This window comes from Vicia villosa, linkage group LG4 (genome assembly GCF_029867415.1).
Source record: "Vicia villosa cultivar HV-30 ecotype Madison, WI linkage group LG4, Vvil1.0, whole genome shotgun sequence".
Classification (NCBI taxonomy): Eukaryota; Viridiplantae; Streptophyta; class Magnoliopsida; order Fabales; family Fabaceae; genus Vicia; species Vicia villosa.
Genome location: NC_081183.1, coordinates 165,852,852 through 165,924,940, shown reverse-complemented (window position 1 = coordinate 165,924,940; position 72,089 = coordinate 165,852,852). Strand labels below are relative to the sequence as shown.

The 72,089-nt window shown below is 36.5% G+C and overlaps 2 protein-coding genes and 1 long non-coding RNA gene across 10 annotated transcripts; 1 reads left to right on the top strand and 2 right to left on the bottom strand.

Annotated features, from left to right (window-relative positions):
* Window positions 1-2,467: 2,467 nt before the first annotated feature.
* On the bottom strand, window positions 2,468-3,564 carry LOC131598256 (protein MAIN-LIKE 2-like). The gene is made up of 3 exons (XM_058870873.1): window positions 3,480-3,564; window positions 2,686-3,401; window positions 2,468-2,591 (listed from the first exon to the last, which is right to left on the bottom strand). The coding sequence occupies exons 1-3, from the start codon at window positions 3,543-3,545 to the stop codon at window positions 2,468-2,470; spliced, it is 906 nt and encodes a 301-aa protein (XP_058726856.1). The 5' UTR covers window positions 3,546-3,564.
* A 27,521-nt stretch (window positions 3,565-31,085) lies between these two features.
* LOC131595773 (benzyl alcohol O-benzoyltransferase-like) lies at window positions 31,086-33,732 on the top strand. The gene is made up of 2 exons (XM_058868241.1): window positions 31,086-31,582; window positions 32,681-33,732. Exons 1-2 carry the CDS (start codon window positions 31,145-31,147, stop codon window positions 33,620-33,622), a joined length of 1,380 nt encoding a protein of 459 aa, XP_058724224.1. The 5' UTR covers window positions 31,086-31,144; the 3' UTR covers window positions 33,623-33,732.
* Window positions 33,733-37,709: 3,977 nt separating this feature from the next.
* LOC131595772 (uncharacterized) lies at window positions 37,710-51,365 on the bottom strand. 8 transcript variants are annotated; one of them, XR_009282078.1, is made up of 12 exons: window positions 51,081-51,365; window positions 50,727-50,826; window positions 50,465-50,519; window positions 50,261-50,298; window positions 50,035-50,173; window positions 49,690-49,782; window positions 49,178-49,226; window positions 48,463-48,661; window positions 48,181-48,358; window positions 47,616-47,790; window positions 37,939-45,111; window positions 37,710-37,858 (listed from the first exon to the last, which is right to left on the bottom strand). It is a non-coding gene; the product is annotated as an uncharacterized LOC131595772 (long non-coding RNA). The 8 variants fall into 8 exon arrangements; XR_009282077.1 differs by having other exon boundaries at window positions 37,710-37,821; XR_009282079.1 differs by having other exon boundaries at window positions 37,710-37,821; window positions 37,939-42,117.
* Between the last annotated feature and the right edge of the window lie 20,724 nt (window positions 51,366-72,089).

The window sequence follows — 72,089 nt, the reverse complement described above, 5'->3', positions numbered from 1 at the left end:
ATTTTATTGAGCCATACACACACACACACATATATATATATATATATATATATATATATATATATATATATATATATATATATATATATATATATATATATATATATATATATATATATATATATATATATGACAACATAATTTTATATTTAGACATTCATACACTAACAAATAACAACAAAACTCGTCATATTTTGACAACGATTTTCCATTTAATATGTAAAAATTAAATTAGACAAAAGTGGAATATTAAACATAAAATAATAGCATAAAACAATATAAAAATTATTATAATGAAACAAAAAAATAGAAGAGACGAAAGATTAGTGAAAGTGAAAAAGAAAAAGAAAAAGTGTTGAGAGATTAGAGAAGAAGATGTGCGATAAAAATGAAACTGAAATACGGAACATTTACATAAAAATAAGAAGGTGAAAAAGAAAGAATATAGGAGAGTAAAGATTATAGAAGAAGAGGGAAGATGTATGTAGCAAAGAAGGTGAAATAATGTGTTATTAGAGATTTGAGAAGATCGGGACTGAAATTATATGTGTAAGGTTGAGAAAATTGTTCGTAATCATAAGGCTAATGTATAATAGGTTTAATTTTGGGTTGGATGTGAGTTAAGTAAAATTTAGGTTGTAACATAATGCGGTTTGATTCGGTTTGGTTTGGTTTACAAAATACAAACCGCAAACCAAACCGAACCGTGCGGTTTTGTTAAAAAATGACCCAATCTAATCCGAACCAAATGCGGTTTTTTGCGGTTTCGGTTTGGTTTGGTTTGGTTTGCGGTTTTCTATTGGGTTGGTTTGGTTTTGAGCACCCCTAGCGCCACCCAGGGTGGCATCAATGCATATTTTTCCCTTTTTAGCCACCTAGGGTGGCGCCTATGTATATATATATATATATTTTTTTTGTTTTTTTTTTTTGTTTTTTTTTTAATTGTTTATATACTATTTTTTTTTAAATTTTTTTTATTTATTAACAAAATTGTTTTAACAATTAAATAAATAATGAAACACCACATGTCATTCATTCCAAACATTACAAATACAAGAAATGCAGAAACAACATTAGAAATACGGTCATACAGTTCAAACATTACAAATACGGTACACAAAAGATAAATAATAAAACATGGATATTATGCTATTCACGACCCCTCCGACCATGACCCCTCCGACCCGGCGCCGGACCATGACCCCTCTCACCGCCAGTTCCGCAATCTGGAACTACTCGAATCCGGTTGGAAGGATCTCGACGACCGACTTCTCCACGACCCCCCCTATTCCTTGGTTGTTCTTGTTGTGTCTGGGTAGGCGGTCCTCGGATTAGCCCCTCCATGCGCTCATTGGACATGTATTCTTGTATGTTGCTGTCAAATAGTCGGGTCCCCATGCCCTCAAAGATTTGTCTTGGCGGTGGAGTTGCGTCACATGGTCGGTAAAACCCAGCGCTTGATTGACCTTGAAAAAATGGCATTGTTTGCTGGGGTGTGGTGTACCCATATTGTTGGTGTTGTGGAAATTCGTACTGTGACGATTGAGTGGTCATTTGCTCGTTTGGGTCGTAACTGTCATCTAGACCCATGTCGGGGCTGAGTTGCCTATTGTAGCTGGAGGGGCCGGCGTCGCCGTGTTGTTGGGTGAAGGCCCATGATTGTTGCTGGATGGGTTGCCTAGTGGAGGAGGAGGGGTCGGCGTCGTAGTGTTGTTGGGTGAAGCCCCACGATTGTTGTTGGATGGGTAGCCTAGTGGAGGGGTCGGCGTCACGGAGTTGTTGGGTGAAGCCCCATGATTGTTGTTGGAAGGGTTGACTTTGGTAGGGCGTTGTTGGTGTTGTTTGAAATTCCTCATGGTCAGGTTGTTCGGATGTTTGGCGTTGTCGGCGTTGTTGGCGTTGTTGTCGTTGTTGGGGTGGTTGTTGGGGTGGTTGTTGGGGTGGTTGTTGTGCGTATTGTTGGGGTGGTTGTTGTGCGTATTGTTGGGGTGGTTGTTGTGCGTGTTGTTGTTGGCGGGGGTCGTGTAGGTAGTAGGGGTCTGACACATACATATCGGGGGTTGTGACTGTTCTATACCAAGCAAGGTATCCCGCGGTTGGAAACATGGGGAGTTGGGCAACAGGGAATTGTAACAGACGGCTGCGACGCTGCCTCCACATCTCACAAAATTCAGGTGCGAATGTACGATAATCTGCGTGGTCCCATTGATTGTTAACTCTTTTAATATGCCAGCGACCCAAATCAGTGGGGGGATCCGGGATCAGTTGATGCATGCCAAACTGCAGTCTCACACGGTCAGATTGGTGCATCTCAATGATGTTGAACCTTATTATCGGTACTACTGCAGTCCAAACTTCCCGGTCACTCTCGTTTGGCTCATGGTCTAGCAACAAGTATGGTCTCCAATTAAACTGCGTGGGAGAAAAAATAACATATTATTAAAAAGCATGATGAATTGTAATACATCTATATGATCATATAAAAGTTTAGGGATAATACATCTTCAGCTCGGAGGTGATCAATTAGGTCCCGATATAAAACAACACTCCCCCTCGGATTCTTACTGTAATCCAATTTAGGACCACAGAACCTAAAAAATAAAGAGCAAAAATGTTATTTCAGATTTTTATGAAAAAGATAGTTAGCATTCAAGGAATAGCGTTGAAAAAGAGAAAAAGACGTACCTTGTTGCATAAGGGAACGTGTAGTTGTTCCTGCCTACCGGGGACAGCGTCGGCATTCTCCACCAACCCCATACTTGTAGGAGGAACGCACATCCATAGAAGGTGCACTTCTCGGCAACCGCGTTCTTACAAAGAGACTGGTATAACATCGCCAAAACGGCGGACCCCCAACTATATTTCCTAATCTTGCTAATACTGTCAAATTTACTTAAATAGAAAAAGTTGACAGTGTTACCTGTCGACTCCGGGAATAAAAGTTTACCAAACATCAACATTATATAAACCTTAGTCATTAACCAAACATGCTCCTCAGTAAAGTTGTCCATCAAGACGAGTTCATCATAGTAATCTCTAAGGGAGACCAGACTGATACCCTGGCCTCTTGAACCTTGAGTAGGCACAACTAGATCTCTTCCCAACACTCTCTCACACATTGAATTAGCATGTTGAACAGATCCATTAACAGCCTTGCCATCAATGGGCAGACCAAGTAACATATAAACATCCTCTAGAGTAATAGTACACTCACCTATTGGAAGATGAAACGTGTGGGTTTCAGGCCTCCATCGCTCTTGTAAGGCAAGGATGAATTTTCTGTCTATGGTGTTGTTGTTAACTTTTATGATATGTCCGAAGCCACATGCTTGGAGATTCGGAATAATCCTCTCGTCGGGTTCAACGTAAGCGTGAGAACGTGTACGGAATCGGTCAACAGCCTAAGAACCACAAATAAATCGATTAAACTGGATATCATATACGCATAGATGTTTAGAAATAAATAAGTATAAACTTACAAAGGTCGCCAAATTCGCTCTAGTTCCTCTGTGTGTTTCACCCATGGTAAGAAGTTGTTGAGCCATTTTCAAGAACTCTTTAAGTTTTCTGCGGAATTGAAAATGCAAAGTGGTTTTTTGAAGAAGAAGAATATATGTTGGTGAAAAGAAAGCAAGTATATGAGAGTATTTATAGAGGGTTGGTGGTTGTTGATGTTAAGTGCATGAGGGCCAAGTGGTGAGCATGCATGTGATACAGATATCAAAGTGATAAAGATGGGTTCACATGCATTCTGTGTTGAAATGACCATGCATTCCCGTGTTTTGTGCTGACTTTGTCTAGGCATGCATGCATTAATTGTTTCTGGCAGAATAGACTAGGCCTGCATCCCGTGTTCGGTGCTGAATTGTCTAGGCATGCATGCATACAGTATTCCGATGCAGGTAGATCACATGCTGGCGGATCAGATTAGGGTTTTGGCAGTGGGGACCACTAGACAAAATTAGGGCAAAAAAAAAAACAAAACAAAAAAAGAAAATACACTAATGCGCCACCCCAGGTGGCGCCATGCTGGAAAAATTTTGTCTAATGCGCCACCCCAGGTGGCGCCTACATGCATCTGTTATTTTTTTTTTTTGAAAATTTAGGGTTAGGGTTTGGTTAGGGTTTTCTATGTTTTTTTTTTTTGAAAATTAAGGGTTAGGGTTTGGTTAGGGTTTGGTTAGGGTTTTCTGTGTCACCGAAAATAATTAGCATACAGTCTTCGCATGTGATTGTACAGTGTACACTGTTCAGTATGGTTGTGTCTGGTCAAGTCGACTGTAGTTCACCAGTGGCAAGCACACCTCAAATCAACTCAGGCATTCATTTTCCGTCAACTTTATTCGCATGTGATTGTACAGTATGGTTGTGTCTGGTCAAGTCGACTGTGCAACAGTTCAGCAGTGTCATGCACACCTCAAATCAATTGTGAAACAGTCTGGTGTGCAGCAGTGGCATTTATTCATCAAATCAACTCAGTACGCATGTGATTGTATAGTATTCGCCTTCATAATTGTCATCACTCAATGTTCGTCTACATAAAGGAAACCTATAACGTGTAAACTAACACAACACATTACACATCTGATTACATATTTGAAATAAAACTCTCTACCCACTCAACAATGGCCCCTCCGCAATACATTATCAACGCTCATATTTTTGGCGAGACCTATGACAACGAAGAAGTTGGTTTTCTGTTTAGAAACACTGAGGTTAAACGATTTTGTTTAAGCAGAAAAGCAAATTTCAGTTACTTCAAAGGGAGATTAGAGACGAAGCTTGCAATGGGTGGTGTATCCCAGATATTTTACCAATATCGATTTCTTCGTGGAGACAACCCGGTCAAGTTTATCCAAGTTGAGATCAAAGACGATGAAGACATGCAGAATATGTTTGCCAATCATGAGTATTCTGGTTACGAATGCATAGAACTGTATGTTACTCTACCAGAAGTTCAAACCACACAAATGGTTGAGTCACAAGTCATTGATGCACTTGGAGACGAGCAAGCAGAGGTCGACGTTGTAGATGAAGAAGAAGAAGCACCGGAAATAGAAGTTGATAACCTGGTAAACGAGGAAAGTGAAGATGAACCGGAAGTTGTTGTACCACGAGATCAAGTGCATATGCCTCCAGTGCACATGAGGAACCTGAATTTTGATGGGGATGACGAACCATCGACTGATATTTTCTATGATCCATACACCCAAACAGATCAACGGTTAAAAGTAGGAGACAGATTTCGTTCTAAGGAGGCATGTATCATGGCCATAAAAAGATTTCATATGGCAAACAATGTTGATTTTAGAGTTGATCGCGCCAATGTCGAAAGGTACAAAATTTACTGTAGTAACACTGATTGTGGATTCAGGTTGCATGCATCATACAGGAAGAGAAGTGACTCATGGGTTATAGGATATATTTCCCAAGATCACACATGTATTAACACAAATGTTTCACAAGATCACCGTAAGCTCAGTTATGACATCATTTGTCAAGAAATCTTGCCTCTAGTTGAAAAAGATCCATCGTTAAAGGTGAAAACGATAATCTCTCATATTGTTGCAACGTACAACTACACTCCGTCTTATAGAAAGGCGTGGCTGGCGAAGACCAAGGCGATCGAAGTTGTGTATGGAAATTGGGAGGATTCGTATAAACGACTCCCACATTTCTTATATGCGCTTCAAATTTATGCTCCTGGAACTGTTACTATTTTAGAGACCCTTCCGGCGCAATCTCCAGACGGAACATCACTTCAAGGAAATGTGATATTCCACAGGCTCTTCTGGGCTTTCCGCCCATGTGTACAAGGATTTTCATATTGCAAACCAATTCTTCAAATAGATGGAACTTGGTTGTACGGAAAATATAAAGGCACCATGTTGATGGCTGTGGCTCAAGACGGAAATAGTAACATCTTTCTTGTTGCTTTCGCTCTTGTGGAAGGAGAAACTGCTGGAGGTTGGGGTTTCTTTCTCAGAAATCTTCGGACACACGTTGCCCCCCAACCTGGACTTTGCTTGATTTCAGACAGACATGCTGCCATCGAGAGTGCGTACAACAATCCAGCAAACGGGTGGCAAAACCCTACATCAACGCATGTTTATTGTATTCGACACATCGCACAAAATTTCATGCGGGAGATAAAGGACAGGGCTCTTTGGAAGACTCTTGTAAATGCCGGATATGCGTTGACGCAACCGACGTTCCAATATTATCGACAAGAAATTGTAGCGGCAAATCCAGATGCAGGCAGATGGGTTGACAGTCTTGCTAGAGAGAAATGGACCAGATCATACGACAACGGGAAGCGATGGGGGCACATGACTACGAATCTTGTGGAGTCTATGAACGGGGTGTTTAAGGGCATCAGACACCTTCCGATTACTGCCTTGGTGGAAGCAACATACTATAGGATGGCTTCTCTTTTCGCAAGAAGAGGTGAGCGTTGGAATGCAGTTATAGAATCCGGACAATTATGGAGCGAAACATGCGTCAAATTCATGAAAGAGCAATCTGCCAAAGCCAACAGCCACATTGTGACATCTTTCGATCGATTCAACCGGACCTTCAGTGTTAAGGAAACGATTGACCATAACGAGGGCCTTCCGAGACAACAATACAGGGTTCTTATAGATGAAGGGTGGTGCGATTGTGGAAAGTTTCAAGCCTTTCGGATGCCATGCTCTCATGTAATTGCAGCATGTTCGTATGCGCATCAAGATCCGTTAGCACTTTTATCTCCCATTTACAAGGCAGATACCTTGCTCGGGGTGTACAACAACTCATTTCAAGTGATGGCAAAGGAGGATTATTGGCCTACGTATGAAGGGGACGTGGTTTGGCATAATGATAACATGCGGAGAAAGAAAAGAGGCCGCCCGAACAGCACCCGGATCACAACCGAGATGGATCATGAGAAAATGGTACGAAAGTGTAGCATATGTCGTGAAGTCAGGCACAATAGAAATACCTGTCCTAACCGTGGATCAAATTCCACCAACAATTAGTTGTATGTCATCTGTATTTTTATTGACAATGTTTTTGTATTTGTATTAGTATTCGTAAATGTATTTGTATTTGTATTTCTATTTGTTATGTATTTGTATTATCCTTTATTAAATCAACTAGTTATGTCTTTGTCTCGTAGTGAAATTGTCTTCATGGCCCATACTGCCACTCTTTATTTTGGACAGTCAGTCAAATACGCATGCTTTCGTCTAGTCCCATCAAGTCAGTCATTGATCAGTGTGTCTGCATTTATCATACATGTTAGGCGTGCTTGTAAACAGTACGCAACATCATTAATTTTTTCTACCCACTACTATTATAAATTAGGGGCTCCTATGGTTGAGTATACACACAGATACACAAAATCCAAATACCAAACAATCACACAAACACAACCATGCCTCGCCGGACAACCACTAGGCCAGATGGATGTCACCGGACAACAGAGTTGCCGCCCCGGAGATCAACATGGCGTGCCGAACCTGAGCCGGAGTATCGCAGAAGGAACGGACATGTCATATTCTCCGCCGTCAAACCTCCCATGCCGGTTATGTTTTGGAATATCTCTTCCGTCGAGCAACTCAAGAGGACTCTCCTGAGATTTTTAGAGGGGGAGTACGAGGCCGGCGAACAGATAAGAAGCATCAAGAGGCTTAAAACAAGGGCCGATCCTGTGACTGGAGCAACGATAAGTTTCTGGCATAAGGTGGAATACGACATTGATGTCATTCAAATGATGCATGGACCTAATGACATTGTTTTAACCGTGGTGATTTCTTAGATGTTTTACTTTATCTTTTCTGTTGGTTATTTTCTATGTACCTTTTAATTAATCAATGAACTACTTTTTTCCGTGGACGCTCGACTTAACTGATTCACTGAACTTATTTATTTATGTTAAAAACCATTTTATTAATAAATAAAAAAAATAAAAAAAAATAGCATATAAACAACAAAAAAAAACAAAAAAAAAATTAAAAAAAAAAGGAAATGGGAGTAGGCGCCACCCTAGGTGGCTAAAAACCAAAAAATCAACATTGATGCCACCCTGGGTGGCGCATATGTTGTGTCAATTTAGTGGTTGGCGCCACCTGAGGTGGCTCCTATGTGGAGACCACCTCTGAAACCTGGTCATATGCGTAATTTTGCCGAAAACATGGTTTTTGGTGTAAATAAATTATTAAACATGGTTATTTGGATTTTTTTTCACAATGTTCTTCACCCGAATGATCGGATAGGAGGACATCCAGTACAAGCTAGTGAAGTTAAAGACTTGAAAAATATGATGGAGTATGCTGAACTGTTTGAACATGGTACAACTGGGAACTATTATACTTGGACAAACAAACACACCAAAGATGTCATATATTCAAGAATCGACAGGGCTATATGTAACAAGGAGTGGTTTCTTTGTTTTCCTAATTGTGAGATAGAAATCCGCCAGGCCCACATCTCTGACCATAACCCCTTACATATCCATAGAATGGGCTATAGTAGTGATAGAAACCAGAGGAGAAGCAAATTTAAATTTCTCAATTGTGTGACTGAGAGAAGTGACTTTTTGGATAGAACTAAACAGGGATGGCAGAAACATGAGACTGGCTACCCTATGCACATACTGTGGAAGAAACTTAAGAATATCCAAAGTATGATGAAGGAAATGAATAAACAGGCCTTGTCTCAAGTTAGTGATATCAAAGATATTAGGATGAGATTGGAGCAGGCTCAAGACAAACTCAGTGCTGACAGGTTCAATGAGGAATATATTGAGGAGGTGCATGAGTTGACTACCCAACTGCTGAATGCTACTGAAATTGAAGAGCAAATTCTGCATCAAAAGGCAAAAATCAATTGGATGAAACATGGAGATGGGAACACAGCTTATTTCCATGCTACTATTAAAGGGAAAAATAAACAAACTGGCCTTTACCTTTTGGAGGATGCAAATGGCAGCAAACTGACTGAGCATAGTGACATAGAAAATGAAGTTATACAATTCTATGAAAATCTGATTGGCAAGACTGCTCCAAGGATGAAGCATGTTGACATAACTGTACTCAGGGAAGGTGCTCAATTGGAGGATCTTGACAGAGCAATGTTAACTCAACCAGTTTCTGACAAGGAGATTTGGGATGCCCTAAATGGAATTGGGGACACTAAGGCCCCTGGAATTGATGGTTATTCTGCTAGATTCTTTAAAGCTGCATGGAATGTGGTAGGGGGAGATGTAAAGAAGGCTGTGCATGAGTTTTTCAATCAGGAGAGACTCTACCCAGCAATGAATTGTGCATTGGTTACCCTAATACCCAAAAAGAAGGATGCCAAAACCATGAAAGATATGAGGCCTATAGCATGTTGCACCACCATTTACAAGATAATTTCAAAAATTCTGACGTCTAGATTGAGGAAGGTGATTCATAAGGTGGTGCATGAAAGTCAATCTGCGTTCATTCCGGGTAAAATTATACATGACAACATTATCATTGCCCAAGAATTACTACGAGGATACAACAGGAAACACATATCACCAAGATGTGCGATTCAAATGGACGTGCAAAAAGCATATGATACGGTCGAGTGGAGAGCCCTTGAAGACATCCTAAGTGAGATGAGTTTTCCTCCTCAATTCATTAGATGGATAATGATATGTGTGAGTACCGTGTCCTATAGATACATGATAAATGGGCATCCGAGTAGAATTTTGAAAGCTAAGCGAGGATTACGGCAAGGAGATCCAGTATCTCCATTACTGTTTGTGATTGTAATGGAGTATCTGAACCGGTGCCTGACAAAATTGCAGAATAGACCTGATTTCAAGTACCATCCCAAATGCGGAAAAATGCAAATTGTTAATATTTGTTTTGCAGATGACTTGATAATGTTTGTGCATGGTGATAACGAGCCTGTGCAGAGCATGATGGCATCAAAAGTGTCTTGTTTGCTACTACAAATTATTGGATGCAAGTGTTCCCGATCCCGAAAAAAATCCTCCACAACATCGAGGCGATTTGTAGAACGTTTCTTTGGTCTGGTACTGATATAATAAGTAGGAAAGCGCCTATCTCGTGGGACAAAGTGTGCTACTCTAAGGCAGCGGGAGGGCAGAATGTGACATCTCTATTTGAGTGGAATCTTGCAACCATTAGCAAACTGCTATGGAATCTCCAAGCAAAAGAGGACAAACTGTGGATTAAGTGGATGAATCATTACTACATCAAAGGGCAGCCGGTAATGGAGTGGCATATGAAGGCAAGTTGCTCTTGGATGCTAAAGAAGATAATGCAGTGCAGGGAGAAAGTTCACAATACGACATATTGGCAGGAAGCTGTGCAGAATCAGAATTATAGTACAGCTCGTATGTATCGGGAACTCCGTGGACCACAAGCTGAAGTCAATTGGAAACATTTGATGTACCACAACTATGCACGGCCTCGGGCGCGATTTACACTATGGATGGCGCTATTGGGCAGGCTTGCAACCAAGGACAGAATAGGGCGGTTTGGAGTAAGCACGAATGGTAAATGCTGTTGGTGTACCCAAATGGAAACTCTTGACCATATCTTGTTTGATTGTAAAACCACTTATGCAATATGGAAACATATTTTAGAGTGGATGGGATGTAATAGAAAGCCTGAATGTTGGAGTAGGGAGAAAGAATGGCTGAGTCAGGAGGCTAAAAAGAAAGGATGGAAAGGCCAGATCCTAAAGATTGCGACGGCGGAAACAGTTTATGAGATTTGGCATAACCGGAATGATATCATTTTCGGCCACAAAACTGTGGACAATATTGAGGATAGAATCAAGAATAATATAGTGATAAGGTGTACTATGCATAGAAAGCTAGGAGGTCATGTTGATATTTCTAATCTAAGCATAGTATGACCTGTTGTTGGTAGGTAACCTGGATCCTTGCGATCGGTGTGTATCAAACTGTTTTTGGATATTGAATAAATATATTTCTTTCCAAAAAAAAAGTGTGAAATACTTAAATTAATATATTTAGAAAAAATATTTAAACTAATATTTTATTTTAAAAAAATAATTTATAATTTTTTTGCTTAAAACTTTTTAAACAACTTAAACTAATATTTTATTAAAGCTTTTTTACCAACATTAACAAATTCATTTAGGAGCCTACATGTTCAAAAACAATTGGAAAAAAATTAAAAACTCTATGATAGATGATAATTAACAATCTAATAACCAGTTATCCTTATAATCATGCAAGATAATCCATTAATAAAATTATGAGTGAAGATATAATTTCATAAAAATTAGAGGGCCTAAATAGATTCCTAAGGAAAAAAATTCTATTTAATCTCATACAAAATTTAACCGGGTCATATTTGTCTCTATATTCTTTTTTAAACTGATTTTTTTTTTTTACTTTTAAACAGTAATTGGATTGTCATGTGTATAATTTTACTAAGATGGGCTTATAATTTTTTATTTTCAATTATTTTTAAATTCAAATAATATTTAATTTTTTATTTTAAGTTTGTTTAATTATCAAAGAAAGCTAAAAAAATCATAATTTTGCATTAAGCAATGGCCAAACCAAAGACCCTTTAGTCTTTGGGCAACATGATCTACACCGAACCAATATATTTTGCATATTTTAATTAACGAATTACACTTGTATCAATCCATTTTCTAGAAACAATGATATATTTTGATAATAAATCTTTTAATAAAATTCACACCTTTAGAAATTATTCAAACATATTTAAATAAAAAATTGAAAAATAATTTAATTTTAGTTTATTAATAAATGTTTTTGAATAATATTTAAATTTGATTTTAGTATGTATGAATTTTGATTGGACACTCATTCAAAAAAATAAGAATGATATTAATATATCAAAATGAATAAAATATGGGTTTATATTATATGTTAACTTGTAAATATATTTGGATGGTATAAAATCACATTTAAATTTGAGTTCAAACACGTTTTAATAGTATTTGAATATCTTTGGATATCTAAAAAAATGTTTGGATGGTATAAAAATCACATTTAAATTTGAGTTCAAACACGTTTTTAATAGTATTTGAATATCTTTGGATGTATGTTGTAAATTATTTAACCATATGAATTTTATTTTGGATGTAATTAGAAATTAATTTTAATTTGTATAAAATAATTTTGAAAAATATTTAAATGTGATTTTAGTAGGTGTGAGTTTTATTTGAAGATTCATTATCAAAATATATTAAGTATTGCTAATAATTAATATATATATATATATATATATATATATATATATATATATATATATATATATATATATTATTTATATGTTAAAACATGAAAAATACATTAGATGAGGTGTAGAGAAGGTTGCCTCAGGGCAAATAAGTGTCTAGTTTGACCTTGCTTAGTGCAACATTTTGATTTTTTTTAAGGATTAAATAGAGAATTTTTTTCTTAAGGATTAATGTGATCTCTTTAATTTTTGTGAGGAAATAAAATGGATCTTCACTCTAAAATCAATATGAATCTACATAAATAAGATATTAGGTTATGGCCAGTTTAACATTTCCATATCAATCAATTACTAGTTACATTAATTAATCAGATAACAAATGATAAAATCTTATAAGGGTTCGAGCACAAAGTTAAATCAAATGTCCTAAATTATAATAATTAAGAGGAAAGTATAATTTAGTTCAACTTCAATGTTATGGCTATAGCAATCGTATCGTGAACATTTTTAATTTGGAGAAGATAATTAAACAACTCAAATATTTTGTCGAAGATATCAATAATGTGTGTTACATCCCTCTCAATTAATTACCAATGTCATGCGTGAAAGGGGACAGGATGGCAATTTTGATACCAGAAGAGGAATATTAACTAAGAGTGAAAGCTTCCAAGCACAACTTATATGGTAGGGTCATCTGGCCCAAAGGAACCACCCCGCTAACGGTGATGAATCTTAAGGTTAATCTAAGGAACTTATGGAAATCCATTTCCAAATAGGGCATCACATCTCTAGGTAAGGGCTATTTTGAGTTATCATTTTCTACCATAGAAGATGTTAGAAGGGTTACGTCCATAAACTTCTGGAATCTTAGTTCTAGATATCCAAAATCGTTCTCTTTGACAAATTCAATCCTTGCTTTCGTGAGCAATCCTCAGCTTAGGTATAAATTAGAATCCATGGGTTGGCCTAGGAGTACTAAAGACCTAAGATTGTTTTGCAATTGCAAGTAGTATAGGACCTCCTTTATGTACATATTCCACTTCTAACAACTTTTTTAAAGATATTTTAGACATTTTGTACATGTTCTTGTTGACTTAGAATTGGCACATGAGCTCAAGTATAAGGTTTTAGTGGAGATGATTGGATATGCCTTCTTTGTGGAGATAGAATATCAAAACATTTATGGATATTACTTCTTATGCAATCTAATTGGTCACTGTTTAGATAATTTCAAAAGAATGAATGGTGAAGGTATCATATGGGGAGATAAAATATAACAAAATAAGGTGGTCAAGTATACTTATGGGCGGGTGAACACTAACAATGAATTAAAGGAGATAATTGTGGTCGTTGCATCCACTTTAGAGGGAAGAGGAAAGGAACCTATAATTCCAATTGTAGTAGCTACTTATGGTAACACAACCAGGGGTGAAGCAATTGTTCAAAGAGACAAGGATCTGAACAAGAAAGGCAGGAACCTCATCCTATTACAAACATGGGGGATAATGATGAGTGATGAATGATTCTCTAGACTCGATCTTTGTAGATGCAACACATAATGTAAATGAGGAAATCGTACCTGAAAGCAACTCGTTTCATGGTGAAATACAAAAAGGCATGGCATTTGTTGAAATCTTCATGGGCCAACATAACACAAATTGTGGCAGGCACTGATGGAATTAGGGCTAGCAGTCCTCTACCAGTAGAAGAAACTATTGTAAATGATGTTGAAAACATGATTGAGAAAGGTACAGTTGATAAAACTTGGAGGTTGAGCAACTTATACCTCCTCATGGACGTACCCATATAGGAAAGTAGTTTTTACTTCCGCCGGAAAAAGTTAGAAATTCATGATGCAGGAAAAAAACTAATAACATCCAAGGGGGAGAAACATATGACTTGAATTGATTTATTATATCAGTTGTTGAGCTTAAGTCTCAACATTCCTAACAAATATTGCAAAGTATTTGTCTCTGATAGTTTTGCAAGAATGTGATAATCTGAAAAATCTCAAAAAGGGGAGAAACGTATCTTGAGAAAATTCTTCCAAAGAGTTGAAGCAAACAACGCTTAATGCTCTGATACAAGATATTAGAAGATCTGAAGCAAGCTATGCTCTGATACAAGATATGAAGCAAGCTACTCTGATGCTCTGATAAGCTAAGTGATCTTAAAGAAAAATTCAAAGTTTTGAAGTTGTCCAATGAAGCTCTGAAAGAAAGTTATGAATCATCTGAAGATAAATTTCAACATGAAAGTCTCTTCTGAAATGGAAAATACTCAGGGAAGTCTTTTATTTACAAATTCTTCTGGTATTAATCTTAGGGGGAGACATATTCACACACTATGATTAATATGCTTTCATGTTATATCTGTGTATTGTCTTTTTCATCTGATATTCTGGATACAAATTCATATCAATTCTGAATGTTTTTGTCATCATCAAAAAGGGGGAGATTGTTAGAACATGAAATATTCTGATCAATATTTCTAGTTTTGATGATAACATTATATATGAATTTTGTATAATACAATGTGGTACTCTAATTATTCATGTTTTCCATTTCAGGAAAAGTCTAAAAGAGTATGCACAAAATCAGCATTCAGAAGCTCTGACCCAGAAGATCTGGATGACTTCATCAGAACATGGTCAGGAAGACATCAGAAGATAGTCTTGAGAAAATCATAACATGATCTGGAAGGCATCAGAAGATGGTAATCAGAAGCAAGGCTCTGAAGATCTGATGGTATCACACTGCAAAGAACTTCCAAAGTCTGATGACTGAAGTTACAATCTGCACCAACGCTGAAGACTCTGATATTCAAACGTCGTTCTAATAGTCTGAGTCCAGAAGCAAGTACAAGATGAAAAAAATCTACAACGTCAAATCTGACTGACAAAAGGAACGTTAGAAGCTACAAAAGGCAAAGTCAGCAAGAGCAGTTGAAACAAGGCTCGAGGTAGTTGACAAAAGAGTGAAACATTAAATGCAGCAGTGTACTATTCACGCAAAGCATTAAATGCTCCTCAACGGTCACTTTTCTCATTGCCTATATAAGTGATGCTCTGGATGCTAAAGAACTAGAGAACTTACGCTAAAGAAACCTTACGCTGCCAAATTGATTCTCAACGTTTATCACACAAACAGCTAACAACTTCATCTTCAACCTCACAAACATTGTAATATCTTAGTGAATATTTGAACTTAATTTTGAGAGAAAATCACTTGGTGATTATAACTTATTAAGAAGCACATTAAACTCTTGTAATATTGCTTACTATTTTCTGTAAAAGAATTCCTAGAGTGATCAAGTTGTGATCTGTATACTCTAGAAGACTTAGAAGTTTTCTAAGTGGAAAACCATTGTAATCAAGATTGATTAGTGGATTAAATCCTCAATGGAGGTAAATCACTCTGTCAGGGGTGACTGGAGTATCAATCATCTTTATGATCATCTTGTATGGACAAAATTTGATTGGAAATAAAATACTTGACTTCATCATCACCAACCACTTCACAGTCTTAAAGCCTTGGTGGAAGAACTATGGTTCTTTGTGGTCCATGGCTTGTGCTAGCCACACCCTCTTCGACTTCGACTAGAATATCGATAATTACTTCAACTTTGACCTCAATACTTTCTTCGTCGAAACCATAGCTCATCAATGACTTGTAAATTGCAACACCGGAATTCCAATCCTAGCCAGAATTATCATCAAACAAAATATCTCGACTCATCATGATCTTCTCATTAATTGGATTGAATAACCTGTATGCACCGGTTTTATGATATCATACCAGAATCATAGGTTCACTCTTGTCACCAAGCTTCCATCTTCTTGCGTCAGGATCATGCTTGTAACAATTAGATTCAACACACCTTTAGATAACTCACTAATGGTCGTTTTCCACTCCACACTTCTTCAAGAACCTTGTTCTTCAGTTTCTTTATAGGACACGTGTTTAGTATATAGACAGCGGTAGTGAGTGTTTCACCCCATATGGATTTTGGTAGATTCTTCTACTTCAACGTGCATATCCATTTGTAGCTAATATGTATGTTCATCAACCTAGTCTTTTTCTCTCATGAACAAATTATTCTGGGTGTCAAACAATTCTAAGGCTCCATTTTCATGATCATTGAGAAACCCTTTTCAACCAGTTGTCCAACACTTAACAGTTTGCACTTCATGCCAAGTACATAGAGTACATCTTTGATCGTAGCCTGTACATCTTTGATCATAGCCTTTGTTTCGTTGCTCCTTTGATTAACTATGTTGCATGTACCTTTTGCTTACAATAAGCTATTATCTGCAAGTTTGATGTTGCTCCTCTTTGATTCGTCAAACTCTGCTAGCCACTCTTTTCGACCAGTCAAGTTATTTGAACAACCAGTATCAAGAAGTCGGATCTTGGAGTCGACATGCTCATCTTCCACTATATCCATAAGAAGCATATCATCATAATCATCTGAATCTTAACGTTCAAGATTTGCTCCTTCATCCTTTCCTTTTGTCACTCTATTGTCTTTCTTGTACCAACAATTCTTGGCCAAATGATCCCATTTTTCATAGTTATAGCACTGGACACCTTTCTTGTCTTTCTGATTTGAGTTTCTTTCTCCTTTTTTCAAGGATTTAGAAGCCCTATCATCTATTTTATGCTTTTGAGGATTCACCCAAGATTTCTTGGTCCGAGTCTTGTCTCCTTTGCCTTTGAACTTATTTGAACCACCACGCTTCTTCCATGTCTACGTTTGTAGTGCTTGAATTGAACCTTGGACCCCTTTTCTCTCAACAATTTGTAACTCATGTGCCTACAATGAACCAATCAAATCTTCCAATTTCATGGTTTCAAGATTGTTGGATTCTTGAATAGCTACGATAACGTGATCATAGTGAGAGGCTAACGTACACATTACCTTCTTATATATCATCTTATCAGTTTGGGTTTCACCACATCCTTTCATGAGATGAACGAGATTTTGCACCTTCATGACATAACATGCGATCTTTTCATCTTCTACCATCTGCAGTAATTCATATTGCCTTCGTAGCGACTACAATTTGACAACTTTCACCTTCTCACCTCCTTCGTAATACTTGACAAGATTATCTCATACCTCCGTCGCCGATTCACCATGAGAAATTCGATTAAAGTTCACCGCGTATATGTTGGAGCGGTAAAGCGGCAAGCAAAAAGTAATAGGTATTATTTATTACCGGGTGATATAGGTTATATCGTATCGTAGTCCACAGAGATTGGTTGAGAAAAACTGCCGTTCGACTATCTCGCGTTCTAAGTTTCATGATTTGGGTGCGGAAAGTAAATGCGGGAAAAGTAAATAAAAGCAGATAAACAATCTCAATAGTCTAAGAGAAATAGTTATGGAATTGCATTTCGTTCTACCCGTCGAATACTTAAATCTGAAGATCTATCGCTTGACACTCACAATACGCATCAACATCACCGGGCATCACTCGAGATGCCACATCGGTATCCATGTCTGCAACACCGACGAAAGCTCAACCGTACTATTCACATCAGCGATTTCTCCACCGACACAAACAACACGGAGGCATTAGACTCGATACCCACTACGATTGTTAGTCCTAAATCCATGTCTGCAACCCAGAAACTAACAGTTATCATTCCTAATCAAGATCTATGATGCCCATGTCTGCAACACCACAAATCCAGAGCATTTAAGCAAAAAGATCAAGAACAACAACAATGATGATTTGTAAAGCGAATATATAAACGATCCCAAGATCCACAAATATACATACAATAAGAGTAGAAACATACATACAACACCCACCATTGGAATGAAACAAAGGGAAGAGAGAAGATGAACCGGAAAGATCTCACCGGTACAATGAAATCGAGTCAGATCCATGATCAATCCACATGACGTCGCACCCAATGGTGTTTCCTAAGCCTCTAAACTACCAAAAAAGGATCAGAGCTCAACTTGTCAAGAAGAGGTGATAAAAAACCTAAAAAAATCTGTTATTAACTATTTATACAAAACTGAGTTTCGCAGTGGGCGCGACGCGCCCTATTTCAGTGCGACGCGCCCTGTATAAATTTACCAAACCGCCCTAGAGCGCGAAGCGCCCTAATCCGGCGCGACGCGCCATAACTTCTGCCAGACTATGTTCTTCAAACTCAAAGAGGGCGCGACGCGCCCTACAGCGCGCGAAGCGCCCTGCACCAGAACAGCAGAATTATTTCCTCTTTGCTCTCGCAGCCGTGTCTTCGACACTTTATTCCTCAAGGCTCCAAAAACGCAAGAATACCTACAAAAATACAACAAAACTATCAAACGGTATAAAAGTGTATGAAAATACATCTATTCACAAAGTATACGTAATTACACAAAAACGGGGAATTATTCAAACGGTATTAACAAAAAGCATTGATAAGTGCCACTATTTACATACACAAAATAACTACAATTTGGCACTTAACAACTCTCCCCAACTAGAATCTGTTTGTCCTCAAACAGGGCCAAACATTCAAAGAATCAAAAGTAAAAATCCAAAGAATCAGGAATCAACAAGATTTGGAAAAACGAAACAATTGTACGGTTCAAACAAAAACGTACGAACAAAGTAAACACTTACCACTATCCTACAACGACAATATGAAAACGAAACGAATCCTAAGTACAAAAATCATATAAAACATTCTAAAACAAAACAAGCTCAATCACGAATCACGCCTAGCAAAAACTCATCGGTAGATGAAAAACACCGAAAGGTGAGGACTTTGAACACTCATCCAACAATCTTGCAAACAATAGACAAAATTATGCGTTCATCTAAAAATAGTATTGAAAATGCAACGACACGAATCACAAGGGCTTTTAAGGTTGTAATGTGGCTCGGTTAACAAACAAGTGATAAGTCCTAAAGCTAATCGAAACAAAAACTTGCCTAAACCTAAGGGAGTAATTACTTCCACAAAGTTTCAAACAATAAAATTTCAATCCAACTTTTCTCTTCATCACAAATTTCACACTAAACACAAAACTTATTAGCACACTCTTATTCAAAACTCTTTTTTTTCTTTTCTTTTTCAAGCTTTTCTCTTTTTTTCTTTCTTTTTCTTTTCTTTCTTTCTCACTTTTTTTTTTCTTTTTCTTTTTCTTTTCTTAACCTCACATCAATCACAACATAAAGAGGCAAACACCTTCTCCCCAACTTGAATTCAACCATAACATAAAGTGAATACTCCCTACTTTCTAAGGCAAGGTAAAAATCCAACTAAACATCATAGTTAAGGTCAAGAAAACAAAGATAATCAAAATCCATCAAAAAGGGTGAACTATGTCTCAAGTTCAAAAACAAAATGGACAATGACAAAAAGGCTCAAAGGGGGTACGAATGGTCACACACTCACAAGGTAAAATGACATTTGGCTTATGGTAGTTGTGCTCAAAATCAAACAAGTGCCTTGATCACTTTCGTGCATTCACAAAATCGATACAGACGAAAGATTAAACATAATAATATCCAGTTAAAACAAGAAATGTCGGTCACTCGCATATATACACAATGGAAAGCCACCTCACATTTATGGTAAAAAGGGAAAAACTAATTGTGATTCAAGTCATGAGCAAGTTATGCAAAAAGAATGAGTAATATGAAATTTGTACAAATGAAAAGTCTCAAAAACATGCTATGCTATAGAAAGCGATAAACGAGTACCTTGCCACGTACAAATTTGAACAATCATTACCGCACAATTGGCATGTTGAATCAATCAAAATTGGAGAATTACCAAATGCTACTTCAAGTAATCGGGCCAAAATTTGAGTCTAAACACAAACAAGAGAATTAAAAATAAAACTATAAAATACTATACTACAAAGCCTTGGTGTAAGTGGGAAAAAAAACTAGGCAAATGAACCATTAAAAAGAATTCACTGGCCAAAAGTTACAAGGCGCGCGACGCGCGCTACACCAGAAAAACCAGACCAGTCTAAAAAGACAGATTTTCCAGTGAGCCACCACTTAACACCTACACAACTCAATTACAGAAAAACAGAAAAATAAAACCGTTGGGGTGCCTCCCAACAAGCGCTTGTTTTACGTCGTAAGCTCGACGCCTTTTATTGTTTCGTGAATGGTAAGTAACTTCCTCGCGGTAAGCCAATGCTTTCGCCTCAAACGCAACCTAAAGGAAACATCCTGCCCAAACACTTAACAAACGAATCAAAAGCAAAAGTTTATACAAGTATGTGTAAAAACACCAATATACAAGGAATGGTGAAATTGACTAAACAAGTTGAAAATTGAAGATATGTAATTTAAGAGCTAATCCGAGTTCAACTTGTTTAGTAAGTTCACCAAACAAAATGAAACAAGTATAACTATACAAGTATGCGTCTATGCACAAAATATACGATATGAACATATTTACGAAACTTAAAACACGAAACCATCGCAATGCGATTAATCTCAAAACCAATTCCCGGCAACGGCGCCATTTTGTTGGAGCGGTAAAGCGGCAAGCAAAAAGTAATAGGTATTATTTATTACCGGGTGATATAGGTTATATCGTATCGTAGTCCACAGAGATTGGTTGAGAAAAACTGCCGTTCGACTATCTCGCGTTCTAAGTTTCATGATTTGGGTGCGGAAAGTAAATGCGGGAAAAGTAAATAAAAGCAGATAAACAATCTCAATAGTCTAAGAGAAATAGTTATGGAATTGCATTTCGTTCTACCCGTCGAATACTTAAATCTGAAGATCTATCGCTTGACACTCACAATACGCATCAACATCACCGGGCATCACTCGAGATGCCACATCGGTATCCATGTCTGCAACACCGACGAAAGCTCAACCGTACTATTCACATCAGCGATTTCTCCACCGACACAAACAACACGGAGGCATTAGACTCGATACCCACTACGATTGTTAGTCCTAAATCCATGTCTGCAACCCAGAAACTAACAGTTATCATTCCTAATCAAGATCTATGATGCCCATGTCTGCAACACCACAAATCCAGAGCATTTAAGCAAAAAGATCAAGAACAACAACAATGATGATTTGTAAAGCGAATATATAAACGATCCCAAGATCCACAAATATACATACAATAAGAGTAGAAACATACATACAACACCCACCATTGGAATGAAACAAAGGGAAGAGAGAAGATGAACCGGAAAGATCTCACCGGTACAATGAAATCGAGTCAGATCCATGATCAATCCACATGACGTCGCACCCAATGGTGTTTCCTAAGCCTCTAAACTACCAAAAAAGGATCAGAGCTCAACTTGTCAAGAAGAGGTGATAAAAAACCTAAAAAATCTGTTATTAACTATTTATACAAAACTGAGTTTCGCAGTGGGCGCGACGCGCCCTATTTCAGTGCGACGCGCCCTGTATAAATTTACCAAACCGCCCTAGAGCGCGAAGCGCCCTAATCCGGCGCGACGCGCCCTAACTTCTGCCAGACTATGTTCTTCAAACTCAAAGAGGGCGCGACGCGCCCTACAGCGCGCGAAGCGCCCTGCACCAGAACAGCAGAATTATTTCCTCTTTGCTATCGCAGCCGTGTCTTCGACACTTTATTCCTCAAGGCTCCAAAAACGCAAGAATACCTACAAAAATACAACAAAACTATCAAACGGTATAAAAGTGTATGAAAATACATCTATTCACAAAGTATACGTAATTACACAAAAACGGGGAATTATTCAAACGGTATTAACAAAAAGCATTGATAAGTGCCACTATTTACATACACAAAATAACTACAATTTGGCACTTAACAGTATACCACCGATTGAATACAAAATGTTGTCTTGTAATTCTTCTTCTTGACATACTTGTGGACGACATTCTAGGCTTCGATTGCATTCTAAGCAAGCGCAGGAATGTCATTAGTAACCACTTCTAGGGTTTTATGAAAGTCAAACAACTATTGTATTTGTTTAATCCATCAGATCCTTTTTTTATCGTCAAGAATTGAAAGAGAATTTGTAATACTGCCTTTGTTACCGTTCATCTTTGCAAATGATTGATTTAAAACCTATGCTCCCGAAAACACAATCAACGTCATGTGATTCTTAAAAACACGATTAAGAATCTAACTAAAGCTCTAGATATCAATTTGTTAGTGTTTGATGTACTTTGAGTGAGAGAGAACGAAAAGTAATTAAAAATTATTATTATTAAAAATCTGTAAAAATTAAATTACAAAAATATGTATAATAATAAGGAAAATGCTAACCAGTGTCCTCAGGGCAATCGTTAAGCATTCTAAAATAGTAAGTTTATCTCGGTAATCTGCGTATTTAATGCCTTGAAAATTGAAATATTAAACTTTCCATAAAATATTTTCTTTTTTTGGAATGCTTAACCATTGTCCTGAGGGCACTGGTTAGCAAGACCCTAATAATAATAATAATAATGATAATAATAATAATAATAATAATAATAATGATAAGTAAAAAACCAAGCAAACTCTAATTAAGTTAATCTTATACTTATTTTTTTTTTTTGACTATTTAATCTTATACTTATTACTCCCTCCGTTTTTTATTATAAGTCGTTTTAGACTTTTCATCCAGTTTAAGAAAAATAATAATTGTTGTATGAAAATGAGAAATTATGAAGGTTTTTACAAAATTATCTTTCATTAATGATATATGGAAGATAAATTTATATAATTGAAAGGAAAGAGAATAATAAATATTTAAGGATATAATAGGAAAAGTAGCATTAATTATTCATTAGAATTGTAAAGCGACTTATATTTAAATACAAATTTTTTTTCCAAAACGACTTATAATAAAAAACAGAGGGAGTACTCAACTTTGGTTAGAATGAAAATATATTATAAGCACTCTTTTTTAATTGATACTACGTTAGTAACTTACCTTTCTTTGCCGTACTCGTGAGTTAAGCACCGAAGCCTTACTTTCTATCTTTAAATACTAGTACTAGCATGTTCATTGTTGAGATAAAATAGCCACGTAAATAGGGAGATTCACCGAAAATAGTTACACTTATCAAAGTATAAGTAGAAGTTGTGGAAAACATGCACACCCTTTTATTTAATGAATTTCTTGAAAATGAAGTCAAGCTATAATAGTCTATTAATAAATATAAAAAAAAGAAGAGTCAAGTCATCGTCTAAGCTTCCGAGAACCTCACATGTGGAAGATAAACTGACTCATTAATATATTATTCCAACTTAATTATTTTTTTCTTTTAAGGATTTTTTTTAGTCAAAAAAGAGAGAACATGTTTTTCTGCTTTGAATATTTACTTGACAGTGCTGGTAAGAGACAAAATGATGCAATAAATATTATAATCATTTCTTTCTTAACTTTTCGGTCAGTAACAGTTCCTATAATATCAAGGAACCATAATTCCGATGCAGGGGATTATATTTAGAGTTTAATGGATATGCACTGACAGTGTAAAATAGTTTTACACTGTCATCCAATAAACAACTACCATTTTGTCATTAAAATTTTTTTAAAATGAAAGAGTGTTTTAATAGGATACATGGTTGTGATTGATTGACAGTGTAAAATTACACTGTCAGTGCATCACTCATTTTCCCTTATATTTAAATATCAAGAGTATTACCAACAAATGTCTATAGTGATAGTATAAAATAAGACCAATTCTATTATTTAATTTTATTAAAAAACAGTTTATTTTATTGTATGTATCAAAAATTAAATAAAACAAAAATTAAAAAAATTAAATGAAATGTAATAGATTTCATTATGTTATATTTCATATCATCGCTTGTTTATAAATCCAAATGATAGAATAGTTAGCTACCACTTTATTCTATCTCATATCATCTATATATATATATCTTTAAGTTACAAAAGTACACTATATGGAGATATTGTCTTTTAATGGCTTAGTAACCGTTTTCTTTTTCGTTTTATATTTTAGTTGTTTTAAATGATTAAAAAAATATTTTAAATTTCAATAGTTTTAATTTTTTATATTTCATTTAAAATTAATGATAAATATAATTTTAATAACATGTCATTTTGTGAATTATAACAAACCATTTAAAAATAAAAATATTAACAATTTTTAGTAAAAGTTATAAAATTAGATTAAAATTGTTGGAATATTTTTATGAATAAGGCGCAATGATATATATATATATATATATATATATATATATATATATATATATATATATATATATATATATATATATATATATATATATATATATATATATATATATATATATATATATATATATATATATATATATATATATATATATATATATATATATATATATATATATATATATATATATATCAAAATCAAAAGATGTTACAAGTCATAAAAAGGAACCACAAAAGCTCTGTCAAAAAATAAAAAATCTAAAGAAAGACATATCTAACATATTTTTTACAAAATTCCCTCTAATACTTGAAAGGGAGAAACTAAAAAGAATCAAAGAGTTAGCCCTAAGACTTATATTAAAAAAAATCCGCATAGAAGTTTTCTTCCCTAAAATTGTTGGAATATGTAGATAAACAAAATAATGATTAAACTTTTACTAATTTATATTTTTTTTTTATAAGCAAGGATAAGATTAAAACGAGTACTAGGGGTACTCGAACCCGCTTACAAAACAGGAGCACACAGCTCGGAACAAGGAAATTACAGACCAACTGAATTCTACGTTAGGTAAAATAGCGGATTTTTACAAAAGTCGTAGAAATTACACTTGGAATAAGCAATTTCACCGAAAAACGACCATCTCCATATCTTCAATTTGATCTCCCAAGATATATCACTAACGTTACACAACCCACTATTAAAAATGATATCGTTCCTTTTCATCCAAAGACCCCTAACCACTGCCATCCAAATCAGCCCCTCCTTCTTTTTATGAACTTTCGACAATCTTGCTTTACCGACCCGCTGTAGGAAATTTTTCCACGGGATCTCCTCATTAACCAGATCCAAACCTGTCCAAAGAGCAATATTTTGCCACACCCGCCTCGCAACTATGCAAGAAAAGAAGATATGAGATAAAGATTTAACCTCCCCTGCACAAAAAACACAGAGCGAATCAGAGTTTGAAAGCTGGATGCCTCTACGGACCAGCTGCTCCTTGGTTGGAAGCCTGTTTAAGAAACATCTCCAGACGAAACCCTTGATATTAAACGGCACCTCAGCATCCCACATCTTTCGAAAAGCTTTAGCGGGCTCATCCTCAAAGAGCTCCACATCCGTGCTACCCATCAGCCTATCATAACCAGTTTTCACGCTATAACTGCGGTCCCTATCAGGCTTCCAAAACAGAACATCCGGTTCATCCCTAACCGGCGCGACAGTCCCAATGGTGTGGAGAAGATACTGGTATTCAGCCAAGGAAGAGACAGACAGCGTATCCAAGCATATTCCTAAATCACCCCATGACCAAACATCGCCAATCCACTTTCCAAAACCACACACCATCTCTCCCTTCTTCGAACAGGCAGAAAATAAAGCAGGAAAAGCTTCCTTGAGAATAGTATCGCCCAGCCATAGCGATTCCCAAAAGAAGATGGCGCTGCCGCAACCCAGCCGGTAAGAGAGACTACCTGAAAAAGCTGTTACCGGATTTCCAGCGTCTAAACTAACAAGATTTTTCCACCAGGACGAAGAGGCACGGCTGCCCCCCCCAACAACACCTTCACACAGAACCCTCTGGACAGAACCATACCTAGCTTCAAGCACCTTCATCCATAACGCGTTCTCTCGATTGAAAATCCTCCAGCTCCACTTATGCAAAAGCGCCTTGTTGAAAGTGCTGACCTGCCTCACCCCTAATCCTCCTCGCTCAATTGGTTGACAAATTCGCTCCCAAGACACCCAATGGACTTTTCTGCTTGTGTCTCTATCTCCCCACAAAAAACCCGATTGAATGCGTTGAATTTCCTTACAGACTTTCATTGGAGCTTGATAGAAAGACAATTGAAAAATGGCTAAACTAGAAAGAACCGATTTCAGCAAGGTGATTCTACCCCCAAAACTCAAAAATCTGTTTTTCCAATTGTCCAGTTTCGACTTCATTTTTGATATCAACAGTAAATGTTTTTTTGTTAAATACTAACCTTTGATCTGACACTAAAATCTAATTAGCGATGTGATTTTCACGTCACAACAAGTTTTTTACGATGTGACTGAATACTTCGTAGAGGAGCGTGTGGCAACTTATTTGCGACGTGAAAAACCATGTCACAAATTTGTAACGTGAAAATTACGTCGCAACTTTCTATAAAAAACGAAGGAAATTTGCGACATGATTTTCATGTCACAAATTTGTGACGTGAAAATCATGTCACTAATAAACTATTTTTGTTTAAATTTTAATTTGTAATAAACAAGTTAAGTTGAGACGTGATTTATATGTCACAAATTTATGATATAAAAATTACATCACTAAAAATATTTTATTTTTAAAAAATTAAATTTTAATTCAAAACAAATTTTACTAAATATACTTAATTAATAAATATTGGTAAAAAAGGTTTATTAATATATTAAAATATAAAATATAAAATTATAATATAATATTAAATATAATATAATTAATAAATAAAAACTATAAATAAGAAAAAAACTATAAATTAATATTACTAAATATAATATACTAAAAAAGATTATTTAAGGAAACAAACCAAAAGTATCACTCGATTAAAGAAGGCTGGTGGCTCTTGTATCACTCATCAAAAAGACATTGAGATAGAAGTCCTTGAGTTCTATGGAAGCCTTATGGGAGCTGAAAACCCTAATCTCATTCAGATTGATATAGAAGCCATGAGGAAAGGTAAACAAGTTAATTGGGAACAAAGGGAATTTCTGCAGAGGCCAATAACTATACAGGAAATTGAAAAAGCCCTAAAAGGAATTGGAGACATGAAGAGTCCTGGCATAGATGGATATGGGGCCAAATTCTTTAAGTCCAGTTGGCATATTGTAAAAACAGATGTGGTGGCTGCCATCCATGATTTTTTTGAACATGGATATGGGGCCAGTAGCATAAAGGAATTCAGGCCCATAGCAGGATGCACTACCTTTTACAAGATTGTGGCTAGGATTCTCACTAATAGATTAGGTAAGGTTTTGAAGATTGTGATAAATCATAACCAGGCTGCCTTTGTTCCTGGCCAACACATTCACAACCACATTATGCTAGCCTATGAGCTTACTAAAGGATATGGTAGAAGACATGGGACACCTCGTTGTATGATGCAATCAGACCTCCAAAAAGCCTATGATATGGTGGATTGGAGGGCCCTTGAGCTCATCATGATAGAGATAGGGATGCCCAGCAAATTTTTCCAATGGATCATGGCCACTGTCACCACTGTGACCTATACCTTTAATGTCAATGGAGTCTTGACACAACCCATGGCTGCTTGTAGAGGGATAAGGCAAGGAGATCCCATATCCCCATTGCTTTTTGTTTTGATGATGGAGTATTTCTCCAGACTTCTAGCCAAAATGCAACAGGATAAGAAGTTTCATTTCCACCCTAAATGTGAGAAATTGTGTATAACCAATCTCACATTTGCTGATGATGTTTTGTTATTTTGCAGGGGTGACACTACTTCTATAGAACTGATGCTAGCAACTGTGAATATGTTCTCCTTGTCCACGGGTCTAATCTTGAATCCAAATAAATGCTTACTCTTTTGTGGTGGAATTGATGAAAATACAAAAGAGACAATCAAACAGTTGACAGGGTTTGATGAAGGACAGTTCCCTATTAGATACCTTGGAGTTCCACTGGCAGCTAAAAAACTGAACATAAATCACTACTTACCTCTCATTGAGAAGATTATCAACAGGATCAGACATTGGACCTCAAAGCTCCTCAGTTATGCAGGGAGGATTCAGCTCATTCAAAGTATTGTTTTTGCCATTGCCCAATATTGGCTTCAGTGCTTTCCCCTGCCAAAGTATGTACAGAAAAAAGTTGATACTCTCTGTAGAAGTTTTTGTGGACTGGGAAACATGAGAAGAGCAGGAAAAGCCCAGTTGCTTGGACCTCTGTTTGTACTCCTAAGTGCAATGGGGGTTTAAATATCATTAATCTGGCTGTTTGGAATCATGTTACCATGTTAAAATGTCTATGGAACATTGTTTGCAAGGCTGATAACCTATGGGTGTTGTGGGTTCATACCTATTATATGAAAGGCATCCATGTATTAGAGGTTTCGATTAAGAACTCTTGGACTTGGATTCTTTAGGCTATTATGAAACAGAGGGAGAATTTAGCATTAATTCAAAGTCTCTGGGCTAGTATGTTGGATAAGAAACAGTTTACTATCCAAAAGGTTTATAATACCTTGGTGGCAGGATTACCAAAAGTTCCCTAAAGCAGTTTGATGTACCAAAACTCTGCAAGACCTTGTGCCTTAGTCATATGCTGGTTGTTGTGTCACGGGCGTCTTCCAACAAAGGACAGAATGTGCAGGTTTGGCTTTATTCGAGACTCAATGTGTAGCTTGTGTGTTCAAGAACCTGAGACATTGCATCATATCTTCTTTCAGTGTAAGACCACTCGAGAGATTTGGTGCCACATTCTAAGATGGGCTGAGATCACTCATGTTCCTCAGGGCTGGGAGTTTGAAAAGAATTGGATTATTGATAATACGAAGAAGAAGGGTTGGAAGGCTAGAATGCTGAAACTTGTGTTCACTGAGGCGGTTTACGGCATCTGGCAACTTCGTAATGCCACCATTTTTTATACTCATGATAGATTTAATACTATTAATATGATTATTGATAGTATTATATACAGGGGATGGAAACACATTCATCTTAGAAAGTACATTGCTAGGCTTATGGTTTAGTTCTTTAGTCTAGATTTGTCTTGTTTGATTTTGCTGGACCTTTTGAGGGTCGCTTGTATTAACTGTTTTTGAATTAATAAAATTCCTTTTAATTCAAAAAAAAAGATTATTTAATAAATAATTAATAAATATTTTCATAAGTATTCTTTCAGTTTTTATCTAGATTTGACTCTGATAAGTTTTTGGAATATGATTTATTTAACTTTTTTAAATATAAAAAATTTAGTGCCTTAATTACAATTTAGGCCTTTCTATTTTTTTTCATACGCTGAATTTAAATTCAAATAATTTTAATCTGTTTTTTATCTTTTTCACTTAAAATTTAATAATAAATTCATTTTTTATATGACATGTAGTTTATAAATCGTGACAGAATATCATAATATAAGAACCTTAGTAGAACTTAACAGATAAAAATATATAAATAAAAAAACAAAATCGTGAATTTTCAATACAAAATATAAGGAAAAAAACAAAAAAAATAAACTTTTGTAAAGTCTTCAAATTTAAAAATATAAATTATGTATTATTCTAAAATATTTACATAGTCAATTTTCAGTAAAAGAAAATATATGCAAACGAAATTTAAAATTATTTTTTTAAAATAAAAAAATTAATTTCGTAAATAAAATAAAGAGAGTCAAAACTTTAATTATGTTATAATAAGTGGCGCCTATTAATTTTTATTTTTATTTTCATTTAGTATAACTCCTCCAATTGACGGTATTATAATTAAAATCATAACTAGATAAGGTCAAAAGAGTCAGATTAAAACACAATCGTGCATAAAACTAAAATGCTTCATATCACATCACAACACATTAAAAAGGAAAAATATGTGAAGATTATTAAAAATTGTTCTCATTCAAATTCAAGAAAAATCCAAGGTGTGGTCCTGAACCATTTACTCAGAATTTTATTTTTCTTGTGATTGATCTATAACATTAGTAAGTTTGATTAAGAGATCTGCAAACCGAGCCAAACTAGAATTAGAACCGCTCAAACCGAACATTTTTATTGTTTTTCGACTTCTTAATTTTTGGCTTCTCAAAATTATTTTTTTCATCAACAAATTTTTTTTAAGACATATTTCAATATTCTATTTCAAATTCAAATAATTTTAGTCTAAGTTTATATTTGTTTCACTTAAAATTGAATTTATTTTTAATATAACGTGTCATTTATAAAACGTGACAAATCATAATATAAGGATGTTAGTAGAATTTTACAAATTATATATATATATATATATATATATATATATATATATATATATATATATATATATATATATATATAATTAAAAATACAAACAACGTCATTAATTTTCAATAAAAAATATAAAAAGAAAAATTGTGAAACCTTAAAAATTAAAATATAAGTCAATACAAAATGTTTACACAATCAATTTTCTTGTGGAATTTTTTTATTAAAATTGAAAATTATTTGAATTTAAATAAGATAAAATAAGAAAATTGAAAATTTAATTAAATATATAAAATAATGTTATAATAAGTGATACCTATGATTTTTTTTTCCATTTAGTATAATTCCTCCAGTTAACAGTGGTATAATTTAAATCATAATTAGATTATGGCATAAGAGTGTCATTATAAAAAACAATCATGAGTGCTTTTGTGGTCTAACGTTAAAATGTTTTGGTTCTGTAAAAAATTTATTGGTTGACATGAAAATCACCCCTTTTCTCAAAACTAAAGGGCACAACACATTAAAAAGTAAAAATATGTGATGATTATTAAAAATTGTTCTTATAGAAAAATCCATGGTGTGGTCCTGGACCATTTATTCACAAATTTATTTTTCTTGTGGTTGATCTATCACATTATTAAGTTTTTATTAATTTTCAAGGGTCCACAGGTAAAAGGTAGATGCACAAAAAAATTGTGAATAGTTTGAATAAATAAATGCAGTAGCACAATGTGGGACATACCATTGCATCTTGCGATTATATATACACCACACTCTTAACATTCAGAATCAAGCACTCTTTCTTCAATTATCACAATCCTCGTTTGTTCATAATAATCATGGCACAGCCTCTCTTATTCACAGTGAAGAGACGTGCACCTGAATTTGTAACTCCCTCAAAACCAACACCTCATGAAATCAAACTTCTCTCTGACATTGATGACCAAGATGGGTTACGTTTCCAAATTCCAGTGATACAATTTTACAAGTATGATCCAAATATGGCAGGGAAAGACCCTGTTGATGTTATTCGAAAAGCACTTGCGGAAACGCTTGTGTTTTATTATCCATTTGCTGGTAGGTTGAGGGAAGGTCCTGGTAGGAAACTTATGGTGGATTGTAATGAAGATGGTGTTTTGTTCATTGAAGCTGATGCTGATGTTAGTTTGAAGGATTTTGGTGATGCTCTTCAGCCTCCTTTTCCTTGTTTGGAGGAACTTCTTTTTGATGTTCCTGGTTCTTCGGAAGTGCTTAATACTCCAGTGATGGTTATTCAGGTATTTATATCATGCATGGAAATTTTCTATAGTAGAATTCAGATCCATCTCAAATTATGAGAGGTCCTGAGTCATGAAATTTTTTTTAAAAAAAAATCCTATTTAATCCTAAAAAATATATATGAAAATCCTTTTTTTATTACCGTTTAATCATGAAAAAATATGAGACTTTTATTACAGTTTAATCATGAAAAAATATGAGACTTTTCGTTTTAGGTCGCCTTGTACATCTTTAAAAACTGTTCTTATAAAATTAGATAGGGGGTGACAAAATTGATAGATTAGATGGGTATGGATTGAATTATTAATAAATTGGATTTTTTCATATATATAAATGAATGGAGTTGATCTATATTTTAACATATTTTTATTTAATGGATGAATTTGATGAATTTTTAGTAGATAGATTGGATGGATATCTGCTTAATAAATTATATTGTCATCTTTATAATTACACAAATTTATTTATCGTAAAAAAATTAATTAATCTAGTAATTCTTATCCACTCATCTAGAAAAGAGTTTTTTTTTCTTCTGTTTGTTAAAAAGATAAGTTTTTGAATTCAACTATTGCAAGTGAAGTAATGAAAGTGATTAAGTGTGTAATAGTCACAATTTAGACAAAAGACTCATTATATAGAGTCGTCTTAATTACAATTAAATATATACTCTGATAAATGTTATTGCTGTTAATGAAAAGAGTTCAATGATACATACATGTTATCAAAAAAATTTACATTGGGACCACATACATATTTGGAAGAGAAAGTGTAACCGCATACATATACACATATGGAAAATATGCCAGATCCATCCAAATATTCATAGCCTAATTTGTTTTTATATATAATCCCATGTATTTGATTGGTGACCAATTTAACTTACTTATAAAGAATGTTTGTCTGATCTCAAATCCTAATTCAACGAATAATTTATGGTTGGATTCAACGCTATCATCAAAATTCGAACTCTAATATTTATCATTATGTGAGTTAGTTATTATCATTTTATTTAATAAAAAAGTGTCTAAAATATAATTATTATTAATTAATCGATTCAATCGTTCACTCACTTATTTGAATTGTAATTACACCTGTAGGTAACGCGTCTCAACTGCGGCGGTTTCATTTGTGCTCTACGCCTAAACCATACAATGAGCGATGCAGCAGGTTTAACCCAATTCATGAGCGCTTTAGGCGAAATATCTCGCGGAATGAAACAACCTTCAATTCCACCACTCTGGCAAAGAGAGCTTCTCGATGCAAGAAACCCACCAAGAGTAACATGTACTCATCGTGAATACGAACAATTACCTGACCCTAAAGGAACCATCATCCCCTTAGACGACATGGCTCACCGCTCCTTCTTCTTCGGCCCCACCGAACTCGCCGCAATTCGCGCCCTCCTTCCGCCTCACCAACAAAAACGCTCCAATTTCGAAACCCTAACCGCATGCCTATGGCGTTGTCGCACAATCTCGTTACAGCCAGATGCAGACGAAGAAGTTCGTATAATCTGCATCGTTGATTCACGGAGCAAATTTAATCCACCTTTACCAAAAGGTTTCTACGGTAACGCTTTTGCATTTCCCGTCGCTGTTACAACGGCGGGAAAGCTAATAAAAAATCCAATGGGATACGCATTGGAGTTAGTTCAAAAAGCAAAAAGTGACGTCACTCAAGAGTATATGCATTCGGTTGCAGATTTAATGGTTCTCAAGGGACGACCTCATTTTACTGTGCTGAGGTCGTTTCTTGTGTCTGACGTGACACGTGCTGGGTTTGGAGATGTTGATTTTGGTTGGGGAAAAGCTTTTTATGGTGGACCAGCTAAAGGAGGAGTTGGTGCTGTTCCTGGTGTTGCTAGCTTTTATATACCTTTTGTAAATGGTAAAGGAGAGAAAGGTTTGGTTATTCCGGTTTGTTTGCCAGCTCAAGCTATGGAGAGGTTTGTTGTAGAGTTGGATAGTGTGCTTAACAACAATGTTAACAAACCTACTCAGAGTGGTCCAGGATCTGCTTTCATTACTTCTTCTTTGTAGACTTTGAAAAATGTTTGTTTGAGTTTCCTTTGTTACGTTTGTTGTGAGAATATGTATGTAGCATGTTGCAAGAGAATAATCGAGATGGTCAATCTTTTTGTAGAGTTAAATCTTAGTAAGTTGGTGGTTATGTTAATTTTTCAGTAGTTTCTTAATAAAATTCATTATGCGAGGCAAACTAAATACCGATGGAAAAAAAGGAAATGTTAAACATCATATGATATAATTAGGAACCGATCAATATTTTTAGCTCAATCTCTGTTAATAATAAATCTTAGCTATTATATGAATCTAATGTTGGAAAAATATAAATACAACTATTAAAAAAATACATTATAACAAAACTCCAAAAAAAATAAGGATTTCCATTCGCTTTAAAAAAAATCACTCAACAATAAATTTATATAATTCAATTGTAGATGGATATATATTCTCGTGGTAAATCACAATTAGATTTGTAAATCACAAGTAGGATATAGGCCATTTGATTAAATTTTTTTAAAATGATTTTTATAATATTATATATTTTTGTTAAAAAAATTTTTTACAAAGAAGATGAAAATCTCATGCATGGTTTTGAACGAGAGAAAAATATAAAAAAAAAAAAAAAAAATGCTCTTTTTGACTTTAGTATCAGGTATTAATATCTATTAAGTTAAGAATGCTCGAGTTTTTTTAAAAAATATTAACTAACAAATTGATTTAAATTGTTATTCTTAAAATGATATTTCAAAAACTTTATTCTTTTGGTATGATTTTTTTGAATATCAAAATTTTAAAAAACTATTTAAATTTGAATTTGAAGTTATTTCAAATAGTTTTTCATAAATATTACTTTAGAGATAAAAAATTTTACAAAATATAATTTTGTCTATGTTTCAATTTTTAATAATTTATATTAATGTTATAAAATATTAAAATTAGTCTTTCATGTAAAATTTGTCTATGTTTTAAGTGAATTTATAGAATAAAAAAAATTAATATTTTTTGAAATTATATTTTGTATACAATGATAAATAAATAATTATCATTATTATATTTTTTATTTTTTCAAAATATTATAACAATATAAAATTTATTTGAAGAATATATGTAAATCTCTAAAATCCTCTTCCTAAACAAATTTGAGCTCTTCAAATTAGAAGAATTTTATATTATAAATAAAGTCGCACATTTAAAAAAAAAATCAACTAAAATAATTCAATTCTTTTCATTTTATCCCTCCATTTTCTTTCAAATTTGCAAACAAATCTGAATACCTCCCCAAACTTTAAAAAACGTATGGTTGGTTGAACCTTTGTTAACCTCAATTCAATGAATTATGGACAACAATATACAAAGTAGAAATCAAGCATCATAAATGAAGTAATTGGAACAAAAGCATATTATGGACAAAATTATAAACTTATAAATTGGAACAAAATCTAAAACTAGAATTTTTTGTTCGATTTCATTTATGAAAAATAGTTTAAACAAAAACATTTCTGACCCATAAAAGACTTCTAATGCTCTTATTTTGTCTAAACTTTGGATATTAAATTATAAAGAATAACCTAAACTCATGCTACTAGATGGGATGAGATCATCTACATATATATTTAATATATATATTGGATGTGTTAAAATTTTGATCGATCATGGAATGTGAATATAGAGATTTTTTAGACTTTTTTTTATGAGTTAGTTTTAGGAAATGATTTTAAATTTCATTTCATAATCCTAATTGCAGTTGCAATATTGTTGATACGATAGATTTCGCAACTGCATAAAACTATAATTGTATTGTAATTTTAAAATTACTCATCTAATTGCATTAAAAACCCCATCAACCAATTTTATTTGGATTTTTCAAAAATTTACACCAAAACTCATAATTTCATAAATAAAAAACTCAATTTACTTTCACATAAAATAAAAATTCTTGAAATTAAGTGTTTTTAACTATATAATATTGTTTTCTTAATTTTGTTTTAAAACTTCAAACACATTAACTTATAGATAATTCTTCAAAATTCTTCCTTCTCGAATTCTTCGAAAATCAATCAACTCACAAAGAGACTTCAGGCTCAAATATTTAACATTGCATCTTAAGTTTGTTGGTGCTCTCAAGTGTTACGGTTAAAATAATTTTAATTAATAAAAAGAATTATTGTTTAATATAAAAAATATAGACAGGAAAAATAAATCATAATTCATATGACCATGTGACTAGTACCACATTTTTAAATTTTATAATTATTTAAAATTTGTCCAGTTCTTTCAAATGGAGCCCTCACAACAAATAAAGTAGATCTTATTAATGCCCGATTCCAAAAAAATAAAGATTCTACATAACAAATGCAACCAAACAACATGTGGCACGTAACTAATCAATACAAATACAAATACAACAAAAATAGAAACAGCTCAAAAACAAAATCTGTCCCTTGAATTAACTTAATTACCAGCAATCCATAAAATTTCAAATAGTTCACAAATAGCATGAAATGAAGATCACAAAATGAGTTTCCAATCCAATACCCACCAGTAGTTTCCCATCCAATATCTCACTTTAATCAATATATATATATATATATATATATATATATATATATATATATATATATATATATATATATATATATATATAACGTTAATTTTATTGTAATTCAATGACATAGTAAATCATTATAGATTAAGCTCAAACTTTATAGGTATGATCTATATGATATTATGTTTCAATCCAACGGTTGAATTTATAAAATATTAATTCGAGATGCAGTTATTGAACGAGTGTAACTCGTGGTGTAACTCTTCGGGTGTAATTTGATCTCTCCTCTATATGAGGAGGGATCAAATTACACCCGAAGAGTTACACCACGAGTTACACTCGTTCAATAACTACATCTCGAATTAATATTTTATAAATTCAACCGTTGGATTGAAACATAATATCATATAGATCATACCTATAAAGTTTGAGCTTAATCTATAATGATTTACTATATCATCAAGATATCCAAAGATTAACGTCAAAATGAGCTTTCATATAACGTTAATTTTATTGTAATTCAATGACATAGTAAATCATTATAGATTAAGCTCAAACTTTATAGGTATGATCTATATGATATTATGTTTCAATCCAACGGTTGAATTTATAAAATATTAATTCGAGATGCAGTTATTGAACGAGTGTAACTCGTGGTGTAACTCTTCGGGTGTAATTTGATCTCTCCTCTATATGAGGAGGGATCAAATTACACCCGAAGAGTTACACCACGAGTTACACTCGTTCAATAACTACATCTCGAATTAATATTTTATAAATTCAACCGTTGGATTGAAACATAATATCATATAGATCATACCTATAAAGTTTGAGCTTAATCTATAATGATTTACTATATCATCAAGATATCCAAAGATTAACGTCAAAATGAGCTTTCATATAACGTTAATTTTATTGTAATTCAATGACATAGTAAATCATTATAGATTAAGCTCAAACTTTATAGGTATGATCTATATGATATTATGTTTCAATCCAACGGTTGAATTTATAAAATATTAATTCGAGATGCAGTTATTGAACGAGTGTAACTCGTGGTGTAACTCTTCGGGTGTAATTTGATCTCTCCTCTATATATATATATATATATATATATATATATATATATATATATATATATATATATATATATATATATATATATATATATATATATATATATATATATATATATATATATATATATATATATATATATATATATATATATATATATATATATATATATATATATATATATATATATATATATATATATATATATATATATATATGTTTTTGGCGCATTATATTTAATTATTAAAATTATCTTTTATTTTTTATTTTATATCTTTTTTAACTTTTTTTTTTGACAAAATATCTTTTTTAACTTAAAACATAGTCTCATGATTGATTAGGCCGTCTTTATAATGTAATAATGTGACATTAAACAGATTCATTTATTACCTACTCCTCCTAACTACCCCTTGCATTCCAGTACACATATCATACGATCAATATTAACACACAATATAACAATGACATTAGCACACTAAATAAATACCACTAGCAGCCATATTTCCAACCAACTTCTTCTCATCCACAATCCTTGACAACCAACGTATAAATGATATAGAGCTGAAAAATTGTCTTAAATATTTAAAAGACCCTGCAAGTTGAAAGGAAGAAAGTAACACCAAGAGTATCTGCGATTAGGATGGTTCAAAAAATCAGAAAATCTAACAATAACTGAATCAAACCACTGAACCAAATCAATGAAACGTACCATTGAAACGAACCGATAAACCGAATTGATGAACCGAACCGAAGAACCAACCAAAGAACAGAACTGATGAATTGAACCATTGAACCGAACCAATCAATCGAACCATTGAACCGAACTATTGAACAAAACCGATGAATTGAACCATTGAACCGAGCCACTGAACCGAACCGATGAGCCGAACCGCTGAATCGAACAAATAAATCGAACCACTGTACCAATCACTTGTTCAAGCATATTCAAAAATAATTTCAAAAAAGGTTTTTAATTGGAGTTATAACTACGGCTGCTCCTGATGGGCAAAGTAATCTGATACTTCCATTGACAAGCTTGTGTTGTCAAAGGATTGAAATATGAGAGATCATTAAGAAACGAGAAAGTGATATTATTGGTGGGATTATCTATTGAGCAGCATCAAGAGTACTACTCAGTTCAATTGTTAGCGATCTTAACTCAGCAGGTTGATGACAGGAAATGGACAATCGCCGCTGCTGGAGCAAAATGGGCAAAATAGATAAAACATCTTCTGTTGATGCTGCGGAAACTGATGTTGCTGCATTAGCCAATCTTCTTTTTTATCCTTTTATTGCCGCTGAAGCTCTTGCTGAAGACATTGTTTCAGCTTTAACAAGAGTTTGGGCAGAAGGAGCCTCGGAAGGTAAACAAAATGAATCACTTGCACTTCATGAATTACTGAAGCAGTTTCCAGTAGGTGACATTCTCAAGAGGAATGTCCAATGTCTTTTCGCTGTGCTTGCACTTGTTGATTCATTAAGAGCTGTAAATATGGAAGGGAACTGATGCTGCAGATACTTAAGGAGCAATTGCACTGCTAGTCAGGACTAAACAAGGTGTCAATTTCATTTACCCTCTATGGTTAGCTTAACTCGGGCTAAAATATTCTTTAAGGTGATACAAAAAGAATATTGCATGCCTTGAAGCATGCAAACAACATCACCAGATTGGAGTGTACATAGATAATCTTGTTCTTTCTAATGTGGGCAAGAAATTTGGTAACTTCTTGTATCTTCTATTTATTTTTCCTTTTATTGTTGTCTTTCATATTTCACATATAGTTCTATTTGACTATATAATTTTTTGAACTTTATTGACATTACATTAAATCTGACAGAGAATGAATTATACGATGAAGAGAAATCAAGTTATGTACCATTGAAATTGATGAACCGCGTGTTAAATAATAGTAACACAATCTACTATTGTTATTTAATAGAGTTAAAACAAAATTTTATCTACGATTTTAATGTGCAAGACATTTTTTTTGCAACTAGAGTCGAACTTGATCCGAAAATTGGATGCATGCAATTTGATATGGGTTTCGACAAAGGTAGCTTGCCCGCTACCTCAAAATACAGAGGAAGTCTTAATCTCTTCGCTAGAACAGGTATATGTCTACTATTCTTTTAAATGTATTTGACATATTTGCAAGTGTTGAGAAATATCAATACAATTATTGTTTGTTTTCATTATTTAAATTTTTCGGTGTAAAAGATTTCAGGTAAATGTGCTTGGAATTCTTATGAATCATAAAACGGATAAGGAAATCATTTTAACGAAATGGTGTTTGGAAGATGATCTTGAGATTGATTATCTTTTTGTTGTCATCTATTGCTATAAAGGAAACACAAATGGTTGATTGGTTAACTATTAATTTCGTTTATCCGTCTATACTCGAGTGTATGCATCATAAAACCAATATACGTATTGAAAAGTGTTTAGTTTGCAGTTGTATATTGCGAAATGCTTTGATTTGTACTCCGCATAATGGTCATACTTACATCACTGATATAATGGAATTGAACGGAAACTCACCTCTGGAAGTAAGGGATGATGAAGTTACCACATGCAAGGAGTACATTAGCCAGAACAAAAGTAAGTGAATATTTTGTAGATGTTTAAGTTAATCTATCTATTCGAATGTCTTATCTATCTACTTGGTCAAATATGAGTATATTAAACTATTGCACTCTAATACATTAGAATGCATTAGTTTGATGAACTCATATTTGGCTAAGTAAATAGATAAGGCACCCAAGTAGATAAATTAACTTGAGAATAAAATCTACGAAAAATCTTTTACTTTTGTTTTGTCTAAAGAACTTCTTGTACGTAGTAACTTCTATCATCTTTTACTTCAAGTGGTGAGTTTCCATTCAATTCCATTATACCTATGGTGATGTAATTACGACCATTATGCGGAGTAAAAATCAAAGGATTTCGCAATATGCAACGACAAACAAAATCCTCTTCGATACGTATATTGGCTTTATGATACATACACTCGAGTATAGATGGATAAACAGAATTAATAGTTAACCAATCAACAACTGGCGTTTCCTCTACAACAATAGATGATTATAGAACATAATCAATCTCAAGATCATCTTCCAAACAATATTTCGTTAAAATAGTTTCCTTATCTGCTTTATGATTCATAACAATTCCAAAGATATTACTTGGAATCTTTTACACAGAAGAACCATAATAATGAAAACAAACAATAATTGTATTGACTTTTCCCAACACTTGCAAATATGTCAAATACAATTAAAAGAATACTAGAGAGATGCCTGATTTGGTGAGAGATTAAGACTTCCTTTGTATTTCAAAGTAATGGACAAGCTACATTTGTTGAAACCCATGTCAAATTGGGTGCATCCAATTTCTGGATCAAGTTTGACTCTAGTTGCAAGAAAAATGTCTTGCACAGTGAAATTGTAGATAAAATTTTGTTTTAACTCTATTAAATAACAATAGTAGATTGTATTACTATTATTCGACACGCGGTTCACCAATTCAAATGATACATAATTTAGTTTCTCTTCATCACAAGGTTCATTCCATGTCAAATTTTGTTTGATGTCAATAAAGTTCAAAGAATTATTGGTTAAATAGAATTATATGTTTAGGTATGTAAAAAATGAAAGGCAATAATAAAAGGAAAATGAATAGAATAAAGAGCAATTGAGAGAGAGAGAGGAATTATTGGAATGGAATTGAAAGTTACAAACACGTGTTACATCATTTATATAAGATCATACTACTAACTAACAAAATTCAGTTAGTAACCATTTGCATAACCAGCACTAACCACTTACATAACTGACAACAACCATTTGCATAACTGATAGTAACCAGATGTGAAGTTAGTTATAGTTGTCTAGCTACATTATAACTAACTTCTAAAATTGAATGACATATCTAATACCATTCTTAATTTAGATTTCTTAAGTTCTTCATTCCCATTAATCCTTTGAGGTCTTCAAATCTTGCTTGCTTCAAAGGATTTTGATAGAATGTCAATTAATTGCATTTCAGTCTTGCAATACTCAATCTTCAATCTTTCTTTACCAACTTGATCCCTTAAGAAATAATACCCCCATCTCTATGTGTCTACTCCTACCACGACTCATAGCGTGTTTTGCTAAATCAATTGCTGACTTATTGTCTACTGGCAACTTGATCTGCCCACAGTCACTTACATTCAGTTCTTCAAGTATCACCTCTAACCAAAATGCTTGACATGCAACATAGGAGACTGGAACATACTCTGTCTCACATGTAGAGAGAGCCACAATTTCTTGCTTCTTTGAACTCCATAAGATTGGTGCTAATGCAAGCATGAACAAGTAACCAAATGTGCTATTTCTATCATCTTGATCACCACTCGAATATGAATCAAAATAACCATACACATTGGCTAACATTCTTGTGTTTTGTGGATTTAGCATGAATACTCTATGGTCTGTTGTACCTCTAATGTATCTTAGGATCCTTTTTTATGCAAGTAGATGAATTAGCCTTGGTTTCTTCATGAATTTACTAACCAGTCTCATACTATGACAAATATCATTCCTTGTATTGCAAAGATACCTCAATGAACCAATGATCTGCATATACAGAGTGTTACCCGCCAGTTCATCATCCGACTCTTTCTTCAATTTAATGTTGGTTTCCAAAGGTGTACTTGCAAGTTTGCAATTACTCCTCTTGAACTTCTTCACAATTGTGTTCTATATATTTCTTCTGATGCAAGAAAGCTCCATGCTTGGTGTTCATAATTTCCATTCCTAGGAAGTATGTCAACTTTTAAACGTCTGACATTTCAAACTCATCCTACGTGTTTGCTTTTAACTTTTGTCAATTCCTCTTCATTAGAACCTATGCCCAATAGATCATCCACATAAAGACATAGGTGTCAGTAAAATTGGCTTCATGCATTTCTCATTGTATTGGATACTATATATGATAGTGTAGGTAATTACAATTCATAATTACTAATTACAACTCGTAACGACTAATCACAACTCGTAACGACTAATTTTCTATTCCATGAAAGTAAATTATTCACAATAAATACAAGGATTATTTCCTGATTAACATCCCCCTTCAAATTGATGCGGCTGGCCATGGAGCATCAATTTGCTAACAAGAAAATGATGACGTGGATATGGAACAGCCTTGGTAAGAATATCTGCAACCTGCAACTGAGTACTGACGTGAGAAAGTGATATCATTCGATCATCGTAGGCGTCACATATGGAATGACAATCAACTTCTATATGTTTGGTGCATTCATGAAAAATAAGATTTGCAACAATATGAATGTCACTTGTATTGTCAGCAGAAAGTGAAATTGGCTCTGTTTGGGGAAATCAAAGTTCAGCCAAAAGACCACAAAGCCAAAGTATTTCTAAGCAAGCAGCAGACATGGCACGATACTCTGATTTAGTAGAAGATTTAGAAACTCTTGCTTGCTTCCTACTTTTCCAAGAGATCAATGAAGAACCAAGAAACATGCACCAACCAGTGACAGATAGACGAGTATCAAGACACCCTGTCCAATCAACATCACAATAAGCACTTAACTTAAGAGAAATTCCAACAGAAAAGAATAATCCGCGGTGAGAGGTTCCCTTTAAGTAGCGAATTATACGACGAACCGCAGGCAAGTGAAGATGGCGAGGAAAATGCATGAATTGACTTACTTGTTGAACAGCAAAAGATATGTCAGGGCGAGTAATAGTCAAGTAGCTAAGGCTACCCACAAGTTGTCGATACAATAAGGGATCAGGCAAGAGATCACCATCATCACGATGATATTTAACATTAACCTCAAGAGGAGTATCTACCGGATTAGCCGATTGGAGACCGACCATAGAAAAATCCGTAGCATACTTGTGTTGATGGAGAAAGATGCCCTTGGATGTAGAATGAACCTCAAGACCGAGAAAGTAATGTAGATTACCCAGATCTTTCATGTGAAATGAGGCATGTAACTGTTGCTTAAGTCACTGAATGGAAGCATGATCAGAACCAATAATAACCATATCATCAACATACAAAAGAAGTCGAACAATACCAGCAGATGTACCATGAATACTGACTCTGAGTAAAGGAGAATCCAAGTAGACTGGAGCGGAATTTCTCGTACCATGCTTTAGGTGTTTGTTTCAAACAATATAAGGAGCGTTTAAGCTTGCACACTCCTTTAGATGAAGAGAATAATCCTTGAGGTGGAGTCATATAAATATCTTCTGTCAAGTCACCATGAAGAAAAGCATTTTTCACATCCATTTGATGAAGAGACCACCCACTAGAATCAGCTATAGAGATGATCGTGCGAACAGTTGTCATTTTGGCAACTGGTGCAAATGTCTCATCATAATCAATTACATATTCCTGCTTGTTTCCTAAAGCAAGCAAACAAGCCTTTAACGGTTGAGGATCCCATCAGAATTCAATTTCACATAATACACCCATTTGCAACCTATAGGTTTGACATCGGGAAGACAAGAGACAATATCCCATGTGAAATTCTCTTGAAGAGCTTGAAGCTCTTCATTCATTGTTTTTATCCATCGAACATCTTTAATAGCCTGTGAGTAACAAGTAGGAATATATATGCTAGAGAGAGTGGCAGTCAGAGAGGTATATAAGGAATCATACCTGTCTGGTGAATATCTATCTGGTGCGCGAGATATTCGACATATCGTCGTGGTTCAACCGGTACAAGATCAGGTGGCGATTTAGCGTCGAGAAGGGGCGTGGGAACCTATTGTCTATGTTTTCTGACATATACATGCCCTGGTTTGTAAAATTCTATAGAGTGAGGCATAATAGAAAACTTAGGAAGAGTAACAATATCATCAATGGCAGGAGAAACACAAGGAAACATAAATTGATAATAAAAAAAGTCACATTCTTAGAAATGCGAAAACGATGGTTAGTGACATCATAACACACAAATCTCTTATGAGAGTGACATATCCCAAAAATGCACATTGAACGGACTGTACTCCAAGCTTATGCCTTTCAATGGAGCTAAGTGAACAAAACACAAACACCCAAAAGTATGTATATCATTATAATTAGGCTGAATTTTAAAAAGACGAAGAAAAAAAAGAGAATCGAGATCAATAACCGTAGAAGGAAGACGATTGATCAAGATGACAGCTATGGAAAGAGCCTCCACCCAAAATCGGGGTGGTACAGAAGCTTGAAGAAGTAAAGTGCGTGTCACATCAAGCAAATGATGATTCTTGCATTTTGCCATCCCATTTTGTTGAGGGGTATTGAGACAAGATCGTTGAGACAAAATGCCTTTTTGTTGAAGAAATTCCTGAAACTCGCGAGACATGTACTCCCCACTAGAGTCGGAGCGAAAAATTTTAACACTTCCATGAAATTGAGTTTCAACATATGTAAGAAATTTCTTAAACATAGAAAACACTTCAGATTTAGACCGAAGAAAATATATCCAAGTAAAACGACTAGTCATCAATAAATGTGACAAATTATTTGTAGCGAGCAAGAGAAACTACAGGAGACATACCCCATACATCACTATGAATCATTTCAAAACAAGAGGAAGCCTGATAAGCACCAGACGGAAAAGGAAGTGTTTTACTTTTAGCCAATTTGCAAACAGAACATGAAAGAGAGGCATTAGAAACAACATTCTTATTTTACAACAAACCATTTTTAAATAAATGAGACAAAATAGCAGAGTTGTGATGACCCAATTTTCTGTCAATCCTCATAAGAATTCAAAATATTATTACAAACAAGAGATAAATGACTCGAAATAAACTGGAGTGGAAACAGTCTTCCCACTTTAGGCCCCTTCACAACCACCTTCCCCGACACTTGTTTCTGCACAAGACAACCATCACGAGAAAAATTTACGTTAAAATTGTTATCAACAAATTGACCAACAAATGACAAATTGGAAGCAAGTCCAGGTGATGCAAGCACCTCCCGAAAATCAGAGTTGAGGTCACCAACATTAGTGATAAAAAGAGCATTACCATCGGCAATTTGAATTTTCTGATTACCATGGTAAGAATGTAAATAGTGCAAGTATTCAGAAGAGCCTATCATGTGATTGGATGCACCAGAATCAAGAAACCATGGGCAAGAAACATTCGAAGACTTACCGTGAATTCCCAAGGTGGAAAGAGCGGAAAGTACCATCTGTTGGATTATTTCAGGTTAGAGATAACAGCATATGCAACCATAGCAGGCTCAGAAATAACAGCATTATGAGACATGGATCCTTGAGTAGCAAGGCATTGTTCCTCTCTGAGAAGTTCGCCAACACGTGTATCTAATGAAGGAACAGGAATCCTATTCAGCAAAGCACCTCTGACAATCTCAAATTCTAGACGAAACTTCATGAGAAATTGATCTCGCCTACTAATATTGTATACCTCTTGGACATCCGCGAGAAAACTCTTGGGAACATCAACATGTATAATTGAAGAGTGTTCTGCCCACAAATTCAAAGAACCAAAATAATATTCTTGAACAGATAGATTACCTTGTTTGTAATTGGAAATCTCTAGCTCCAACTGAAAACAATTGGCATCATTGTCTAGGTTATAGATACGCTTCAAGTAGTTCCACATTTCTTGAGCAGTGGAAAAAGATCGCAAATTATTAATCATGTGAGGATCAATAGTACCGAGAATCCAAGTGATAATCTGAGCATCTTCTATTTCCCATGCGTCTAAGTCAGTTGTCTCTAACAGTGCCAAAGAGACATCGTTCAAGTGACTCCATAATCTTTTCCCTTTGACATACATTCGAAACTGAAATTCCCAAACAGAATAATTCAGTCCCATAGACAATTAGCCAGGGCACATTCCAAGGCATTCTGACTTTTCAATCTTTTTAACAACCACTCTAAGGCGAGACCTCGAAGCAACCTCCATCGCAACCGTTAAGCCAATATAGGTATGCAAAAGGCTAACGATCTACTTAACAGTGTCTATAACCTGGAGTTCACACTTTTTAGCTTAAAAAGTACTTTGAATCGAACAAAATTTGCAGTATGCTCCTCCTAAGAGCATCTCCAATGGTGCTACTCATTTTTGAATTCTTTGTAGGACCTACTAGGCTACATCATTTTGAACTAATTCATTCAATTTTTACTCCAATAGTGCAATTCTAAAAAAAACTCATTTTGGACCCCACAAATTTAACTCATATAACTACCCACTATTAAAAAGGAATATTTTATTGTTACTTTTCATCAAAGCACCGTTGCATCCTAATGCAACCATAGCGCCAGCGGGAGAAAGAACTACTCTCTCCAATAGTGAAAATTGGTTTTTGGGTTGTGCCATGCTGGAGCAATGTATTAAAGAACTACCGTTGGAAACACTCTAGGGACCATTCTATACGCAAGGAAACATCGGGGAGCTGTGCCATAACCAATCTTTGTTGACATTGTTTCTCAGTGTAGAGCGACCCCTAGATACTCGAATTGTACCCGACGTCAAGAACTTCATACACCCCCCCCCCCCCCCCCCCCCCCCCCCCCACAACATGAGTCTGTCGGAAGAGGAGGCAGTCACACTCCATGGGAGCTCCCTGGCGGAAGAGGAACCCGCTATCGAGGCGCGTCTCAATAGTAGGATCCCTAAATCTCTCGAGAAACCCCCAAAGTTGGACCAACTATGATGGCATAGGAGATCCAGATGTGCATATCAAGCAAGATGGCCTAGAAGAAACTGTGTCTTTTTTACCGCTCAATTCACTGCTCGAAAGCCGCAAAAGAACAAGAAGATCCTACGAGAGTACATTGATCAGTTTACTACAGTAGCAGTAGAAGTAAGGGGAACGAACAATAGATTAAAGTGTTTAATATTTAAAAAGGGATTAAGGGCTAGAAGAAGCATGTAGCTTAAACGATCTCTTAACCCAGGTCAAGCCTACATCAATTCTGAAGAACTCTTGGTCAGAGAGGTAGAGAAAGGTCAGGGAACAAGAAACTCAGTAAATGGCCGGGTACCAGAGTCAAGAAGAATGCAGAGTCCATTGAGTATAGTTATGCAGATTTGCAGGCGCAAATCAAGAGGTTAGAAGTTGTGAATCATGCTCGATTCAAGAGGATAGAGACAACTCCAACTTCTAACCACGGTGGTATGAACTCAGGCAAGGAACACAACCAGAATCTATTTTAGGAATGAATAGTTAAACTGGTGGAATACATCAACTATAATTATCTAACAGTATCAATATAAGAACACAAAAGAGAAACAAAATCACAGCATGCAAGGAATAATTGTCTCCTTGAAATGAATCACACATATTCTATGTTGCAATAGCATAGATATATAAGAAGTGCTCTAAACAAAGGAAATAGAACTTACATAGTAATTGTCACTGTTGTACACTTCCTGTTTTTTGGCCAGTATGCTCAGTAGTCTTTTGCGAATGAAGTAACTTCTCTTGATTTTCGTAGAAATCAAAATCATCCAATAAAGAAGTCTTAGCTGGATAACTTTTAAATATTTTCAGCATTTCCAGATCCTGTTTCAGTCCAATCTGCAAACCAGACAATTACAGGTTTAATGATAAATTGTGTCCAACAGAAACTGAATCAAATCAAAATGTATAATAGATGAAGTATAATAAAAGTTACAATTCCTTCAAAACGAAAAAACCAGAACCAGGATTAGTATCGGTAACAACTAATCAATTATCTTAAATATATTTATTCTAATAGAAATTTTATTAGTCTTGTTGATGAAACAATTATTTCCACAAACAGATAATTGATGCTGCTGATCACTTTGACAATTTGTGAACAACTAGGCCCAGTTCAAATTTTTCAGTACAACTTGGGCACAATATTTTTTTTGGTTATGCAACAACTGTTTCCCTCGGATTCTGTGAAAGAAGAATTATGTTAACATCATTAGAAGTAAGAATTACCTCTTGTGTGTCCCTATGGAAAGTTACACACTTGTTCTCATTATTTTGAAGGATGATGTGCCACTTAATTTGGGAAGAACCCGTTGTATTTATCAAGTTTCCAAAACTTGATACCTTTTTTGAAGTCTACTGGCCCAAGCATCTATGCTACTCCAACAAATTGCCCACTTGCATTAACCTGATTCGACAAGAAAATACATTCAAAACCACTGAATAATTAGGAAATAAAGATTTGAAGACATGAGTCTCTAGTTCTTAATTGTAAATCAGCTGATACATTACCATTTGGTATGTAGTTGGTAGAGGCATTTGGTCTGTAGTTAGTAGAGGCACTTGGTCTGTAGTTAGTAGAGGCATTTGGTCTGTAATTAGTATGCGGGAAAGCATGGCTTCTTGGGTTGGCAAATGATGAAAAATTCCCTGTTTGGTGGTAGGTCCTTGGAGGTGCAGCGGCTGAAAAATTATAATGGAAATGAGGAGCCTGCAAAATAAAACATTCACTCGATCAAAACAACATAATTCTACAAAAGTTACAATGAAAATTTAAAATACATAACACGAAGTTCGTGCAAAATTATAAAGGACATAGTCACTAAAGTAAGAATAACCAGGATAACTTTGATGACACAACACCAAAATCAAAGGTTAGAAACATTCCAAGTAAACTAATAATACTATGTCCATGAACTTAAAACATGGAGACAAATATTATATTCTGATTATTAAATGTACAAAAGCCAAAAGGCTAAAACATAGTATAAACTTAACCCATAAAGTATATTAATGGCTATCCTAAAACTAAGCAAAGAGGAAAGAAAATTTGTATGCATTACAGAAAATAAAATCTATAAAACAAAATATTTTCCTAAAATACAATAATCTCCCTCAAATTGATGAATGAACATCAATGTGCAATCAATTGAAGTTATTTGTTATTATTTGTTATGATGACCTTTTAAAGGTAGCTTGTATATTAATTTGATGTAGCAATAAGTACCTCATTCATTATAGTTTCGTCATGATATCCTTTTCCCACGGAGCGAGATCTAAGAAAAGCAACATTGCAAATTCATAAATTATCCTGACACACATTAGCAAAGAAAACCAATATGCATCTAGTAAAAAACAAGAGAATATGTAAAAAAAAAATTATATACATGCATGTGAGGCGAAGAAAACTAATATGCATCTATTGAAAAAACAATCCCCACAGAAATATTCAATCACTTAAGATCTAACAATTATACAAAAGCCAATTTTTCTGATCTTTTCATAATCAGATTCAACGTTTATCCTTAAAAACAACTAAAATTATCTCAAATAAAACGACTAATTGAAAGATAGCACACATTCTATGTCGACAGCTTTCAGAGAGTATAGTCTTTAAGTGAACATGAATGTTAATTAATTGATCTACAAATACAGGATAAGGGTTGATGTTATAGCTTAAGTATGAGTATAACCAAACAAATTATAAAGGTGGAAAATAATTATGCATAGATAACATACCTCATTGTAAGAATTCAAACAATAAAAATATTAAGCCCATTGACATGAAAGCCACTCGAGCTGGAAGATGCACCATCACCCTATACAAAGAACCTAAAAATAGAAAATGAATATTAGACTTTTCTTGATCTAAACAATCCAAACTGCAAATAACTAGATAATTAGTAGAATAATTTAATGCTATATCATATGAAGTTTCAAAGGTACAACTTACCGAACTCAATAAAAGAGAGGAAATGATAAACATAAATAGACTATCAAATTGAAGAATGTGAACAAGCAAATTTAACACACTCACGTGAACCCAGAATCTAAACCCTGAGCAGAAAATTTTCATAGACATACCTCAGATATATGCATATCAGTAGGTCCACAATAACAATTTGGCAATGAGACCATAAAGTAAAGCTAGAAGAGAGTTTCTTCTGTATTTTTCTGGAAGTTCTGAGAGCTTCTGTTTCAATAAATTTTCCATGAAAAGACGCTAGCAACGACACATGGAACCAACACAATCTAGTTTAGTAAAACCCGTCAAAAGAAAGGATATAAAAAAGAGAAATTAGAAGTATACATTATCAAGGATGCAGCTAATGAGAGATATGACATATCCTGGAATATAGAAATTATAACATTCATTAGTAACTATATTGGCAACAATCAGGCCTAACTAACTTGGTCTTAAAAAGAATGTAGGTACCATGTATCCAAAAACAATTATCATTATGAGAATTCGTTGAATCAGCAAACATTATATGAATAGAGAGTAAGCATATACCATGAACAATGTTATGCTCCAGAGAATTTCCAAGCTCATCACTGTTACAAAGAACCTGTTCATTAACACGTATAAAGAAAAAATGTTAAAAATTCACAAGCCAAAGCCTTTTTTTCCTTCTTCATATTTTAAACTATGAATTTTCTATACAATTCTTAAACTTGTCAGAATATGATTCTAGTGTGCAGAAAAAATTCAAAACTTGAAATCCATCCCTTTGCCATCATATCAACATACAACGATTCCCCTTTATCAAACTTACCGCGATCGAAATATGTCAGAAATTCCAACTTTAATTATAAGAAGACAGACAAACACAAAGAATTTGGCATCATAAACTTTACCGCCGCCAATGATGAAGCCTGAAATATATTTGTATTAATATCATATAATAATTACAAGTACAGCTACAATTATTCAATCTAACAATAGATAACGGAAAATAATGAAATATCAACTATCTCACACATTAAAGCGAGTTTAATAAATAAATCCAGTAACCTAAATTCAATTTATGTAAAACCTAAATAGAAAAATGGAAAAAAATTGCATGATACCTCAATGATAAAATTACAATAAATGTGTTCAATTGAAAATAAATTCAAAAAAACTATACCGTTTCCACGTTTGAAACTCTGTTAAGAAGCAAATCGACGCCGAAGTAAGCACGAAGAAGACGAAAATTAAGCTCTAGGATTTGAAGTTGAAGCTTGAGAAACGAGATCCTCAGAAGTTCGAAGAGTGAGGATGGAAGAAGATGTAACCAGCAGACACGACAGAGTGGATGAGAGATCGATTGAGGAATACAGAAGAAAAGATCAGCCCGAGATATCAGAGAAAGAAGTTAATCGGAGACGGAGAACTAAATGAACTGGTGACAATGAGATATGTATACAGAGTAAACGCCATAGTGAACTGTAAAGAGAAGTATATATATTTAGTTTTTAACTTAGTTTTTCTTTTAAAAAAATATTTTCTTTTCAATTTTTGTTATTTTCCCCCAAAAAAAAAATTCAACTCACCCCATGCTTATCTTACACACCACGCAAAATTCTACATTTGTCCCTAGTTTCCGTAGATCCACATCCGGAAGCACCCCACACTCATCATACTTCACATCCTAAAAACCCTACTTCATCAATACCTTATTTCACTCCAACACTCAAAGTTTTTGGTGCAACTAATCAAAAGGAGCAAGAAGAGTCTGAATTTCAGGTAAATAATCACTTTCAACCACTACATTCTTCACATTGTCAATGAATTTATCTGCAAAAAAGTTACGTTGCTTCCGTAGATCCATCTACGGAACGTGTTGAAGATGAACACTTCTGTAGATGCATCTACGGAATAGTCCCAGCAGTTTTTTTCCTAGCATCTTGTAATTCTGTGTGATTTTTTCAAAATAGGTATGGTGCACCCCGATAATATTTCAAGAGAATTAGCTACTTTAGTCGATGTAGCTACGAGTATCTATGGGGTAGTTGCAAATGTGGTAAATACATCGACCGAATCGTCAATGTGGTGGGGGACGGTAATTGCGGATTTCGGACTGTATCAGCTTTGCTTGGTAAGGGAAAGGATGCCCATGAGCTTGTCCGTCATGATCTTATCGACGAGTTGGTGAATCATAAAGACTCGTACATGCGGGTATTTGGAGACGAAACCAAATTTCAATCGGTCAACGAATCTCTTGTTCCTTGGGGGGCGCCTACGGACCGGTTTCGCGTTGGATGAGATTCTCGGAAATGAGACATCTTATTGCATGCGCATATGACACGATATGCATTGACTTGACGCGTTATGGTTTTTCGGAAACTTTTTTCCGCTCCGCACCGCACCTCCTACAAATCTAATTGGTTGTATTATATGTGTTGGATGGCTCGCCAAATCGCGTCATTTTGTACAAGTTTACTTGAAACTGGGATGCCCCATACCACTTACGTCACCAGAATGAAATCTTCATCATACCGAACTTGCCAAGACGTGGGCGGATGTATTTGTTGATAGGATGCTTGAATCCGAAAGATTGAATAATATCGATAAAATCTCAAATGCGGAAAAGTCAAAATTGGAACCACCAATAAACTTAGCCGGCAGTAGTTCTTTTGATGTATTTATCTAGTTTCAAAGTGTAATATATGCACTCTATAACATTGCAATATAATCTTTTTTATGTTTGTTTATTTGTGTGTTTGTGTGTTTTGTGTATTTGTCTCCTGAAAAATGTTGCTACTGCTTTCTGTTCTGGTTTCAAATTAGTAGGCAAACTTCTGTAGATCCATATACAGAGGGTGTTAAAATAAAATTGCAGGTCTTTCCCGTAGCGGAAAGGTGTTACGTATGTCCCTTTCGTGGATACATCTACGGAACTATCTGTGACAGAGATAGTGTGGTCCATATTCTCCAAAGGATTATATATTTGGGGTTTCTTGGTTTGCATTGCACACCAGCACAAACCCAAAACACAAACACACAACATAAACACAAAAATGTCTTGCATTAGGCCAGATGGATGTCACTGAACATCAATGAAGCGTCTCGATCCTGATCCGGAATACTGCATAAGGGATAGGCATGTCATTTTCTCTCCCGTCAAATCACCCGTGCCGGTGAAGTTTTGGAATATTCATTCCTTCGACTAACTCAAGAGGACTATTATGTCTTTTTTAGAGGGGGAGTACAAACCCGGAGAAGAAATCAAAAGGATCCAGAGGCTTAGAACAAGTACCTCGTTTGCGATCGGAAAAACGGAATGTTGGTGGGTTGAAGTGAAATGGGACATGGATTGCATTCAAATGATGCATGGATTAGATGACATTGTTTTAACCGTTGTAATTTCTTAGATCTATTAGTTTTTTTAATTTTCTATTTGAAATTTCGGTGTAATATCGATTATTCAATGAATCAATGAAATGTCTTTTATGTTTACGAATGCTTCTATTTTGCTTTTGTTTTGGTTTTCTGGTTGTGGGTTTATTCCAGAGATCCATCTACGGAAGCACGAGACAAAATAGTCTATTCGGTGGTGCGTAAGAGGGTCATGGGGTTGAGAGAGAAATTCTAAAAAAAAAAAAAAAATTTATTTTCAAAAACAATATATTAAAGAAAAAAATTACTTTTGAATAAAAAATTATTTATTTTCTGAGAAAAAACGTTTTTCCAAAATGAATAGTTTTTTGGGAAAAAATAAACTTTTTTTTTTAATAATTATTTTATTTTCAGATTTTTTTTAATATTTAGGAAAACAAAATCGGGTATATTTTGCTTTTAGAAAAAATTTATATTTTTCAAATTTAGAAAAATATTTTCTTTTTCAAAAGAAAAAAAATTAACAAAGGAAAAAATTTTGTACAAAATTTTTTATAGGAAAAAAATTGAAAATATTTTTAAAAAAAAAATAATTTAAGTTTTTTTGTGATTTTTAAAAAACTGACTCATTTAGTTTTTATTTTAAAATTGGTTGTTAACTAATTGTCTCCATAATCAATTTTATAACTAGTATGTAATTTAAATTTTATAAAAACTATTTCTTTTGAAGAACTTTTTATTTTCATTAAAAAAATCTTATTTTATACTAGTACTTTTTAAAATTTTATGGTGTTTTTTGGAAAAAAAATATAAGTTTTTAAAAATAATTGTTTTATTTCAGGAAAACAAAATCATATCTTTTTTAAAATTTTAGGAAAAATACTCTTTTTAAGAGAAAAACTTTTTTAAAGAAGGAAAAAAAATTTAAAAAGTAAACATTTTTTAAAAATATTATTCTAATAAATTATTTTAGAATATTTTTTCTGATTTTAAAAAATTGACTAAATTTGTTTTTATCTAGAATATGGATGTCCGAATTATGAAATTATGTTTAAATTATAGATTTGATTAAAAACATACTAATAATTAAATTTAGATATGGATATGAATAATTCAAATAATCAGTTAATTTGAGTACCTCTAAATATATATAATTGAAATAATTTTTTCAAATATAAAAATAATATATGTATCTTTTTTATTTTTTTTATTTCACAAAAAAATGGATATATCTTATATAAAAAAAAAATAGATGGAGAAAACTTATATACAATTCTTTGAGTGTGGTTTAACCTATTTTCCAATGAAAATGTGACCGATGTATAATTTTGTCTTACACATATACAATTTCCTCCTATATTTTCATAATGGGTATTTAAATACACTTGTCATATTTAAATAAACTTGTACTAAGAAATTGTAACTAATTTTCTCTAGATAAAATAATTATTACTAATAATATAATAATAACAAAAGCAAAAGACATATATATATATATATATATATATATATATATATATATATATATATATATATATATATATATATATATATATATATATATATATATATATATATATATATATATATATATATATATGATCGTACCTGATCAGAAGAATCGTCTTGGCGGCAGAATCTGGCTTGAAGAGCAAGATGGGGGGTACCTGCAAGGTCCTCCGATGCTAAAGTCAGTAGCTATCAGAGAATGAAGGTTTAGGAAGTGAAGAAGATGATACCTGGCCCTCTAGTGATAGAGGGTATTTATAGCCCCCAGCGCTGGGCCAAGGTTTCCTAATTGGGCCAAATCCAGTTGGAGGCCCACGTGCTAGGAAACTTCCAGAACACCCTGTGCTAGGGCTGAGTCAGCAAGTGACCCACGTCCTGGATGAGTGTGGCGTAGGATTCGGAGGAGGTTGACCGGATCCTTCGCTGAAGCGTGACACGTGGTCTTCGTGTTTGACTGATTCGTAACGGCCATCAAGCAAATGGGCCCAAATATACTGGGTCTGCTCGGCTAGAAGGGAGAGCTGGGCCTGCTCGGCCCAGTCCAGAACAGAGCCCCCTAAGTCATTAGTCTTATGGGAGTGATGACTTTAACCAAGAGGCTGGCCTGGCATATGTATGAACGTTTGCAGCTAACTAGAGTCTCCTCGGATGTTTAGGCTCGCGGGGAGCGGAGCTGCCGCCGAGGTGTAAAGACCAAAGAAGAAATTGGTTCGAGCTCGCAGAGTCTGGCCGAGGAGGTGACTGTTCCTTCGTTGGTTTTCAATTGATACGTTTTGGTTAGTTGTCAGAGTTTGATTGACAGGTGGCGATTATAGGGAATTTCATCATTGCAGCGCCGTTTTTGGTGCAGGCACTGACTGCGCCGTTTGGGCTTCTCAAGGCACTTTATGACACTTTGCGCTTTTCCATGCTTTAAGCCGCCTTCGGGGTGTAGGCAATTATTACGCCTCCTAGGCTACCTAGGCCATCATGACACCCTTTGGCCTCCTTCCTCTATATAAAGAATGAGAGGATCACTCATTCGTTACTTAGCATTTTATACACTCCCAAGATTCGCCCACAAGATCTCCTGCTCGTCGCGTGCATTTCTCCTCCGCTTTCTCAAGTAAGTTCCTCGTCTTCTCCTTTGTGTTTATTTAAGTTTTTCGCTCTGGTTTTGAGTGTGGCGAGCAAGGTTTATGAGTGCGGCGAGCGAGGTTTATGAATGTGCCGAGTAGACTTAGGAAATTATTATCTTTTCATATGCGTTTGCCGAGTGGGACTTGAGCATGCCGAGCGAGAATAGTTGAGTGAGTCGATTAGCATATGAATTCCATGAGGAGGGTTTAAATGTGATGAGTAAAGGTCGTTGCGTGCCTCGATTGGGATACAAATTTGTTGGGGAGTTGGATACGTTTGCCGACCATGGTTCAGGGTGGTCCCTGTATCGTGCGAGCGCGTTTTCCTAAAGTAATGTGATGATAGACCCAGGGGAGTGTCGTGGATGTTGGTCGTAGATGGGAATCTTTCCTCGCTCTCCTCGCCCTTTCACTTGACTTGCGGTGGAAGGGTGGATTTGACAAGTCGAATTCACTGTTTCCTCTGCTTTTCAGGTAAATGGCTGACGAAAACAAGGATGATGTCGTCTTCGACATATCTGACGGGGACGAAGCAATTGGCTGCTCGCAGCAAGAGGAGGTTCTAGTTGTCGAGACTTCCCCGAGGGAGCTCGAGGAATGGGTGGCCGTTGCTCCGAGGACAATCGCCTCGCGCTTTACGACGCATCCTTAGGAGGCCTTTAACGTCCTCGAAGACCTTGGGTCGGATGCGGAACCCTCCTGGGGTGCGTTCATACCTAAATCTCGCCAGAGGGTGTGCTCGGCTTTCCCCGGTCCTCGATTCGCCATGTATGAGTTTGTCTTCAAGGAGGTCGGGTTAAGGCTTCCCTTTACACATCTGCAGCGGAGTGTTTTCCGGTGGCTACGTTTATGTCCGTCTCAACTCCATCCCAACGCTTTCGCATTTCTAAGGGCTTTCGAAATCGTGTGCGGCTTCCTGGAGGTCGAGGCGACTCTGCCCCTCTTTTTCAGAGTGTTTCATCTTCAGAGGCAGCGTGACCCGGATGGCAAGTGGAGTTGGGTGTCTTTTAAGCAGCCGAAGAAGTTATTCGCCATTTACCAAGACTCTGTCAAGCATTTCAAGGGTCGATATTTTATTGTCAAGCCGCTCACCTCCGGGGCCGAGGATCATTTGTTTGAGATCCGTGAATATGTCGAGGATGGGGTGAAGAAAGTGGGCCCTGCTGCTCGGTTCCCGTTGGAGTGGCAATACAACCATTTCGAAAATGGGACTGACTTCTACATTTTCCGGGACGAGGATCTAAACGAGCGCGATACGGCGGGGTATCAGAGGCTCGTCAGCTTTGTAGATGGGTTTAGGCCGGCGGTATGCACGTTGCCCAATGGGGACCCTATATTCGAAGAGGATGGGGGTCCTATGCTCGAGCCCCGACACATCAACACCAAGGCTATCCTCGAGTGCGGAGGCTACGGGGATGCGATGATTTTACTTGGTAAGGAAACTTATTTCTTTTGCCTGAATTACGTTCTTTCGTTGCTAATTTATTCTGTTTTGCAAGACAAATGGCCGACTTGCATGACAAGGTCGTGAAGATGAGGGCAAAGAACAAAGCGGCTACCAAGGTGACCGTGAAGAGAACTCGAGTCGAGGAGGTCAAAGCGGCTGCTGCGGCTGCTCCTGATGGTGGTTCTCCTTCGTCAGTTGGGACGGCGTCAGGTGGTTCCCCGGCTGGGAAGAAACAAAGGACTGAGGGGGCCCCTGAAGTTCGTCCTCTCATCAACGACAACCCCTCTGACGACGACATAGTGCTTCCCTCTTGTACCTTGCATCGGGGACTCTTCTCGAGGAAGAATGTATTGCTCGAGCGTGAGGAGGTGAGGCACATAGTCAGACGGGACAGGGTGGCTCGAGACAACGACTTGTCCGAGGATCTCGAGGGGATGATGAGGGTGGCCGCCCTGGCTTTGGCCCTTAATGCTCAAAGGGTCTGTCCCTAGAAGGATTACGACGCTCTGCTGCTCAAACAAGAAAAGTTGGAGCATGAGTTTGAGAATCACAAAGACAAGTACGAAATCCAAAATGGCATCGTCGAAGACCTCTGCAAGGCGCAGGACAGGGTCAGGGCCTTGGAAGCTGAGGAGAAAAGGCTGCGGGAGCGGGTTGCTGAGCTGGAAAAATCTCACCTCCCTGCTGCCGAGGAAGATGAAGATGAGAAGGCTTTGGTGACTCGCTCTCAGCTTCTGGGCAAGGTGAGGGAGCTAGAGGTCGACTGCATTGCCACCCTAGGGGTTGGATTCAAGGCTGCCGTGGATCAACTGAAGGTCCTCAACCCGCGCTTGGTGACGAGGGGGATTGGTCCTTACAACAAGGTTGTGGACGGGCGGATCGAGCCGAACCCCGAGTTTGAGGATTGGGAAGACGAACAGGATGCCCAGGGTGTAGACAACGGTGCCGAGGATGACGACGACGACGTTTGATTAGCTTCTTTCCCCTTTCTGGCCTGCGCGCCAAGATATTTTGTGGCCTGCGTGCCAAAGTTTTCGTTTGTTGGGCGATGCCCGGATAATTAAATTTTTTTTTTGGGGTCTGCGTGCCCGTCATGTTTGTAACATTTGGATATCGCTGGTCCGTTTGGATGGCTCTTAATACTATTCTGCCTTTTATGCTTTGATTATCTATTTTAGCGATGTTCATTGTATGTTTTTTGATTTCGGATTGTGTTTGCATTACGGAGAGTATTCCAATACTTAGGAATACTGTTTCTATATTGTGCTCGGCCGAGGATGATTGCTCGGGCGTGTGGTGTACGATCCGGGTGCGCAGAGCAGGTGTGCGCCTTTAGCGGGCACGAGACCGCGTTCGGGGCCAGGTGCTCGCGGCGTAACGGTCCCATCGCGAACTGGGGTTATGCCATGCAGGTACTACCACGGTGGGTCTAGGTGTAGAATCCGCCGTGGGGTCGGATCCGTCCTTTGGTAGGGAGCTCCGACCGTTGCTGTCGTGGAGTACTCGCGCTCGTACCATGACGCGAGTCCTTGTCCGGTTCCCGCTCGTGCTCGGGACGAGTGGCCGGGATGCGTTAGGTTGTGTCTAACTGTAATAGCGTCTGAGTTTTTCAGCGTTCCAAGGTCGAGCAAGTTTTTCGCCGATAAGATTCTCGAGGTAATACGCGTCGTTCTCGGTTTTATCGTAAACTCGGTATGGGCCTTCCCAGTTTGGGGCGAGTTTGCCCTCGCACGAGTCTTTCATATTTCTGCGGAGCACTAGGGCGCCGATTTTGAACTCGCGTCTGATAACTTTGGCGTTATGGCGCAGAGCTATTTGCTGTGTTAACTTTACTTCCCGGAGGGAAGATCCTGCTCGGATTTCCTCGACCATGTCGAGCTCTTCTCTCATAGCTTCGTCGTTGAGCTCTTCCTCGAGAGGCGACTCGGTCCGGCGAGAAGGTTCTCGGATTTCCACGGGAATCACGACTTCGGTGCCGTAGGTTAACCTGAACGGGGTTTTGCCCGTGCTTGAATGGGGCGTCGTCCTGAATGCCCAAAGTACACTGTGCAGCTCTTCGACCCAAGCTTTCTTTGCCTCGCCCAGTCTCCTCTTCAGTCCTCGGAGGATGACACGGTTGGCGGCTTCAGCTTGCCCATTTTTTTGGGGGTGTTCGACCGAGGTGAAGTGCTGCTTCGTGCCGAGCTTGGCCACAAATTCTTGGAACTTCCTGTCTGTGAATTGGGTGCCATTGTCGGTTATAATCGCTTGTGGTATTCCGAACCGAGCGAGTATGTTCCGTTTATAAAAACGGAGCACGTTTTGGGATGTGATTTTGGCGAGCGCTTCGGCTTCTATCCATTTGGTGAAGTAGTCTACGGCGACCACTAGATACTTGTTTTGATATGATCCTACCGGGAATGGACCGAGGAGGTCCAGTCCCCAGGTGGAGAAGGGCCAGGGTGATGACAAAGACTTAAGCTCATTTGGGGGAGCTAAGTGCATGTCGGCGTGACGCTGACATTTATCGCACTTCTGGACGTGCTCCTTGGCGTCTTGCTGCATGGTTGGCCAGTAATACCCGGCCCTGAGGGCCTTTCTCGCTAGTGATCGGCCGCCGAGGTGTTGACCACTGATCCCCTCGTGAAGCTCTTGAAGAATTTCTAGCGCTTGCGAGGTGTCGACGCACTTGAGGAGAGGAATGGAGAAGCCTCGTCGGTATAGTTTGTTCTCGACGATAGTGTACGAGTAGGCTCGTCTTTTGATCGCGGAAGCTTCCTTCGGGTCGGTCGGAAGTTCGTCCTTCGTGAGGAAATTGTATACCGGGGTCATCCAGCAGTGGTCATCGCCTATGGCGAGCACTGGTAGTGGTTGTGCGCTTTTGTCTATGCTCGGCTTGGATAGGATTTCCTGGATCACCGATTTGTTTCCGCCTTTCTTTCTCGTGCTCGCGAGTTTGGACAAGACGTCGGCCCGTGAGTTGTGCTCTCGGGGGATATGTTCGACTTCTACCTTGGCGAATCTTTTCATCTTGTCTTTTACGAGCATGAGGTACTCGACGAGCACGTCGTTTTTCGCTTGGTAATCGCCGTTGACTTGGGATGTGACGAGTTGGGAGTTGGTGTAGATCTTGACCTCCCGAGCACCTACATCTTCGGTGAGTCGTAAGCCCACTAGGAAAGCTTCGTACTCGGCCTGGTTGTTCGACGTGGTGAAAGACAGAACCAGGGATACTTCTATGATAAGCCATTCATCGTTTTCTAGGATAACACCGGCTCCGCTCCCTGAGATGCTCGAGGCACCATCTACGTAGATGGTCCACTTATTCTCAGCGGATGCTGGGGAATTAGTGATTGAAGTCATCTCGGCTACGAAGTCGGCCAGTGCCTGAGCTTTCAACGCTTTCCTGCTTTCGTATTGTATGTATAATTCGGATAGCTCGAGGGACCACTTTAACATTCTCCCGGCCATGTCTGGTCGGGTGAGAAGTTGCTTAATGGGCTGATCTGTTAGAACGACGACGGTATGGCGCGACTTTCTCGATTTGTTGGTATCGCACCTCGGGCCCTTGTAGGGCCTTGCTAGTGAAGTATACGGGTTTCTGCCCGTCTTCAGTCTCTCGGATCAAGGCCGCGCTGACCGCCTCGTTTGAAACGGCCAGGTAGAGATATAAGATCTCGTTGTCGCCAGGTCAGGAGAGGACGGGCGGTTTTGAGAGTACTTGCTTAAGGTTGGATAGAGCTTGCTCGCATTCCTCGGACCATTCGAAGGTCGCTTCCTTTCGCAGTAGCTTAAAGAATGGAAGGGCGTGCTGGGCGGATTTTGCGACGAAACGGGACAGTGCCGTGAGCATCCCGTTCAAGACTTGGATGGGTTTTTTATTGTTGGGAGTGGGGAGTTCCGAGAATGCTCGACATTTATTCGGGTTGGCTTCTATTCCTCGTTCGGTTAAGTAGAAACTGAGGAACTTGCCTGCCCGGACCCCGAAGGTGCATTTCTCCGGGTTGAATCGCATCTTGCAGGATCTGGCCTGCTCGAATACCCGTTCGAGATGCGTGGTGTGATCGGAGTCTTCTCGAGACTTGACGATCATGTCGTCCATGTATACCTCGAGGGTGTCACCGATTTCTCCTCGGAACATATTGTTCATCATCCGTTGGTACGTGGCTTCGGCGTTTTTGAGTCCGAAGGGCATTACGTTGTAGTAATAGTTGCCCGATTCGGTCATGAACGCCGTGCATTGTTTGTCGCTCTTCGCCATGGGGATCTGGTTGTAACCTTAATAAGCGTCCATAAAAGATAATAATTTATAGTCGGCCGAGTTATCGACCAGTCTATCAATGTTAGGTAACGGATAAGCATCTTTGGGACATGCCCAGTTAACATCAGTATAATCAACACACATTCTCCATTTTCCATTAAATTTTTCAACTAGTACAACGTTTGAGAGCCAAGTTGAATACTTGGCCTCGGAAATAAAATTTGCCTCTAAGAGGTCTTTTACAGCTTTCTCGGCAGCCTCCGCTTTCTCGGGAGACTGCCGACACCTACGTTGAACTACTGCCTTTGCGGCTGGATCAATGGAGAGGTGGTGGCAGGCGACCTCAGGGTCGAGTCCGGGCATTTCCGCTGCGCTCCAGGCGAACAGGTCGGCGTTGGCTCGAAGGCAAGCTATGAGCTGCTTCCTCGGTAGTTCTGGGATGCCTTTACCGATCTTCACTGCTTTGTCGGGGTTGTCGCCCAGGGGGACGAGCTCGAAGTCCCCGTCCGGAATAGGTCGGACGGGGTGAGCTGTCTTTGGTCGTACTTCTTCGCCATTCTTCAGTTCTTCTTCCGAGAAGCGAGCGTCGAGATCGACTGAGCCGACGTTAGTCGATTGGTGCTGATCTTCCCGAGGAGGCTTGTCTTCGGCCCTTGGTTTCTTGTTGGAGCCAGATGGTGGGGCGATCAGCTGCAACCCCTTCACCGAGGCATCGAAGATTCTTCTGGCGGCTTCGATGTCGGCGTTGATGGTGGCCACTCGTCCTCTTCTCGTGTAGAATTTCATCTTCAAGTGCACGGTTGAGGGCACGACGGTGAGTTCGGCCAGAGTGGGGCGCCCGATAATGCAGTTGTAGAGGGTCTTGCAGTCGATCACCAAGAATCTGGTCTTGACTTGTCTGGAAGCTTCCCCTTCCCCGAAGGTGACGATTAGCTCGACATAACCCCAAGGTTTGGTGGTGGCTCCGTTGAAACCTTGGAGGTAGGAGCCCACATAAGGAGTGAGGTGTGAGTCGTCCAGCTGGAGCGTCTGGAAAAGATGGGAGTACATGATGTCGATCGAGCTGCCTTCATTAACTAGGACCCGTCGGACGTCGAAATTTGCCATTCGAAATTTCCTTTGAACTTCTGCAGAGTAGGGCCGAGGTCTGCGTTGGCGCTGATTAACTCATTGAACTTTCTCTTCACTGAGCTGATGGTGAGAGAACTAGGATCCCCGCCATTGGAGACGACCATGGCGGTCGGGGACCTTTCCCACGCGTTAAGCGCGGTCGTTACTCTGAGCGAAGGTATGAAGTCCTTAGGCCGGGTGATGGACAGGGCTACCTGTAGAGGCCTGCCGTCTGGTGAGTTGCCCTCGTCAGAGTTTCGTTGGTCGTCTCTCCGGGAAGGTTCTCCTTTCTTTGTGTATTTTGAAAGGCGACCTTCCTTGATCAGTGTCTCGATGGCGTCTTTGAGGTGAATGCATTCCTCGGTTAGATGCTCGTGACTCTTGTGGTACTTGCAGTACTTAGATTTGTCGGTTCCTGGTCTGGCGGGATTCGACTTCGGTTGCCTGATGCTAGAATTCTTGAAGTTAGTTCTTTTGCACTCGGCCAGGATTTTCTCTCGTGAAGCATTCAGAGGGGTATAGTCGTTGAAGCGACCAGCTGGTCCTCGGCGCTCTTTGGCGTCGTGGGACCTGTCATCTTTCCTTTTTTCGTGCCCTCGTCGGGAACCTGAGTTCTCGTAGTTTGAGCTACGGGCAGCATCATTGCCTCTCGAGGCTTTTATGGCAGCAGCTTCTCCTTCCTCGAAAGCGATGAAGGCTTGAGCTTTGCGGAGGAGGGCGTTCATGGTGTGCACCTTCTCGATTTTGATGGCCTTCTTGAAGTCGCTGCCGGGGAGAAGTCCTCGTTCCAGAAGGTATCTTTTCATGTAATCGGCCGTATGCACTTGGACGGCCTCTTTGTTGAACCTGTCGAGGTAATCTCGGAGGGACTCGTTGGCTCCTTGGATCACAGCTTCAAGGTTCGCTTCTGACTTTGGTTGCCGACGGGAGGCTGTGAAATGGCTCAAAAAGAGTTCCTTGAGCTCGGTCCAGGAGTGGATGGAGTTGGGGTGAAGGTTCCTGTACCAAGTCATTGCTCCTTTCCTGAGTGTGGTTGGAAAGATGCAGCATTTAATGGAACCTTTGACGACGTGGTAATCCATAACGGCTTCGATGCTTTGGATATGATCGTCAGGATCGGTGGTTCCGTCGTACTGGTCCAAGACTGGTGGTTTCTCCATCCCTCGTGGAAGACGAGCTCTTCGTATTTCTTCGGACAAGGGGCTGCGAAAATCTTCCTCGTCGCTAGGTCCAGGGGAGGTTGAGTGTCTGCCTCGCCTGGACTTCGTATGTGTTTTGCCCAAAATTTTGCGGTTGTCCTTTGGAGGGGAATGCTTGCGGGGTTTTAACACAGCCTTGAAGGGGCCTCGGTAGTCCTGTTCGGGCGAGAGGCTCCTGGTTTCAGTGGTTTCAGGTCTCTGATTTTTCCTGCTCTTTCGTTGTGGAGAGCGGGAATATGATCTCTGGCGACGGTTTCTCCTAGGCGGGGAGGGAGAAGAGGACGGGTAGCGCATGCGATATCTCCTCGGTGGTGAGTACGAGGAGGAATAGGAGCGCGATCGATAGCGTCTCCGCGGCGGGGAACGATATCGTCGCTTCCTCTCCAGCTCGTGGATGCGGTCGCCCTGAAGGCGGATGAGACGGTTGGTCCTCTACAGCTCTTTGAGTAGGAGGATGGCCGTGGGATCAACATCCTTGGGGATATCAACCTGCTCCTGGTCGTCTTCGTAGTGAATCCTTCGTCTCTCAGAGGTATGGGTGAATGATGAAGCGAGCTGCCCGTCTCTGGCGTCAGTTTCGTTCAGGTTCTGAGGCTGCTCGTGCCCGTTCTCGGGTTGAGGTTGCCCGTTCGCACCGTTTTGAACCTGTTCGACGTTCTGAAGCTGCTGTCTTCTGTTGGATTGTGAGGCCTCATGCCTCTGTCCCCTTTGCCCGTCAGTGGTATGCTGCTGCCCTTCCCGTCGAGGTCGATTCGTCCCCTCAGGAGTGGACTCCTCGATGAGCTATTGCAGGTGGAAGGGATCAGCGCTTGGGATGTTGGTGTTGTTGTTGTTGCCAGCCATGACGATCTTGAATGGATTAGCTTTGATCTTTGTTAAATAATGGGGAGCAAGGTTCCCACAGACGGCGCCACTGATCGTACCTGATCAGAAGAATCGTCTTGGCGGCAGAATCTGGCTTGAAGAGCAAGATGGGGGGGTACCTGCAAGGTCCTCCGATGCTAAAGTTAGTAGCTATCAGAGAATGAAGGTTTAGGAAGTGAAGAAGATGATACCTGACCCTCTAGTGATAGAGGGTATTTATAGCCCCCAGCGCTGGGCCAAGGTTTCCTAATTGGGCCAAATCCAGTTGGAGGCCCACGTGCTAGGAAACTGCCAGAACACCCTGTGCTAGGGCTGAGTCAGCAAGTGACCCACGTCTTGGATGAGCTAGCGTAGGATTCGAAGGAGGTTGACCGGATCCTTCGTTGAAGCGTGACACGTGGTCTTCGTGTTTGACTGATTCGTAACGGCCATCAAGCAAATGGGCCCAAATATATTGGGTCTGCTCGGCTAGAAGGGAGAGCTGGGCCTGCTCGACCCAGTCCAGAACAATATATATATATATATATATATATATATATATATATATATAAGAAAAAATCTTAAATGTACGAATAAAAATAGGGTCTTGCTAACCAGTGCCCTCGGGAAAATGGTTAAGCATTCTAAAAAAATAAAATATTTTATATAAAGTTTAATATTTCAATTTTCAAGGCATTAAATACGCAGATTACCGAAATAAATTTACTATCTTAAAGTCTTAATCATGAGGGCAGTAGTTAGGATTTCCAATAAAAAATAAAAAAAATATCTCAGTGAGTAATTGGTTTTTCATTTGTATAATTTAAATAAATGATTATTTTTAAATTGAAATTAATTATAAAATTAATTAGTACTAAAATTTTAGCATTTAATCTTACATTTTTTTGTGTCATAACACTTCAAGGTTTGGACATGATATTATTGTAACCATCTTTATATTTGTTGTTTGAAAGAATTTGCATATCCGAGGTCATAATGAATACCAATATTTATACTCGTACATGTACTTATGAGTACCTAAGTATTAATATTCATACTCGTTAATCCGTATTTCTAATAAAAAATAATCTATCAATTATAATTTATCATGTCATTCTAAAGTTTTTAAAAATATTTTAAAAAATTTCAAAGATGATATTGTTGAGTTAAGAAATAAACAAACATTTACATTAAAATGTGTGTTAATTTAATAATTATGTATTTATAAAATTGATAAATTAACATACCTTTAACAGATAAATTACTCATACCTTTACTCATACTTGCTTATTTTAGCAGATAAATATCTATATCCATGTTCGTACATATTTTGTAAATTATTTATTGTGAGTAATTTTGACAGATATCCACTAAAGATAAGTCAAATGGATAAAAAGGATACTATGTATGAAAAATTATACTCCAAGTTGACACCAAAATGCATGGTTATGGGAAATACTCCCCGAATTGAGAAGAATATATTATTATCCCAAAATACTTTTTTAATAATGCTTATTTGATAAAGAGATAGGAACAAATAATAAAAAGCTTTTTTTATCAATGGGCAATACTTAAAATATTATCCGCAAACAGTGCATAAAATTAAGAGAAGTTAAAACAAATTCGACAAGAAAAGGGTCAAAGACCCAAAAGACAAACTAACCTACTAGAGGCACTAAGTAACTAGAGTCATTTCTATAGATTTCTAACAAGAAATCAGGACAACTATTAAAGTTACAACTATTATTGTTCAAATTAATCCCTAATTTGGCCAACCCATTAGCTTGATGTGAATGATTTTCCAATCCGGAAGACTCTGCAACCGATCCTAAATTTTCAACAAAAGATTTATTCTGTGGTCCCTCTTCTTTCTATGGTTTTGAATATCCTTCACAACATTTATGTTATCCACTTGAAATTCAAATTTGTTGAGGCTTCTATCTTTGATCAATTGGATACATTTTTTCACACTCCACAACTCTACAATATATAAGGACTACAGATACTAATATTTTTGGCAAATTCACCTATCCAATCGCCAAACTCAGAATGAAGAACTCCACCACAACCCGATTAATTATTCCAATTGACTGCCCCATCAGTATTAAGCGTGATCCATCCATCTTAACCCAATTTTCATCTCGAATCGTCTATGCACTTAACTTGCATACTAACAATGTTATTCCGCTTGACAACTTGCTTATATCTATCTCCTTCGTTCAGCACAACCTGCGTGGGTTGCTCTGGGAAAACAAAATCCAAGTTATGGATCCTAAGGTTGCGTCATTGCCAAAAGAGGTAGCATCACGTATCTCAAGTCGCTTGTCAGTCCCTGTTATCCGAACCCAGTTGGTGCTTCATATTTAGCTTCAACCATGCATCAAAGTTGGCATTAAAAAATCGTTACTGCTATTTCTCTTAAGCAAACCTTTCCAAATTTGCCGAACAGGATTGCAATCTCTCATCACATGCAGAATATATTTAATACTACCTGTGCAAATGTCGCAATAAGCATCCCTCAAGCGTCATTTATTAAGATAATGATTGGTTTTGAAACCTTTGAGATGAAGCAGGCAAACCAAATATCTCACCCTTTCAGTGCAGTTTATCTTCCAAATATGGTCCCACTTTTGTCAGACAAATTACCAACATCATTAGTAAATAGATTATAGGCGCTATCAATGCTATACTCCCCATTAGAAGCCTTTCCCCACATACAAATATCTTTTCTGGTAGTGCATCTTTCAGGAGGCTCAAGAGCTCTTATTCTGTTCACAATATTGATATCAAATTTCTCCTTAATCAGGTCCCAATTCCATTTGACATTATCATCAACCATATTAATCAAGTAGTTTCTAGCCCCCTTAATACTTTTTCTTTGTAAACCTCTACGAGTTTAACACCTTTTTCTACCCAGCAGTCATTCTAGAAATCTATAGTTTTACCATCTCCTATCTCCCATCTAGAACAATGATAGATCCTATTCATAACCAAAGTTATATGCTTCCAGAGACTAGAATCAGCAGATTTAGATTTCATGTCGTTCAAGCAAGTAATTATTTTGATGTATTTGCTCTCGAGGATATCATTCCATGTTAGATCCATGGTTTAATGGTTGACATAAATTTTGCTAAAATATGGTTCTTATATGATGTTAAGCAAGATATTGTGACATCTTGATCAACTGTCATGACAGGTTCTACTGTCATGTGTTTTTGGCAGAGGTTGTGATATGTTATACCAGAATATCATGACAGTATAGCTAGTTTAAATCCTTGAAGATTTGATTGAAAAATGTGAGATTCTGGTACTCATACAGGTGCAACCAATTAAGGATATTTTAGGACTAATGCAGATTTGATTCGGTTTCATAAAAAGGATCTTGGAGACTTTTTAAGAAACTTTAATTTGATTTGTTCCTATTTTTGTATGAAGATCCTGCAGCTGATTGAAGAGTAGGAGATTGGATTTGATTCAAGAGGATTCTAGGTAGAAGTTGCACAAGGTAGTGATTAGGCGAGAAGTTATAAACTGTGACTATTTATATTATCATAGTAGATTTCCTTCCTGGCTTGGTAGCCCCCAGAGTAGGTGACGTTGCCCCAAACTAGGTTAACCATTAATTGTGTTGTTTATTTTTCTGCGATTTACCTTCTGCATAATCTCCTGTTTTAGCAAGTGTTTTATGTCAACAGAAAATGTCATAACATCTGTCTTGACATTTTTGTTGGTGTTGGGACATCAATCTTGACATATGTATTGCAAGTTATAGAATTTCAATTGGCGTCAAAGCAGGCACCCTGTTCTATTTATTGGGTGAGCTCTTGAGAGAATATTTTCTAGTACTATGGATAAGGAAGGAGGATACAACAACAGACCACCTTTGTTAGATGGTTCAAATTATGAATGGTGGAAGGTCGGAATGGTGGATTTTTTGAAATCCATGGACAACAAAGCTTGGAAGGCTGTTTTGAAAGGATGAGATCATCTTGTTGGAAAAGACAAAGATGGGAATGTGTCTTTGAAGCCATAGGAAGATTGGGCTAATGAGAATGATAAATTAGCTATTGAAAATTTCAAGGCTTTGAATGCTCTATTCAATGGAGTAGACAAGAATGTTTTCAAGTTGATTAATGCACGTATTGTAGCCAAAGATACCTTGGAAATTCTAAGAATAACTCATGAAGGCACATCTAAAGTGAAGATGTCTAGACTTGAGCTTCTCACTACTAAATTTAAAAATCTAAAGATGAATGATGATGAGACCATCTAGGACCATCACATGAAGGTTCTTCAAATAGCAAATGCATCTAGTGCTTTGGGAGAAAAGATGTTGAAGAAAAGCTTGTTAGAAATATTCTTAGGTCTTTACCTAAGAAATTTGACATGAAGGTGACAACCATTGAAGAAGCTCGTGACATCAACACTATGAGGGTTGATGAATTTATTGTCTCACTTTACACTTTTGAATTGGCTATTAGTGAAAAGTCTGAGAAAAAGAACAAGAGCATAGCTTTTATATCCAATGTTGAAGATTTGTAAAGATGAAGTAGAAACTATGGATCATATTTTTTTTTATTGTGTGGTGGCTAGAGTTATTTGGAGTTCGATATCGATTTAGTTAGGAATGGAATTGGGTAAGGAAAATAGTGTTTGAAGGAGTTTTCTAAAAGACTTTGCAGCTTTTAAAAATAAGAAAATGAAGAAGGGGTTTGATGGGTTTGTTTGGTTAGTAGTATCTTGGTGCATTTGGTTGAAGAGAATCGATGTGGTTTTCCGTAACGACTTATGGAGTCTCTCGGATGTGATATGGAGTATCAAGGTTACAACTTGGAGATGGTCGTTTCATGGCAAAATTACGTTTATCAAATGTAATTTTTTTTTAATTTTGCAATAACCCTTTGTTTTATTTAGGTTAAGTTGCATTTGATAGGTAATTTCTCTCTTTTGAATTCTATTCTCGTTAGCTTTTATATGTGGGATTGAGTACTCCTTGGTGTTCGAGTAATATAATTCTTGCTTACAAAAAAAATTCATTAACGGACCAGTAATCCATCCAACACAAGATAGAGAGATTCATGGAAATAAAACTTGTTATTTCCTAAAAAAAACTTGTTTTGATAAAAGTGAAAGAAAAAACATTTAAGTTTACCTTCCATATCCATTTGCTTCAGAAAGAATTGAAAAGGATGTTAAATAGCTTGTTAAGAAATATGGGGAACAATATCTATTCTTGGAAAGTAAAAAGCTACGGTGTGCGGTTCTGTTGACATGCAAGTCTTCTGCAGCAACGATTGCTTTTGTTTAGTGGTTTCAAGTTTCATCTTTGGTACTTGGTTAGTATGTGTTTTTATAAGCAAAACCAGACAAATGATCCATTTAAATGTCTCGCTTTTGTCAAATTTAAGCTCTAATTCATTTAAATGAAAATATGAACGATAAGAGAGATAGAGAGACATATATTAATTTGAAAAATGTATTAAATTAAGTTAAATTGTGCCATAATATTGTTTCTAAAGAATCTAAACAGATTTTTATTGTAGTGAAATATTATATTACATATGATATGATGTAACTAACGCACGCTCTAAGTTTTTCAGAAAAGTTCATGAGGGATATAGTTCAGGTATTGGGAGATTGGTTTTCCAATTCAAAGCATAGCTATTTATCCTTACTTCTTAACTAGTAAGATACCCGTGCTCCCGCACGGGTTAATTTATTTAATACGATATAAAATTATTTAAATATAGTGTAAATATAAAATGAGTTAATTATAAAATCAACAATAATCATATAAATTCAATTATATTAAATAATCTAATCATACAAAAAGAAAAAAATAACATTTGAAAAAGAAGGATTTTAATTCTCAAATAAAATAATTATTAATTAAATTAAAATATGTATTGTGTTGATAATGACCCGTGAAATACAATCTAATAGCATAGTGGATTGTAACGATAAAGTATTAGACAGAAAATTGAGCCAAATATCTATGTTGTTTCAAATATTTATGCTATTAAAATATATCTAAATTATTTGAAATGCAAAAAATAGGAACTATATTATAATTGTAAATGAATGACGATGTTAGTTGACACCTAACATGTATTCCTTTATAGAGTATCCAAACTGAATAAATTTTTCATCGATAATGGTTTATTCAGTCGTTTAAAATCAATTAAAATAAAACTTAGTTGGTTATTAAATTATAAACAACTTCAATGGTGTATAGAGAATGTTATATGACTTCCAACAAATTCAACAATATGGAGTAGGTTATATGACTTCAATCCACTCCATTAGAGAATGTTTAATAGTACAGTACTGATGTACCTATTGAATAAGTATTTAAGTATTTATATATTTTCAAACATTGTTAGAAGTCATATTCATATATTTTAAATTTTAGGAATTAAAAGTTTTAAAAATTAGATTAAATTTAAAAATTGAATTTAACATCATGATTCCACAATAATATATAAATATAAGTGTTTTTTCTCAATAATGTTTAACAGTAACTTAATATTATTACTAATAATATCTTAGTTTTTTAAACACTTTATCAGTTCTTTAACACACCATTAAATAAATTGCAAATAAAGTATACATACACTTTTAGGATTGGTTGCATATGTCAAAAGTTTCTTGATCTTGCCTATTATAAATTAGTGAAGATGTTGTTGCATAATATTTAAATTACTATAAAATTGGTAAGCTTTCAAAATAATTCTTGTAACATATGTGTAATTAACTTTCATGACAAGGCATGCTAAACATCACACTACAATTTTTAAGAAGAAAAATAAATTATACTAAATAAAGTGAAATAAGGCATGAGACATGCCAAGAGTAACATGATACAAAAGAAAATGAAAACCTACTAAACCTGAAACAAATTTATACCAGAACCAACAGGTTTCACCATATTATAATTCTGCAACATTGAAACAACACCCTGCAGAGAGCGCCACTCCTATTCGACAAAGTTACACCTCTTTTTTTTGCGAAAGCATCTCGTCGTGCCATTGTGACTCGCAATGAAGATCTCTTACTCAGACTGTTGTGCATAAGATTCGCACCCAGTACCAAACATCCAATATTGAGAATTAGCTATTTAGAGTGTGCCTTCAACACCGACCCTTGCTCCAATCCAACCTAAATCTCAACGTTCTCACATCTCAGCAAAAAATCCAGCTTCCCCGCTACCTAAGCCGAAGCGAACCTACTCCGCTTCAAATACAAACCTGTGCTCAACTAAAGTGCAAGAATACTGCATTATCAAAGCAAGACAGGTCTGCAGCATAAGTTTAAAGACCTCTTGATGTCAGTTTTCTGGTAGTTGTTCCAT

Excerpts from the sequence above, each read along its gene's own strand:
- LOC131598256 (XM_058870873.1), bottom strand. The coding sequence starts at position 3,545 with ATGGCTCAACAACTTCTTACCATGGGTGAAACACACAGAGGAACTAGA. Across the intron at positions 3,402-3,479 it reads GAGCGAATTTGGCGACCTTT|GCTGTTGACCGATTCCGTAC; the intron begins GTAAGTTTATAC and ends TGTGGTTCTTAG. Across the intron at positions 2,592-2,685 it reads ACGTTCCCTTATGCAACAAG|GTTCTGTGGTCCTAAATTGG; the intron begins GTACGTCTTTTT and ends TTTATTTTTTAG.
- LOC131595773 (XM_058868241.1), top strand. The coding sequence starts at position 31,145 with ATGGCACAGCCTCTCTTATTCACAGTGAAGAGACGTGCACCTGAATTT. Across the intron at positions 31,583-32,680 it reads CTCCAGTGATGGTTATTCAG|GTAACGCGTCTCAACTGCGG; the intron begins GTATTTATATCA and ends TTACACCTGTAG.